Source organism: Notothenia rossii (genome assembly GCF_949606895.1).
Source record: "Notothenia rossii genome assembly, chromosome: 1".
Taxonomy (NCBI): domain Eukaryota; kingdom Metazoa; phylum Chordata; class Actinopteri; order Perciformes; family Nototheniidae; genus Notothenia; species Notothenia rossii.
In genome coordinates, this window is record NC_136912.1 from 92,754,156 (window position 1) to 92,825,893 (window position 71,738).

Consider the following 71,738-nt stretch of genomic DNA (forward strand, 5'->3'; position numbering starts at 1 on the left):
TTAGAGGAATTTGCTTTGCACATGAATATCAAAAACAACCATCCGTGATGCAAATTACAGCAATAGCTTAATATAACATAACAAATCAAAGACCATTCAAATATCAAGCTTAATTGCACATTCCCATTATTCCTGTCACCAAGTTTAACACCTCTGTCCAGTCTGTCCTTGATTTAGAAAGGCAATGAACCCCCCCAAATACACAATGTTAATATAATGTAAATTAAGGTTATATAAAAATAATATCAGCATAGTTCTGTCCACATTAAAGCGTCTAAGTTTCCTTAAAAAGTACAGATGTTGTGAGCTTTTGCAAACCTTAGCATTCATTGTCAATTTACTCTGAATAAAAGTGGCCAGTTTCTGTTATTAAGATACACAATAATGAAGATTGAGATGCTTGTGTCTCACCTCTGACGGAGAGCTCAGCGGTGGATTGGCTGTCTTTTGTCTTGCAGGTGTATTTCCCAGCATCGCCCTCCTCCACGTTGTTGATGATGAGTTTAGTGAAAGGTCCCTCCTGCTTCATCTCGTATTTGTCTCCAGGTTTGAGAGTAGTTCGGCCTTTCTTCCACTCCACAGGAGCTCCGGGTTTGGAGATCTCGCAGCAGAAGACCCCTCCGTCCCCCTCCTTCACCTCCAGGAGCACGAGCTCTCGCTTGAACGTCACCGCAAGAGCTGTTGTTTAGGAAAGAACGTTATTGTCCGTATATGTACTAAAGATTCAATAAAACATCATATGAGACGGAATAAACTTGGCTTGTATCGACACATTTGTATCCGTGGTGTACAGCCTATGAGTGTCAGTGATGAAGGAGGGTTGGCTTTTACATTACATTTCATTTAGCTGACACTTTTATCCAAATCAAATTACAATAAGTCCATCAACCATGAAGATAGAAACTCAAATCAGCAAGAATCCTGCAAGAACATTAGCTTACAATAAACCATTTTAATGTTGGTATAAAATCTGACTGTGTATTTTGATTATTCCTCGTGTTCCTCATACCATCCTAGTTTGTATCACCTTCCTTCTCCCCATTGTTACTTGGTTGCCAGTTGTTTTTTAAAAGCTGGTCTTTAATTTTATGACATATTATTCTCAAAATGTCCCATACAAATTGATGTACACCATAGTTAGTTTTCTTATTATTTTAAATATTGTTTGTCAAGTCTATTGACTGAATAACAAATGTTCCTTTCCTCTTCAAAACTATTCCATACATGGGGTGAAGCCTGCGAGCTAGTTCAGGCAGTCAACTCGAGCACCAATGATACATTAACACGTGACGCACCTCATCCCTCTTACAACCAACCAATCACATTCTCCTAAACATCCCGCTCTATTTAAGCTGCCAGGTCTTCCTGCCTCCGCCTTGCTATGCTGCTGCTGCTGTGTTCACTTGCTACTGCTGCGTTCATGTTTCCATCCCAGCTTCCACCCCAGTTTCCATCCCAGCATCCACCCCAGCTTCCACCCCAGCTTCCACCCCAGCTTCCACCCCAGCTTCCACCCCAGCTTCCACCCCAGCATACACCCCAGCTTCCACCCCAGCTTCCACCCCAGCATACACCCCAGCTTCCACCCCAGCTTCCACCCCAGCTTCCACCCCAGCATCCACCCCAGCTTCCACCCCATCATCCATCCCGGCTTCCACCCCAGCTTCCACCCCAGCTTCCACCCCAGCATCCATGCCAGCTTCCAACCCAGCTTCCACCCCATCATCCACCCCAGCTTCCACCCCAGCATCCACCCCAGCTTCCACCCCAGCTTCCACCCCAGCTTCCACCCCAGCTTCCACCCCAGCATACACCCCAGCTTCCACCCCAGCTTCCACCCCAGCTTCCACCCCAGCATCCACCCCAGCTTCCACCCCATCATCCATCCCGGCTTCCACCCCAGCTTCCACCCCATCATCCACCCCAGCTTCCACCCCAGCTTCCACCCCAGCTTCCACCCCAGCATCCATGCCAGCTTCCAACCCAGCTTCCACCCCATCATCCACCCCAGCTTCCACCCCAGCATCCACCCCAGCTTCCACCCCAGCTTCCACCCCATCATCCATCCCGGCTTCCACCCCAGCTTCCACCCCATCATCCACCCCGGCTTCCACCCCAGCTTCCGCCCCAGCTTCCACCCCAGCTTCCACCCCAGCTTCCACCCCATCATCCACCCCATCATCCACCCCAGCTTCCGCCCCATCATCCACCCCATCATCCACCCCAGCTTCCGCCCCAGCTTCCACCCCATCATCCACCCCAGCTTCCACCCCAGCTTCCACCCCATCATCCACCCCAGCTTCCACCCCAGCTTCCATCCCCAGCTCCACCCCAGCATCCACCCCATCATCCATCCCCAGCTTCCACCCCAGCTTCCACCCCATCATCCATCCCCAGCTTCCACCCCAGCTTCCACCCCATCATCCATCCCCAGCTTCCACCCCAGCTTCCACCCCAGCTTCCACCCCAGCTTCCACCTGTAGGCTCAGGGGGTAGTTATCTAATCATCACTCAATGTTCTTTGTAAATCTGTGGAGTGATGAGGCCCGAGCCTAGACGCCAAACTCAAACTATATGCTGCTGCTAATAAACATATTAAGAAACAGTTGTCTGACTGAAATGTCCCACTTTAACTGGAACCGTTTTTAAAAAGGTTAAGAGTTAAAAACACATAGTTTTAAAGCCAAGCTAATATGGTCCAGAGATATAAACGGAGTTATCCTCTTCAGTCTTCTTCTCTTCACACTCACGTTTGACTCTGAGCTCGGCGCAGGTCTTCTCCTCTCCTGTGGAGCAGCTGTACCTCCCTGCGTCCTCTGGCTGCACGTGGAGGACAGTCAGCTGAGCCACCTTCCCCTCATGGTTCATCTGAAACTTCCCTCGACCTGTGAGCTCTGACAGCAGCTCAGCGTCTCTCTGCCACTGCACCGGGGCGCCCTTCTTGGACAGCTCGCAGCGAAGAGTCACACTGCTGCCCTCCTCCGCCTCCACACCCTTCAGACTCACTCTGAATGTGGCGGGAACCGCTGAGGAACAAAACACAGAGTCCTGATTCAACATCAGAGCAAAAAGAAGATCTTTAAAGAGGCATTTTACAGCTGGTTCAATACACTTCTAACTCGACCGGTTGAATGCCTCTGTAAACCAATCAAGTTGAAGTGAATATCTTTTCAAAATGTCCTATCTTTGTTATTTTATCCTAGTAGAAATGTGTTATAACCCTGGGTGTGTTTTGTAAAGTCACAAGAGACTTTTGATCTCTGGCCTCCAAACTCTATTTATTTCATCTCTGGTTTAAAAATAAATTCTTCTTGTTCTATATAAAACTAACTTCAATATTTTTTTTTATATGACAAAGACTAAATACAACACTGTGTAAACTGTAGTGTTATATATATGTAATCAACATGTTCTCATTCTATAGAATATATAAATCACTGTATAATACCAATGTGGCTGCCTGTGACCTTTGACCTCCAAATGAGACTTGAAAATGCTGTGAAAAACATTTGATTTGGGAAATAAATATTGATATTAAAAACTCATATAATGTAATTTCTTCTGTATTCACTTTACTCCAACAATTGTGTCTATGAGGAATAACAGGTTTCAGCCACACCCTCAAAAGTACTTTATAAATGGAGCCTACTTAATGGGGTGTGTGTGAGAACTAAATGAATACAAAAATAAACCAAGCAGAATGTGTGTGCCAAATTTGAAGCAACTCCCTCCAGGCGTTCCTGAGTCATCACGATAATGGCAAACCTGTTGCCAAACTAATATAAAGATAGCAGGTTTCTTCAACACACAAAATTAATTTATATTTACTCAATGGGATTTGTTTGTTTTTGTGTTCTTCCCTGAGTCCAAGAGGATATATGTGCCAAATTTGAAGCAACTCCCTCCAGGCGTTCCTGAGTCATCACGATAATGGCAAACCTGTTGCCAAACTGAAAAACGAAGAAACTAGAGAGTGGGTTTTCCTGCACTGATTTGATTTAAACTCACCGATGACCTTGACGGTGGCCTTGGTCTTCTGCTCTCTGCACACGCAGCTGTAGACGCCGCTGTCCTCGGGCTCGGCCTCTCTGATGGTCAGCTCCACGCAGGCCTCGCGCTGCTTCATCTGGAACTTCTCCCCGCTCTGCAGCAGATCTCCAGCCAGCCTCCACTGCACCGAGACCCCCGCCTTAGAGAGCTCACAGCTCAGAGACACGCTCTGACCCTCCTCCACCTGCACGTTCCCCAGCTTCTGCCTGAAGGTCACGGGGAGAACTGAGAGGCAGAGAGAAAGGCAGGTCAAGAGAAGGAAGTGATATCAAGAGTTTAATGAACAGCAATGTTAAATAAATAAAAAAGATTAAGACCAAGTATTGTCCATCTCATGGATACATAAAAACATGGAGACCAATTATGGAAAACAAATCTACTTATTGGCTGATTTTCCATTTTGTCTACATACAAAATTAGTCTTTGAAGGCGGGGTAGGTAATTTTGGAGAAACCAGCTCGAGCGCGCTAGAATTTGAAAATACGCAGCCGGAAAAAATCTGCCTCTTCCTTCAGACTTCCTCACGGAGCCCCTCCCCCAACACACACGGACGCACACATGACCAATGAGGGCACGAGATAACTTTGTGCACAGATGGAAGGCTGACAGGCAGGTAGGCCATCCAGTTATTTTAGCCGGGCCAGCTCAGATGATTGGTCGTGCTTTTTACAGCGCCACGGCTTCCACAGATGACATTTTTTTATGGATTTTTTGTCAAAGCACTTCAGATATTCATTGCTATCGGGATGTTAAGAGCATTCCATGGAATATAGCAACAAGTGTATCTCGAGCCGGTTTCTCAAACGTACCTACAGTACCCCACCTTTAAGTGCTTTAATGTAAAAAATCAAACATGAATGTGTCGTATTCAAACTTTGCAGTCATCTATTGCAGCATAACTTTTCAAAAATGTATGATTACATGTGATCATTCATGTCCATTTTTATATCCTTATTTGAAAACTATATTTCGTTTTTAGCCAATAATGGGTTTCTACCACACCTAGTACATTGATTAAATGTGCAGATAATTTGTGTTACTTTAATGACCACTTGAGGCCTATTTGTGGTCTATTTCTGGAGTTGGCAAATAAAATGTGTTTTGTAGTAAATGTAGTATATATTTTGTTTTATAAGTCTTAGCTAAGGTAAGGTATTTGGGAATTTAACATTAAGTATAAAACTAATTACATAAGAAAGAGGTTTGTGGCTTAAAATGATTGTATTCATCAATCAAAATACTCATATTCATATGAGTTAACTACCAATATTCCACTCATTGACCCCGGAGACATTTGGTTGATTAAAAACCCAACGTTGTCTCAGTTTGGACTCCCTGCCCCTTACTGTTGACGGTGAGCGTGGCGGTGGTCTCGATGTCTCCACAGATGCAGGTGTAGATGTCGCTGTCCTCCGGCGTCACGTCAAAGATCCTGAGCTCCATCAGGACGTCTCTCTGCCTCAGGTGGTACTTCTCTCCGTGGGTCAGCACCTCGCTGCCTCGTCTCCTCCACTCCACAAAGGGAACGGGTTTGGACAGTTCGCAGCGCAGAGCCGCCGTTCCTCCCTCCTCCACCGCCAGGCTCCTCAGCTTCTGCTTAAAGGTGACCGGCAGAGCTGAGGGGATACGGGGGGACAAGGGTCCGGATTAAACACTATGGAGGGAGAATACATACGCTTCTACTAGGCCTTGTAATTAAATGTTATTAGATGTGTTTGCTTAATCAAGAGCCTTAGCACGAGAGTGGGAAAGATACAAAATGTTATTTCTCATACTGTTGGTCTTGTTCCCACACAAACAGTACATTTTTATTTACAGATAAAGATTAGTCTAATCCAGGGGTGGCAAACTCAATTTCTTCGTGTGCCACATCAGCATTACGGTTGCACTCAGAGGGCCGGTTGTAACTTTAAGACTATATAAAAATACATATATAAATATTTAATATATATAAAATAATGTATTATATGACATTATTGCCTCTGCATTGGATTATTATCGGATAGGGTAATAACTTCATAATTAACTACGTCTGAAAGCAGAAGTCTAGGGCAAATCATTGCAAGTCTCTTCACTGAGAATGTTACAAAAGGATTTAAAAAAAATAATAATTCTGAGAAAAAGGCAAATTCTAAGAAAAAATGAATATTTTGAAGAAAATAAGTCAAATTCTGAGAAAAAAAACTTGTTCTAAGAAAAAAAGTCAAATTCTGAGAAAAAAGTCAAATTTGAGATGCATTGTGGGATATGTAGTTTATGGGCAACGTGCTTCTGTAAATCGGCATGTAACCGTATAATAAACATATTATATTCTTTGCAAGCTCTTGAGGGGCCGCATTAAATGAAGTCGCGGGCCGGATTTGTCCCCCGGGCCTTCAGTTTGACACCCCTGGTCTAATCTAATAATTTTTGATATAATACTACTTGTAGAATTAGATTCCATGTTAACAAAAACTGACAAGTTATATTCATTTACCGGAGTGCATTTAACTTGATTAATCCAATTAATAACTTTATGCATGAGGATTATTTTAAGGTAAATTTAAGCTTTGAATGTCTGTCACCATAAAATATGACGTAACATATTTTTTGCTTAATGAATGCAACATTTCAATTGCAGCTACAATTGTTGATCAAATGACATTCAGTACAGCCCTAATTATGCTATTTGTAGACTAAACTCACTTTCCCATTTGTGTCTTTTGTGTCCTTCCTACCGTTGATTTTGACGGTGGCGGACGTCCTCTGGTCGGCACACACGCAGCTGTAGAGCCCGCTGTCCTCAGGAACAGGTTTCCATATGAGCAGCTCCAGCATGGTGTCCCTCCTCTTCATCTGGTGTTTCACTCCGTTCTTCAGCAGCTCGTGTCCTTTGTTCCACTCCACAGGAACTCCAGGTTTAGACAGCTCACAGCGCAGCAGCACGTTGTTCCCCTCCTCCGCCTGCATGCTCTTCAGCTGCTGGACGAATGTGATGGGGATGGCTGTAAAACCAGAGGAGATATTTTTAATAAAGTTTAACTTTAAGTTCAACTTTATTGTCAATCTTTTCAGTTATATACAAATATATATATTTTAAAAAAGGTATATACCTATATATATATATACACACAATCAACAGACACATTTATACATATGGACACATTAAGACCTAAAGAACTAAGAGAAAGAAGAAAAAAGGCTCAGTGTTGGAGAAAAGTTTGACGCATTTGGATGCATTACATACATATTGTGCCAGCTAGTCAGAAAAAACGTTTTAAACCACGACATGTGGAACTATATAACATTTTAACTCTCAAGGACGTGCACAATACCCGGCTAGGTAGCCCTTAGGAAGGCTAAGGGCCTAGCGCAGCCTATTTGTCCCCTTAAAGGTGGGGTATGTAATTTTGGAGAATCCAGCTCGAGTGCGCTAGAATTTGAAAATACACAGCCGGAAAAAATCTGCCTCTTCCTTCAGACTTCCTTACAGAGCCCCTCGTCCAACACACACGAACGCACACATGACCAATGAGCGCACGAGATAAGTTTGTGCACAGATGGAAGGCTGAGAGGCAGGTAGGCCATCCAGTTATTTTTTGCCGGGCCGGCTCAGATGATTGGTCGTGCTTTTTACAGCGCCACGGCTTCCACAGATGAAATTTTTTTATGGATTTATTGTCAAAGCACTTCAGATATTCATTGCTATCGGGATGTTAAGAGCATTCCATGGAATATAACAACAAGTGTTTCTGAAGTGAATTACCTATACCCTACCTTAAAGTAAAACATATTTGACTGTTTTGGATGCATAAATACAAGTAGCCCATTAATGCCAAACTTAAACTAAATTAAATCAACATATTGTACGAACTCCATTCCTTTCTATATTGTTTACCCAGCATCTATTTGCCCCCAGGGAATGAACATTATACAGAGCGAAAAAAAGATACATGAATTTAACCTGGTTTACTTTGAATATACTGTATTTGAAACACCATTAAGGTAAATAAAGAATGCTAACCCTGTTTACACTTTGAGATATTTAACAATACAAATAGTTATATTGATAAAGACAAATCTAAGAAACACTTTCAGAACTATTGTGACATTTTGGGTTTAGTTCTGTAACGTAAAAACCTTTTTCATGGGTGACTTTAGTTCAAATGTTGTTCGAGTTGCTGCACTCCAACACAAAAGCTTGAGTTAATGTGCGCTCATCAATACTACTGCAGAGCACAACAGCAAACATGTGAAAATCAGACAGAAATGGCTGAATTTACTTTGAAACACACTCCTGTGAAAGACTGTTTTGATGAAACTGTGAATGTTTTAGTTGACATTATGTAAAGTGCAAAGTGAACAACAGACCCTGGACTTTGAGGCTGGCCGTGGTGCGGTGGTCTCTGCACTGACAGGTGTATTCTCCTGAGTCTGCAGGCCTCAGGGCTTTGATGGTGAGGGTGATGAGGGTCTTCTTCTGTTTCATCAGGACCCGGTCTGAAGGCCTGAGGCTCTCTAAGCCTCTCTTCCAGTGGAACGGGGCCCCAGGCAGCGAGTACTCACAGCTCAGGGTCACCGTCTCCCCCTCTCTGGCCTCCACAGGCTCCAGACCCTGGGTGAACTCTGCTGGGATGGCTAAAAGCAGAGGAAAAACAAAAGAAAAGTTCAAAAATAAGGAGAGAATTAAATGCTATTGAACATTTTACTTATAGCTTTTATATAATCAGTCACAGTTAACCCTTTCATATATATCGCTCCTACCAACAGACTTGTAGGAGCCAACATGCTCGTTCTGCCATTGTTATTATTTATATTATTATCTTCATTTCTTTTTTACGTTTGATTCTTATTGTTTATCACTTCCGGCAATTGTCACGTGGGTGTGGTTTATTGGTATTTGGTCATACCTACGTTACCATACGTATCTAGGGCCGTTTCTCAATCGTGAGGAAACTGGCTTCCAAGCCAATATTTCAAGGATGCTACGTCATCGAGTGCCGCCGAAGGACTGTTCCAATCTTCCAGCATACTTGGAATTCCACCGAGGCCACGTCCTTGGTTTGGGGGTAATTTCGAGGCTGCACATGGGTAGACTTCGCGTCCTTCAAATCCCCACAATGCTTTGCGCACGGACCAATTTCAAAAACCCTTGCGGAGAATGGCTGAACCGACGCAGCACACATTGAAATGTAAATATATGGTGTGGCGTAGAACATGTGTTGGTAAATATGTTACTTTGTTACATTTGTTTGTTATCATCCAAAATGTGTTCCGTGAAAGTAAAGCAAGTTCATAATTAGATAGACATCGTGAGGTATTTATTTTCGGTACAGTTTATGTTGAAACCGTTAGAGAGAGTGGCACACTTGTTAGCCTGTTCCATTCTTCTTCGTTTTCCGAAGCCGTGGCTTGGAAGCATACTTGCTTCGTTTCTGAAGGAAGTGACTTGGAAGTATGCGACTACCAAGCCAGTATCCTCGCGATTGAGAAACGGCCTAGGTCACCTGTTGGATGCCGGTATTGGATATGACGTAGAGGAGAGGGTGAATTGCTCGGATACTCTCTGTTGACCGTGTGGTCTGGAGTTGTATATTTTTTGTTTTTCGTCTTTATTAAACACCACGTACTACAAATGACTACGGACTCTGTATGGAACGCGTCACAGCGAAGAGCAAGTTTTAGCCTCTCAGCGGCATTACTCATAGTTACTCATTTTGCCGCTACAAGATTTATTAATAAAAAACTTTTCTAGGATGTTTAGATCTATGTCATCTGTCATCTGACTCCACCCGAATGCTCACATTTATTTCATTGGATGTTTATGAGCCAATCACAGTGCTCCACATCATCTTAAACTGCCACACCCTTTTATTCAGGACCATGAGGTGAGGCACATTTTAATCATATTGTAAAAGTGACTAGTTTCTGTTTACACTGTTAGTCTGTCTAAGGAGGATCCATGGGATATTGAGAAATACAGTTTTTGATTTATTCTGAGTGTTTTGTTTTTATTTTTGGATTTAATAGGCATCCTATTAATTGTTTACACATAATACACAACTTAGTAGGACATACTGTTTTCTGGAAGTTTAGAAATCTTACATTATTAGACTTAAAATGGTTGTAAAATCATACAAAATATATTCGCAAAAAGTTAAATATTCATGAAAAATTTATTAATTAGTGTTTATCTTCAGGCAATAAATATTTGATTGCTAATTATATATGATTGAATTTGGAGTCGAAATTGACCATTCAAATATTGTTTTTATAATATTGACAGGTTGATGATAGGCAAAAGTAAGCAATCCCATTCCTTTAATAGAATACTCCTCGTACCTCTGACCGTGACGACAGCCCTGGTGGTGACCGATCCAGCGCTGCACTCATAGACCCCGGCATCGCTGTTGCAGACCTCCCGAATCGTCAGTCGTGCTTCGCAGCCTGAACGACTGGCGGCGTATCTCGAGGAGTTCCACATCAGGCAGCCATCTTTGTACCACAGGATGTGACACGGCTTGGAGGCCACACAAGATAAAACCAACCCCCCTCCTTCAATTGCCTCGCAGTCTTCCAGGGCCTTAATAAGGGTTGGACGCCTCTCTAAACATGTGGGGAAATAAATGCAAATCAGGAAATGTGACATGTGACACACACGCTAAAAACTGTCGGTCAGATAGATATGGTAAAAGTACACACATCCTTTACTCAAGTAGAAGTACACATACTCGTGTTTAAAAATACTCTGGTAAAAATAGAAGTACTGACTAAACTTCTTTACTCAAGTCAAAGTAAAGAGGCTTTGAAATGTACTTCAGTAAAAAGTACCCATAACTAGCAGCTGTTTTAAAGAGTACCTGACCTCCCTTTATATTAATAGAACAATAATGTCATTGTTAGCTAATGAATGTTTCCATGGTGACCAACGGCAACATGACAACGTTTCCATTGGTCCCTCTTCTTTAGAGAAGACCAGGAAATGATGGATACACGGATCGTGTTCAAATCAATAGGCACGCAATGACTCTAAATAATAATGATCACGCCACCAAACGCACATTCAGACTAAAGGAACCAGCCTGTTTGGAAAATGAGAGAAGTAGAAAGTACAGGTATTTGTGTTCAAAATGTAAGAAGTAGAAAGTACAGGTATTTGTGTTCAACATGTAAGAAGCAGAAAGTACAGGTATTTGTGTTCAACATGTAAGAAGTAGAAAGTACAGGTATTTGTGTTCAACATGTAAGAAGTAGAAAGTACAGGTATTTGTGTTCAACATGTAAGAAGTAGAAAGTACAGGTATTTGTGTTCAACATGTAAGAAGTAGAAAGTACAGGTATTTGTGTTCAACATGTAAGAAGTAGAAAGTACAGGTATTTGTGTTCAACATGTAAGAAGTAGAAAGTACAGGTATTTGAGTTCAACATGTAAGAAGTAGAAAGTACAGGTATTTGAGTTCAAAATGTAAGAAGTAGAAAGTACAGGTATTAGTGTTTAACATGTAAGAAGTAGAAAGTACAGGTATTTGTGTTCAAAACGTAAGAAGTCAAAGTAAAAAGTCGTCAGAAATATAAGAGTAAATTACTGATACCAGAAAAATGTACTTAAGTACAGTAACAAAGTATTTGTACTCCTTTACTTCCCACCTCTGGATTAAAGCCTTACCTCTAACCAACAGCGAGGCGTACGTTCTTTTGTCCCCCGCTGCAAACGAGATGGTGCCGGTGTCTTTGCGGGCGAGCTGTCTAAATGTGAGGGTGTGGTATCCTCCGGGCACCATCTGGATCTCGTTGAGGTCATTGGTGTACAGCAGAGTCTCGTCCAGATACCATTTGACCCCGATGTAGTCACTGGGACAAATTCGACACCTGAACGTGACCGTGTCGCTTTCCAGACACTCAACATCCTCCAATTCATCCAGGATCAACACCTTTTGACCTGAGTGGAACGTGGAAAAGATAGAAGAGTCAGATATCCCATAAACTTAATTTGCAGTAGCTGTATTCGGATAGAAGACCAAAAGAAGAAGAACGCATCGATTGTAGTTCACATTTTATCGAGAAAATATTATATTTTCTGAACAAATAATCAACGACGACTGTTCTCGCATCGCCAATTATTTGGTGCATTATAGTGACTCCTTCTGGTTACTACCCATACTGCAGAAAGCAGTTCTTTTTAGTTCCCATGTGACAGGAAGTTAGCTCAAGACATTTTAAAATGGCATGTGTGCTCCGGTGAAGATGATGTCAGTTTATCCGGTGCCATCCATGGTTCATAGCCTTTGAGAAGGCATTACCTGTACGTTTTTATGTTTCTACATTACATATCTTTGCTTTGAGTGCATTACTGTGATCATTTATCCAAGCTTACATTTTTGTAGTTGTTGTACTGTATCAAAATATAACCTAAACATTGCATCTATACTTTGGCATTGACCTCATTTCATGCTGTCTTGGGCCGTTTCTCAATCTCGAGGAAACTGGCTTCCAAGCCAATATTTCAAGGATGCTACGTCATCGAGTGCCGCAGAAGGACTGTTCCAATCTCCAGCATACTTGGAATTCCACCGAGGCCGCGTCCTTGGTTTGGGGGTAATTTCGAGGCTGCACATGGGTAGACTTCGCGTCCTTCAAATCCCCACAATGCTTTGCGCACGGACCAATTTCCCCAAATCTGTGGAGGAAAATGTAAGGCGGGGCCTCTCATATGACGCACACTTGCTCGCCTGTTCCACTCTTCCTTTTCCGAATGCCAGGAAGGATTCTTGCCTCGCTTCTGAAGCAAGTGACTCGGAAGACATGTGCTACCAAGCAAGCATCCTCGCGATTGAGAAACAGCCTTGGAGTATATCTATGTATGTTATTGTTATGTCATCCGTCTGCAGAGAGGTGAGGAGGCTCTCAAGTCAAATGCTTTTATTTTTGTCTTTCTTCTGCATAGTCTCAGGAAACTTCCCAGCTGTGGGGAAAGGATTTCTGATTCTGGTGTAGAGAGATTATTTATAAGAGCTGCTTTATTTTGTGGTGAAAGAAATGCTATGGCTTCTTTAGGCTTAAAGTAAGTAAGTAAAGTTTATTTATAAAGTGCTTTTCACTAGGGCTGTGCCATTATGGCAAAAATCATAATCACGATTATCTTTGGTCAATAATTGATATCACGATTAAAAACGATTATCCATTTACTTTGAAAACATCCATTTAGTGAACAGTATGTTTTTAACAGTTGATTACCCTGAACTTTAAGTATAACTGAAAAACCAATTAAAAAAATAATTTTAAAAATAAATAATTACATTTTTTTTTTTTTAGTTCACAAAAACTATATATAAATAACTAGTTGATATGTGCTGTCGTTTCTGTATTTTTTCAGTTTCACACTGCTTGCTTAGTAAAGCTATAAACATCACTTTGTGGTCCTGAGTTTTGCTGTGAGAGTCTTTATCTCGCTGGTTAACAGAGAAAGGGATTTCAGCGATGCCAATATAACATCAAATATCTTACAAATTGTAAAGATGCACAATCCTGATTAATACGGTGGATACATTGTATTATTTGTGCTTCTTCCACATTTCTTAACATAAAGATCTGTCCTGATGTGGCCTTAAGTACCTTTAGCCCAACTATGTATAATGTATCACCCCTGAACCGTAGAAGTGCAGTGCCATGTTCTCACCCTGCACAGTCAGCTGTGCTCGGCTCTGCATGGTACCGACGTCACACGTGTAAACATCCATATCTGACTTCTCCAGACAGGTGATGGTCAGAGACAGTAATACGCCTTTCTGCCTGATGACGTACTTCCTGCCGGACCTCAGCTCCACCATGCCCTTCAGCCAGGTCACCCGCTTGGCCGGCTGCCTGGTCTCACAGTCCAGAGTCACTTTGTCCTTTTCCTCGGCTCGTGTTTCCCTCAACTCCCTCGCAAATGTGTGCTGGAGTTCTGTAAGGGATAATGTTTAGCTTCACATTTATGCTGCAATCCAAAAACCATCAATTTAAAAAGGTAATCAGAAGTACATTTGCATTTATTTAAATAAATATAACATACTTAATTTACTGTTCTGCGTGTAAATTGATGTCAAAATGTGTTGACAATGTTATAGTGTAGCAGACTTTGGTAGACAATCTCTGTAAGCAAACTTCTCTGCACTTAAATAATTCAAATGTTTAAGATTGCTAAAAGAACATTTGGAGACTTCACTTGAGAGAACAGATTTGTGTACACAGGCCAAAGAAAGATATGTTTATCACAGACAGTCATAGGTTTTACTTATTTTTTCTTGACAATGTCCAACTTCAATTGATTAAGAACACTAAATAGTATTGTTAATCAAGCTCACCTCATATTTGTTTCGAAAGCCCACACCTACCTCTGATGTCCAGCTTGGCCCTTGTTGCGATGCCATCGGCCTCACAGCAGTACTCTCCAGAGTCGTTGATTGTGGTGTTCTTGATCACCAATCGTGCCAAGTTCTTCTCTACACTCATCTCATATCTGGGACTCGGTCGGATGAAATGGCCATTTTTCAGCCAACGGATGGTGGCTTCTGGTTTGGTGATCTCACAGCTCAGCTCTGCGTCCTCGCCCGGTACCGCTTTGACGTTCAACAGGTCCCTGAAGATGTGCACTGGCTTCTCTAAAGGAAGGAAATGCACATTTAATTTGTATACATTTACCAATGCATGTTCTATTTATTTGTGTGGTATGAAGCAGGATGTGTTTCAACTCAAACTTCTCAGAAAGCAAAGATGCATGTTGTGGTGTCCCACAGGGAACGTGCCTGGGCCCACTTCTATTTTCATTTATTTGGGAAAATGTTTGATAATTTGCAGTTACCAAAGGTCATTTGTTACTTCCTTATCCAAAACTCAGTCAGTAAAAGGGCATCAAGAACAGGGAACTCCTACAAACCTACACAAACTTAACACATTTGAAGTAAATATCTATTTAAAATAATCTAAAACTAATGTGACACAGGTATTTTACCTTTAACGAAGAGCATGGTCCTACAGCTTAGATCCTTAATTGTGAAGACCACGTCGCCAGCATCCGTTAGCATAGCATCTCTTATGGTCATCTTATAGTTACGACCATTGTTGATAACCTGGAGTCGGCTGTCGGTTACCACCACCTGGCCATTAATGGTCCAGAAAGGTTCTTCATCGACGTTATGAGAGAGGTTGCATTCAAAGGTGCAGATTTCGCCTTCCAGAACAGATGTTGTCTTCATGCGTTGAACAATACTGATGTGTAAGTCTGAAGAGAGATATAATAACAAAGAAGAGAGTAACAATACAGAACGGGGAAACATTTACTGTAACATAACTGTCAGTTCTAAACAACGTTTTTTTGAGGCTCAAAATTAAAACATTTCCCCCATTTCTTCTTTCATTTTATTAACCCTACCTATGAAAAGGACTACGCAATATTTTACATATAATTGTGAACCAGTAAGTATAGAAAACAACTTTATCCACAATGGGTGGAGATTGGTTTGAATGGTTGTTCCAAAAACACTCAACTTTTACACATGAGCGAACATGGAAGTCCATCTTGAGTTTCTTTCAGATTTACTTTTCTGATATTCAGATAATCTTTGCATGTGTTGACTGGAAATACGAGAACTTTTCGTAAGTTTTCCTACGAATAGTTGTTTGACAATAAATTGATTATTTGGCAGCTCGGTTGTCAACAGGTCTAATGTCTTCCTACTCACCATGCACAGTAACTTTGGCCTTGGTCTGGCTGGTTCCCAGATCACAGGTGTAATGTCCAGTGTCCTCCTTGCACAGGGAGTGGATGATCATTGCCATGGATTTCCCAAACTGAAGTAACTCGTGTTTATCATCAGCGGTCAGGACTGTACCATCTTTCCTCCACACAGGGGTCACCGTATCTTTGGAAATTTCGCACTGCAGACAGACCTCCCCTTGCTCTTCTCCTACTACATCCTCCAGAGACCTCAGGAACACGGCTGGGCGCTCTGCAGCCAAAGACACCGTTTAAAAGCGAATATGTTTCTCAGAAATTTGAGGTCCAGAAAAACGTTTATTTGCATGCTTTAGAAACTTCTAAGACAATTCTGGACATATGTCTTCCAATCGTCTGATATAAAGAATCATATCCCTATAGCAATATCAGTAAAAATTATTTGCAATTAAGTTTCTTTTCGCAATCATGCAGGCCTAGTTTTTGCCTTTTTTGCGGCACATTTGTTGTGTATGTTATTCTATGTATCGAGAAACAGGTGTTAGAAGAAATCACCCCCCCCCCAGCTATTGACCAAACTGACCTTTGACATTTAAGGTGGTAGTCTCTGAAAGGAGGCCTGTTTTGAAGGTGACCGTGCTCTCCTGTGGCCGCAGCTTCTTGAAAGTGAGGCTGTGCATGGTGCCCATGTGCTGGATCCTGTTGATGGCGTTGCAGTAGAGGCGGACGTTGTTGAGGAGCCACTCCACGTTAGCAACCACGTAGTTCAGCTCACAGGAGAACGTGGCGTTGCCCTCCTCCTCGATTTCCACCGGCTCGAGGTGTTTCACCAGCTTCAGCGTACGCACTGCAATTAAAATGTGGAGCAAATCAACAACTCGTGTACATAGGTAGTGTAATAAAAACACCGGAAAGTAATGACTATCCTAAACAGGAAATGTGGGTGTAATTTTTCAGTATCTTATTTGATTCAAAACTAATTAGATCCAGATGCTTATTTCAGGGTCTACTGCATTCTGATGTGTCTCTTGTAACATAAATATTGGAAGTCATGATTCAGAACAAAATACATCTTGAATATAACATGATTACTTTACCCACCCCTTACAGAAAGTTCACTACACCTTAACCCTATATGGTCAAACCTAAATAGTTGAACCATATTCAAACATTTTATTTCTTCAGTTCTTTTTTCCCCGTTTTTTTAAAAGGGATTATTTATTGCATTAATTAGAAATTACAATTGTTTTTTTCCCCCAGAGATGACAGTGTTATAGCAGAATGTTTAATACAGCTTATTTCTGATATTCATTAAAGATCACTTGGTATTCCATATGATGTGTGTTACTGAGTTGGGTCGCACACAGTTAGAGAGACAATGGTCGTTCTGAATTATCAATAGATGTATTCATTTTAAGTGAGCTGACACCGAGGTTAGAGGAAGTTCAGAGAAGGCCTCCGGTTATAAAAACAGTTAACCTTTGTTAGTTTACTAATCCTAAAGATGTCATGAGATGATGACGTTTAAACATATACAGCTTTCAGAGAGAAAAACATGTGACATTTGTGTGGTAGGCTGCATGATCAAATGTGTGTGCGTTAAACATGCTTAGGGAAAATGTGTGTGTGTTCATTGCAGTGGCTATATATGCTGATTGTTGCTACTGTTAAGGGGCATTTCCGCAATTGGCTGCTGTGGCAGCAGGTGATGTACTTCCCATTATTGTTTGTTTGTTGCAACAACTAAATAATAATTATTGATCAGCTATATCTGTGTTTGTGTTTTATTGATTCCTCTCTGTTTCATTCTTTCCTGTTGTGTTATGCTGGATCGGCACAACAACAGCATATATGATTATGTTTCATTTATCAAACATTGTTTTTTATCTTAAATAAATAATGTAATTTTCTCAAGAAAATGTGTTATCTTGAGAACGGAAAAAAATGATCTTGGGAACATCTGTTATTTCAAGAAACGGACATAAATACTTTGGGATGTAAAGCAAACTTGTTATCATGCTAACCAAATGTAATTAAATGATTCAACAATGGCCTTTGACGGCTTCTTTACACCTCACCTTCCACTTTAAGATGCGCTGTGCTCTGTGAGCCCCCGGCCATGCAGCGGTACTGTCCTGCATCTATCCCTGTTAAACCATGAATGGTCAGGTGCGCTCGTTTCCCTTCCCTCTTCATGCTGTACTTGTTGGAGGTCTTCAGAGCCGTGCGGCCTTTAAACCAGCGCACCACCCGGGGAGACGGAGCAAACGCACAGCTCAGAGTCACAGAGCTCTTCTCCTTCGCTTCCACATCCTCCAGGGGGTGGGCAACCTCAAGATGACGCTCTACAGGGGAACGATGAAATGCTGCTTAATAAGACATTCTTCAAAAATCCCAAGTTCATTGACAAAGATAAAGGAATGAAGCAGAAGAAACATTATAACACAAAATAGAGAAAAAGAAGGGCAAAAAAGACAACAATCTGACTATGAAACAGTATACAGAAAAACATTGAGGAGTAGAAAAGAAGAGAAAGCATGTTGGTAAGCAGACAAACAGAAAAGAATTCTCCGACATTATGAAAAATCGCGAGTTTAAAAAAAAAATTTTTTAAAGATATTTTAAGACAACTAAAATGTCAAAATTAACTTCCATGAAGCGAAAAACTGTGAAAAACGGACAACACTAAAAGTTTATTTTACTTGAAGTCGGACCAAAATGACCATCATGTTGTATTGAAGAAAACTTATTTTTAGTATTATTGTTTACTTAGGTAAAAGATCTATTGAGAAGTGGGTTCATTTTCTCATAGACTAGAATCTCACTTTAATTGGCAACCAGTGGAGTTGCCCCCTAACGGTTAGAGAAAATGCAGATATAAGGTACTTGAGTATGTGGTTTCCACTATTCCACTGAATATAGAAACCATTAACAATATCGTTTCTCTGTATACAATGATTTCATTTTTAATTAAGAAATTACAAATCGCTGTATCAACGGCCTCTCTTTGAACCACTCACCTTTGACTGTAAGCTGCGCTGTGGAGCGACTCTTTCCGGCCACAAAGAGCACGGGGCCCGACATGGAGCTCTGTGTGGAGGTGAGGCAGAGGCTGTGCACGGTGCCCTGCCTGTCGATGTTCACTGCTGAACATGCCTCCAGCACCTCTCCGTTCAGGGTCCATCGGGGGGGCCTCCCTGACTTCAGGCTGGTCTCCACCTGGAACAGCGCGGGCTCCGGTTCCATCACCTCCACGGAGCTCATCCCCCTCACTATGCTGATCGCCTGCTCTGCATGTACAGCCGTTATACACATGAACACTACTGACACTACTCCAGACTTACAACAAAAACACTCATGGTTTGGCAGTACTGTATATGTGTGGCACATGAATGAAAAACATACTACACTTAAAGGTCACCTATTTTGCAAAATCCAGTATAACAGGGGACCTTTAAGAGAGGATGTTTGAGAATCCAATATATTATGTTTTGCAAAGGTCCATACATTTTGCATGATCCGTATCTAAGAACTGTATCTAATAGATATCACAATACAAATTATGTATGCTAATCAATCATTTCTGAATGGCTGTTGACATCGGGCTCACCCTCCACCAGCAGCTGGCAGGAGGTGTTGTCGTCTCCTGCATCACAGGTGTAGGTGTCTTCGTCTGAAGAGCAGACGTTGTCGATGGTCAGCTGCCGGTAGACATCCTGGCTGATCAGTTGGTACTTCCTGCTGGGAACGAGCTCCTTCCTGTTCTTGTACCACCGGACCTGAGCATTGGGCCGGGACACCTGGCACTCCAGCAGACCCCGGTACCGATACATGGCTATCTTCACCCGCAGAGGACGCACTATCACGACTGGGAGCTCTGGAGAAGGAAGGAACAAGTTACAAACCCAAATATTTTACTACTTAAGTTTAATTGTGTCGGTTGGCTCACCTTTGACTTTGAGAGTCGCATAGGATGAGACTCGCTCTGCAGTGAATTTGATCTCTCCAGCATGCTCTGGTCGGACTGACTTGAAGAACAGGGTGTGAGTTTTACCTGCAATCAGATCAAAGAAAAATATTGTCTCACTTAGAAAAAAAAATTGGAATACGTTATTTTAGTGTCTTAAAAGTAGACTGAGGTATGAAGGGTTAACATTACATCTTAGGATAATTTTTAGTCATGTTCTGTATACATACTAACATATAAGGGTATACTTAGTGTGGTTACTCAATGTTTACTAGCTATAACATTAACGTTACATCACTCTTTTTCACTTCTTACTCAGTCAGCCAGAGTGCAGATATCACCATGAGATTCACAAACCTGAAACATCATCCATTTCTTCACTGCTGGTGATGACATTGTTGTCAGCTGCTGATACTGCTGCTTCTGCTGCTGCAGCTTGTGGCGCCTGCTTCAATGAAAATAACTTTCTAATATCCATAACTTTATAGGCTATTAGCTTAAAACTTGTCAGGCTCTAGGAAGGATCACTTCTTCTTCAGGGCAGGGAAGGCTACGCAGTACGCAGGCTAATGTCGCGCAGCGGCTGCCTCTCTGGTGGACTCCGGTACTGCACATTACTCCCGAGACATTTTCAAAAAAATATATATATATTTTTGTTTTTTGTTTTTTGTTTTTTTAAGTGAAACATCCGGGGCTTTTCAGAAAACATCCGGGGCTTGAGCCCTAGTAGCCACCCCCTAGCGCCGCCACTGAACACATCTTATTTGTAGCGTCTAACCCATGTTGTTACCACATAACGACTTAAAGCTCAAGAAAAAACCGAAGCCCGAAGAGCGACTTCCCAACTCTTGAAATGTGGCCATCCTAAGGGGAAATGATCGGCCGTGATCTGTACGTTTTATATTTCTATTTGTACTGTAACTAACAAAGTATTTATACTCTTTAGGCCTATATTTCAGCGGTTGGTGTCTCACCGTGGTGATTGGTCTTGACGTTGTCCCCAGGTCGGATTCGGCAGTCGTCTCTGTACCACCGACCATCCAAATCCTCCTGGTTGACCTCACACAGGAAGTTCACAGGTTGACGCTCCATCGTGTCAACATCCTCCAGCTCCTTCACTATGTGGATGTCCCTAGCTGGCAGGAGAAAAAACTAACTGTGACTGACATTAAAGTAACCAAACAGAACTTTTTCATCCTGTCAGACCTCTCTCAGTCATCACATTATGACTTTTTGAAAATACTTTGACCAGTGTTTGGAAGTTGTCCATGGTGATTAAAAGTAAAAAAGTGTAAAAAACAAAAGAAAATATCACATCGTTTTTGAGCGGATACCATATTTAGAGTTACAGCAGATTGAAGATTCTTAAACCAATGCTTTGGACCAATTGAAGCCCCATCATAAGAATGTTTAGGTCTTGTCAGGTACTGGCTGACTTGGACTTGATTCAGACATTTTCATTTTCCTTGTGATAAGACCAGATCAAAACAATGAAAGTAGCTCGGTCTATTGAACCTCCTCACCTGTGACACTGAGTCTGCCTGCAGTCTGAACGCCGTTGGCCTCAAAAGAGAAACAGCCTGCGTCTCCTAAAGCCACGCGGCTCAGCACCAGCGAGTGTTTCTTCCCATGTGTGCTGATGCGCCAGTTGGGTTTGGACTTTAGCTGCATGTCATCTCTGGACCACACGCCCTCGATGAAGGCCAGATTCAGGGTCACTTCGAAGGAGCAGCTCTCACACTCAGACACCTCCACATCCTCCAGGCCCTTCACCACCTGCAGACGGTTCTCTGGCACAAACACACACAGGGTTAAAGATCCAAAAGGTAATTCTCTACTGCACTGAAATGTACCACTTAGTGGGAGAAAACTTACTTGCAGCAGCTACTATTCCTCCAGGTATTGTATCTCCCATGTCTCCAGGCATTCTCTCAGTGTGGTTGGGAATCTTGTTTGCTTTCAACCAAAATTATTATAACTATAAAATGAAGAAAACATATCAATAAATAACACTGACCCAGAAGAAAACTAAGCAAGGTATCAATGAAAGGATCTTTGGTTGTGCCACACGGCCTATTTCAGGTTACTCTCTTGAAAATAGTTTTGCACATTATCCTTTGCAATGTTTTTTTAACATTTTACATGCCTAACAACTAGAATAGTGCTGGGATGAAGTATTTTTGTTAACATCTCCCTAAAAGCAAAAGCTAATGCTAGGCTAGTATAGAGGAACTACCTCACGGTCACTTGACTTCATGTCAGCGCCGGCAAGCTAAAGGCAGCTAGTGTTAGGCGTGATGACGTTTAGTATTTGCATTTAGCCATTTAGAAACAGTTGTTATGACACGACTGGACATAAACCAGTGGGGGGTTTACTGACTTATTCCATGTCATGGAACACAACATGAAAATCTCTTCAGCCTGTGTAACCACAGATCTTTTTTCAGGCATCTAACAAAAAAACATATTCAAAAATCTCATTGACTTTGAGACAGAGAGAACAGGAAGTGCTTAAATGTCGACTAATTTCCAAGTTTAAGAACTAATTCCTGCACCACAGTTTTCCTCCCAAGCTAAGGATGTTTTAGCTTTCCAAAATGGCAACACTGACTGATCAAAATGGAAAGACATGGCTTGACTGTGATGTGGTTGAACCCTGTGATGGCATGCCAGCGCTCCCCAGTATAACAGCAGAGTAATCTCTGTCACCTCACTCGGCTGAGCTCAGCACCACCGATATAGACTCAGCTGTGATGCCACCTCCATCAGGCTGCATGCACTGAACTGAGGAGAAGGGGACGCGTATAAAAACAAACGAGAACTTCCAATCACACAACTGATTAATATTATGTGAGATCATCACAAACTGGCTCCTCCCACTATCATTACGAGGTTTTCTCTAAGAGGTCATTCCTTTTCATCATAATAGCTAAAATTACATTTCATTATGCATCGCACAACGACACTTAATCTGCCAATCGTTATCTACGTTTTCTCTAGAGGCCAAATCAGTTGAGATCTTTTCCAAGCATGTCCTATGGAAAAATACCACGCTTAGGGTTAGGGTTACACTTTAACTTATTTTCCACTGGCATAACATGTGATGGAAACTATCTGACAAAGCATGGAAACAAAGACAGAAAAACTACATGAATATTCCAAGAATATGTCAGATCCTCTGCAGCGATACACCCACCTTCAACTTTGAGATTCTAGAAAGAATAAATCCTTGCATGTCCTCTTGTTGCACAAAAACAAAAGTCCCTCACCAGAAAAAGAGGATAAAAACATCCAACATGGCAACAAACGTGTCCGAGGCTCGTCTTGTGTCTCACAAAGCCTTTAAGATTAACAACAAACGTTTAGCCAGAGGAGAGCGTGCCCAGGTTGGAGAGTCCCAGAGGCAGACAGCATAAAGCGCTTTCTCTTTTTTCTTGTGGTGATGGAGCGAAGTGCTGAACAGCTGACATATCTCTCCCCACATGCTAACCTCCAAAATAGCCCTCCGTCAGTGTAAGGGCAAAGATAGCTCTGGGTATAATGGTGTGAGGCGACTCATGTCCAGCATCAATGGAACTATCGTTAAACAATCAAAATGTATACAATAGGCTTAGTGAGTGTTGGATGGTTTTCTACTCAGAATTGATGAGTGACAAACAAGTCAGTGGTTCCCAATCTATTTCATTAAGAGACCTTTTTCCTGCCATTAAGGGACATCTTTAGGGGGTATGTCATATTATTGTAGATGCATAACTAAAACATTGCAGAGCAACTTATTAAATGTACAGTAAACCCAATGCTATGCTACCAGGGGTACATTTTCAAGTTATTTAATACAATATTGTAGGCTCTGTGAATAAAGCCTTTTGGGTTAAGGTGTTCAATATGTTAAGGTGTTTTTAAAAATCTTGTGAATTTATATATATATATTTAATTTTTTTAAAGATAGCCAAACATTATTTTTAAGATTTCTTCACATTTACTTTTTATATGTTATTATTATTTATTACATTTATACACATTTGTTATTTTTATTAGTTTTTATATTATTTATTTTTAATCTTTTTCTTTAACCTCTAAAAATCAAAAAGTCCTTGGGAGCCAAATTTGGGAACTAGACCTAGATAATGTGTAAAGTGTTAGTGTGTGATTAGGGTCTCACATATCCTCTTTTAAATACACCAATTCCCTTGTGAGGTAATTTACTGGCCCAGCAGCCATGCAGATATTAATTAATCTAGCGCCTCAAACTTGAAAATATTTTAGGGTGACTGGGTTTTATTTAGCTTAAAATAAACAAGATTTAACATTGTTGGGTTTCCCCTCTCATCCAGACAGTGCACATCATTGTGTCCGCCTCAGTTTGACGGACAGTTCCATGTGCCTTCCTTAATCCAGTGAAACTCGACAGGATAATCCCTCGGGGCACAAAAAACAACTTGTCGTCACTGAGAGAGGACGAAGGCCTGAAGAATCAAAGCAGTCTCCTTTTACAATTCTCCAGCAGGACACTCGTTACCGAGCTTTTAACAAGCTTCTTGGAGCCATGGAAGGAAATATTAAAAGGCCTCTATTGGGGAGGCCTCACCTTTCTTATTAGCCTTGACCAAGACCTACGTTAGTCAGAACATGTTGGCCTTCAATCATTCAGACACCATCATAAAGGTGTTTTACTATTTCCTTTCTCCTTGACACATTAGTTGTAGAGCGGCTTCCTGTTCATCCTGTTTTTCCAAGAGCACCCAACAGGTCTTTCATCCAGGGTTGAGTTTACAGAGCAACAAATTATCTTTATTTGTGTTTTATTTGAAACGTATCTATAGTAAATGTAACTTAAACATTTGTGCATATGCATTATCAACAGAACATGCAATGCTTCAACCCTCCTGTTGTCTTCGGGTCAAATCTGACCGATTTACTACTTTCATCAATCATAACTTTTTTGTTTTACATTCGATTGCATTAAGGCTTTATGATATCCTTCACAGTAGACATTTGAACATATTAAATAGCTGATCACCGCTTTCATTGACTTTTGGAAGATTTAGTCAACTTTGTAACACCCATGGTGTTCCGGGTCAAACATGACCACCATAAAGAAAAGGAATTAGTAACCATCCGGATCAGATAAAACACACACACACACACACACACACACACACACACACACACACACACACACACACACACACACACACACACACACACACACACACACACACACACACACACACACACACACACACACACACACACACACACACACACACATCTATATTCCCACAGGCACACCACAGGGTTTTCACACGTACACTATGCACACAGCTAACATCTTGCAACCCTGTATCCTGGATTATTTAGGTGCTGATATCAAAAGTGACATTGTAAAAAGTTTTGGATGAACTGTGTGTGTGTTTGTGTGTGTGCCACACAAGTCCCCCAGTTGACCTGCTGGACAGGGTCAAAGGTGTTTTTTGTGTTAAGAACAATGAGAAAGCAACGTGAAGGTGAAAACCCGGAAGTGAAAATATGGGTTTTCCAGTGTAAAAGGAAGTAAAGAAGCATGGATCATCTGATATTATTTGAGTAAGGATTACTTTTATATGCCGGAAACAACCACGTCGCCCAGTCACACACTTCCTTTATTAACTTTTCATCATGGATGTTACCAGAAAAAAGGAAGAAGGACATCTGTGTTTGTTTTACTGCTTAATCGTGAGTAATGATTAATGACACACCTGCTCGACGTGTCTGAAAACTGACACCACTTGATGCAAAAACTCCTACAGATGTTGGATTAACAGAAAAGACTGCAAGAGCTGGACTTCAGACTAAAAACTGCAACATAATTTTTGTGTTAATGTAATAGCAGTTAAAACAGGACCGTTCAAATTTGACCGCGAACACCAAAGTAAGGGGGGAAAGAAGACAAGAGGAGGGTTAAAAAGCCTTTTTCTACATGTTTATTTTTTTGTGAGTGACACATGACAGTATAATAGGCTACATTGGGTGCTAGGATTATGGGAAGCAGTGCATATATCTTCTGGTTCAGCTTACAAAACATGTCATCCCCGAATGCACCACTCTATGTCTTTGGCATGAATTACTCAATTTGGACCAAAACGAACACTGCAACAGGTTATTCACAAAACCATATCTACACAGAGTACCTGATTGGGAGACAGAAGGATTAACATGACAGAAATAAACAAACAAACAAAATATCTTACAGTTTATTATTGAAGATGCAGGGCATTTATAACAGTATTTAAGAGTAACTATTAGTGTGGAGGAACCATAGGCAGTAGCATGTTTTAAGAGACAGAAGACAAAGAAATGAAACAGAAGAAGAAACAATTCAGTTGTCCTGGGTGGAGTGCCAGTATGTTTATTTGTATTCCCAAATGTTGCTTGATGTTGAGGCAACCCCTCTGTAATTGAACTCCAATCGCCTTTCATGCAAATCCAAGTGTTATGTTCAAAATAGTAAAATGTTCGAAGGCACTATAGTGAAAAAAAGTTTAATTAGATGGCTATTTCCAATAAAAAAGAGCTAACGACCGACACAAACTGTCTTCATCAGGGCTGTTTAAACATTTCTAAGAAGTTTAAATAAAGATTAAATACTTTTTAACTGTTTGCAAGAAGAGAGATATGGACCTTTTCTGTTCCTAACAATGTCTGAACTTCTGAGCACCTCAGACCTTTTTTCTTTTTGAGGACGTCATGTCTTTTGAACTCAAACAGATGTAAGAAAAGGCCTAAAATCATCTCCTTCCAAAAAGTGAAGACGTCCAACAGATCAACCTTATCTGGAGAACTGTGGGCCTCCTTGGGCGCAGCATCCTATTGATGGTGCCCACGGTCTAAAAATAGAGTAATGTTAAAGGAACCAAGGCAATGTGAGGATGTGTTGAGTGAATTTAGAAGTCGACAAAACAGCTGAACAGCCCACCTAAGCCTCTGGATCCCTGTTTGGAACGACCCCAACCTCCTCCTGTGTGTCACATTTCCTCCGGTCCAGACACCTGACATATAGAAGAATATGTATCTGTTAAACACATACTGTATATTTATTCATCTGAATATGAGCAGTCACACAGATGTTGTGTGCCATGCTGTTAGTTATGTGTTATTTCTGTATACATAAACATCAGAATAACATTACATGACCTTGAGTCAAGAAAATAAAGAGGTCTTGGTATGTCTAATTACAGCACGTCCTTGTGTTTAATATCCCATCCTTTCTAAACAAGTGGCCTCACAGCGTCATCTAGTGAGCCTCAGAGGTACTAACAAGTGGTTAAATAATTTAAAGGGGCCCTACTCTGCTCATTTTCAGGTTCATATCAGTATGTAGTGTCTCTACTGGGACATATCTCCATGCTTTAATGTTCAAAAAGCTCTGTATTGTTCTCATACTGCCTGTGCTGCAGCACCTCTTTTCACCCTCTGTCTGAAACCAGAGCCCAGTCTGCTCTGATTGGTTAGCTGGCCGGCTCTGTTGTGATTGGTCAACAGCTTAGAGATGTCCCGCACCTCAACACGTATAATATGTTGGAGCGTTAGCCAATAGAAGCATGAGTGTGACATAGTGATGTCACCGTGGAAGTAAACAAAGGAGTCCAATGGAGGTGTTTCAGACGGGTAGGGGACTGTGTCGGAGAGAAACTCTCTCCAAAGGGAACACAGGGATGTTAGCCTCTGTACTGTAAATGCACAAACACAGACTAAGGAAATGGAAAAGTGCTTGAAGCTTGAACATAGGTCGATATTTCCACATTATTAATGAGGTAAAAATGTTATCATTGACTAAACACATAATCAAATGTGGAAGAACAATTGCAAGGTTTTTACCATGGAACTATGGGAATGGAACATGATGCTGAGATTATGTTATCCATTCGAGCAGACTAAGGAAAACTCTTAGTAAGACGGTCACAAGACAGGAGTTAGCACCTGTTAATAATCAAGTGTGTCAGATATTTTAATAATACAAACCATTGTTCAAGGTTTTTGCCTCTTTTGTTCCATCTCAGTGGACGACAGGAAAGGAGGGACAATGGACACACTTTGAGGAATGGACTGTTAGATATTTGCGTGATATTGTCCTACTTTTCCTTCTTGAGTTATGGCAACGAAAAAAAAAGTTTTGTGAGGTCACACGTACCTTGACCTTTGCCAAACAAAATCTCCTTCTGTCCAAGACGATATTTGGCAAATTCGCTTTTCAAAAACATATCTTACTGAACAAAAGAGTTTAAAAAGGAACATCAATTGTTTGTCTCACATTAGGGATACTGAACTTCACGTACAAATATTTCAGCTTTTTCAGATTCAGCCCACCTTTGTGTTCAAAGGTGTGTGTGTGTGTGTGTGTGTGTGTGTGTGTGTGTGTGTGTGTGTGTGTGTGTGTGTGTGTGTGTGTGTGTGTGTGTGTGTGTGTGTTAAATTATTCACGTATAAGCAGCTGTCTCATCTTCCAACAAAAAGTAATCTCCTGAAAAGCAACAAGTGGAGGAATTATTTATGATCAAAGTGTTACTGACACTGAGCAGTCAGACAGAAACCTGCTGCTACTTTTAAACTGAACACACACACACACAAACTGTCCTGCCTCACCTGCTGCTTCAGTCTGGTCTCCCCAGAATTACATTAACACAAATAAACAGTGACATTTACTATTTAAAGGGCAACATAATTTCTCCCAGTTTATGTTTGTTTTGATGATGTTTCATGATACACTTCTAATCCGGTCCGCATAGGGAACGATGAAGTGGATGGATGGATAAAAAACGCAGGACTTTAACCCAGGACATTTTTCACATATTAATACATTTAATATCATATAATATAATGCTATTTTTCAACATCAATGTTTTTGCCAATTATTGACATATCAAACAAATGCAATGTGTCTTTTAGGACCAACAATAAATACATTTCCTGGGTAATAAAGTTCAGTTTTTTATAAACAGGTTTATTTAATTGGTTAAGATTGTGAAAATGAAAGAATATTTCGTAATTGTGTTCAGGACTGACTGGCGACAATAGTGAATTCAGTAAAGGTTGAAAATAATATCAATAGTGAATATTTTTGGTCAACTAAGGACATTTTATCAGCCTTTTTAGAATAAGATAAAGGGTTCAATTAAGTTTAATTTACAATTTACAGTGATGAAAAGAAGATTGACCTGCTATTTTCACATGGGACACCTTTGCAAACCCTTTATGTTTTCCTTGGGACAACGCCCACTTCGCCAGAATTAAAACCCTGTCCGTTTTTCCTCCACGGAGACGCACATTTTTCCTCATAGACAATCTGATCGCTGGAATCTGTCTTTGTTGCTGCTCTTGCTGTCCAACCAGCCAATCAGCGTTAGTATCCTGTTTGAAACGCCCACAAATATCGCTCACTGTCCAATCAGGGAGCTCCTTCACCCGAACGCCATTTTGTGGGTTTATAACAGCGATGGTCGGGTCTCCTGCTGGCGGCTGGTTGCTGGAACCTGTTGCTCCGCAGTTCCGTGTTGTGCAATGGACGGGTGAGTTCTCCAAGCGTCTTTACGTACACACTCAGATAAAATGTACTTTCTGCCTGTTTTATTCACACCTGAGAGCCATAAGAAAAACATGTCGTCCACTAACGGTTGTCCAGAGAGCCGTTGGTGTTGTTGTTGTTCGCTTAACTGTCGATAAAGTTGTGTTTAAAGTGGTAAATAAGCAGGAGTTAGCATTAGCGTTAGCATCGGGACGGCCCATTCTCAAAACCCTCAATTTCACAAAAAAAGGTGCTTTCGTTTACAAGCAAACACACATTTATTTAGCACATAGCGTTATTCTTAGGATCTGGTTTTGTTGAATAGGTTGTGGGAAGAATCACTAAGTTACAGTAACGTTACAGATTCACGATGTTCTCACGCCCACTGAGTGTTTTCACGATGCTACCTCACCTAGAAAAGTGTAGATTCAGTGAAAAATAATGTAATTTCATGTGTTAAAAGTGTGCCGAATTGAAGAGTACTCCCAGTTGATTCGTTTAAGGTGAACATATTATGTTTTTATAGGTTTGTTGTTGTGAGGATTAAGAATGCAAGTTAAAAATGACCATGTTTCAAATGGAGTTCAGTTGTATTTGCACTGTAACGAACGGAAGTAACTGGAACTCGGTGTAATTTAGACTGTAGGCCATTATAGCTTAACAGGGGTTTTGTTGCCAAGCAAATCCCTTTTTTTAATGAAGATTTTATTAAAAACTTCACATGTTGCATGTGTGTCGACTTGAATGTTTCCAGTCGATTCGTTTTAGAGGTTAAGAGTCATATCCTGGCAGGTTTGTGGATTTAATGTTTTGAAAGTTGGCTTTACAATGATAGCAATGTCATTCAGTTTTATTTGCTCAAAAGGGAAGGGGAGTATTATTATATATAGAGTCTATGGGTGTATCAACGGTGTGTTTTTAGGCCTCAATTGAAGATATTATTTGTGCTTTTTAAAGAAATAAAGTAGCTTCATTGGTTGCATGTTTGCCTCACTAGAAAGTCGTCTTAGTTTGACATGGACGAGTATTTTCTTTGTTGGTTTTAAGGATTAACAGGAGAACTTTAAATCAACAGTATTTCATAAGTAGTAACCGTTGCTAAGATGTTAAACGGTGCAATTATGATATAATGCCTTCTGTCAAGCTTCATACTGCTTACATGGAGTTGTAAATCTTATTTTAAATGGTTGTATTTCCACCTGGCGACACTGCAGGTCACCTAAGACAGAACGGGTCTCAACTCTATTGAGTTGTTGGCAAAGCGAGGAAACATGAGAACAATCCTGTTTGTCCTGCATGTGTTTGTTTTCCATTGACTACAATAGTATTGATCTATTTGTTATTGACCTGAAGGAGTCAGTTGGCCACACTGAAGACAATGGTGTGGTGTCAACTGTTCTTTTGAGCTGTTAAATATAATAACGGTCCTTTTTAGCTGCAGATTGTGAGATGTTTGAGTTCCTGTTGTGAATATGTGTGCCTGGTCAGGGCTCATTCATGCCCTGGGGGTCCTCTTCCAGCTGCTTTACAGTCTGTACAGTCAGCTAGCCCGACCAGCCGATTTTTCATTATCTAACCGTCGAAGACATTTGACCAACTCTGTGCTTCAAGTATTCATGTCACAATGGTTCATGTATATGTCATAAATATGTGTACTTCACCTGAGTACTTCTGTTATGTGAGAAAACGGTAGTGTATTTTTGTTCCTCTGATTGTAGTTCCTAACGTGTCCTTATTCCATTGATTCATATTTTAATTGTGAATTTTCTATTTTATTTACAATTGTTGGGCAGTACTTTAGACTTTCGTTTTTATCCCAGTTTTTCTGTAAAAAGGGACACCTCTAAATGTCTTATTTTTTCACTCAAAAACCTGAAGATATCCACCGTAATAAATTATACAACAGACAAGCGATTAATGAATTATCCAAAAAGTTGATTGACTTATTGATTAGACAATGGAGTGTAATTGTAAGTCTATTAAAAATGATTATTTTAGAAACTTTTTTTTATTTCATGTAAAACAGTTGGTTCACATTAAAAAATAATGAATGAACGGTGCTCATTTCAATCTGATATCTGTTGTTTGGGTCACATGACCTCCTCATAATGTGCTCCTGCAGACTCAGGCTCTTGATTTGTATATTTACTAAAGCAGCTACCTGAAGCTAGGAGACAAACCAGGAAATACAACAAATGAAAAATGGCCGAGAGAAAATCTCTCCAGAATGATCAGGACATTAAAGACTGGATCCTTATTTTTCTGCCTCTACATGAAACAAGTTATTGTACTCCTCCATATCTCTGGCTGCAGATCATTATTGTATCATATAAAAGTACACTTCAGTCATAGAAGTGTTTAAATCTTAGGACTTCGTCAGACTGAGTAGACCCTTTTGATACGATTTTTTTAAAGTCTTTTTAAATGTCGGAATATGTTTGTTATTTTGGTCATTTCATATATCGGTCTTTATTTTCATTTGAAGCTTTTATTGATGTTTTAAAGAAGCTTTGGATGTCATAACATTTCATATATAATGAAATGTTTACACCACATAAATTAGACTAGAAGCTAGAGGACCTTTCCTTACTAACACGTTGTCTACACTAGGTTGGTTTAAGGCACTGCATCTCCAAACTGCACAGTTCACGCCTTTTTAGCTTAATATTGTTAATACAGAGCAGTGAGTACATTGCGTTACTGCTCGACTCGTTCTTTTAGTTTTTTCATTAGGATTTTGTGTGGATAAGTACCTGGTACTAAATATTTTGTATATTTGTTTGTGCAGATTCTTAGAAGATGAGGACATAGCTTAATGTATTCATGCATCTGTATCTCTGACGCATCGTTTTAGTCTGATTTATTCATTCGCCTCACCTGTTTAATTTCCTGCTTTTCAGATTTACGACCTGTGAGTCATTTGTGTAACATATTGACAGATTGATCCCGCAGCATCCTGCCCTGCAGCTGAAACCCTCCGCATGCTGTGTTGATGTTAAACGCTTTAAACTGGTGTGCTCAGCCTCTCTGTGGAGCAGCCTGCTGGCTTTCTGAGGGTTTCATGTGAATGATATGATATTAACAGTTTTCTCACTTCTCATTCTGACCACTTACAGCTGCAGTGTGATGCAGCCGATCTGCACACGTTCTTTCAAATGCTTTCAATATCAACTGTTTGAAATGGATCAGAAAATCTCCTTAAATCAGAAGCATTTTCAGGAATTTCATTTAATCCCAACCGAAACACGTGAGCTTTTAAGACTCGTAGCGAATGTTATCCCCCTGCCGCTTAGCCCCCTCTTAGATTTGTTGAAATGACTGAGTTTGTAGGTTTGGAGAAACACATTTTAATATAGTGACATAAATCAATACACGCAGCTTCGTCCCTCGTAGAAAGAAAAGGATAAATAGTGGCTGGTGGAAAGGGAAATATTTGGAGAATAATAATTTATTAAAATAAATAAACTCTAATATTTATGGGAAAAACTTGAATATTCTTAGGGTTTAAATTGGGTTAAAAATGTAGTAGGAAAAAAAATGAAATTTCTTAGAAACTAAACCTGAATATCCTCTAATATTTTATAAAGAGACACGTTGACAAAAATACCCAAATAATAAAGTGGTAACATTTAAGAAAAAAATATATAATCTAAAATAACTTATGAAAAATAAAATGAAGTTGTAATGTTTTATTGTAAAGGAACCACCAGTAATTGGCTCCGTATTTGATTTGATTTCTTTACCTATACGCTCCTGATACTCCTTTGTACAGCTAAACAAATCTGCAGATTCATTGACATTACATTTGTTTGCAGTTTTGGCAGATGATAGAAAATGTGATCTCTTAAATCCCGAGTTCCTACTCCCTGTATGATAACCCCCTCTCTGTATTATTATCATTGTTTAATTGTGATTTGCAGATGTTTTGATCTGAAACAAAGTGCAGTCAGCTGGTGACCTGTCCTCTCTGCTGGGTCTCTCTCTCTCTCCTCAGGCTTTAACCTCATTTTAACTTTTTTTTTTTGGCTTGTTGTTTTGAGTTTCTCTCCCTGCTGCTTCTAACACGCTGTCTTCTCTTTACAGCAGTGTCCACCAAGATTTAACAGTTGGTACTAAGGTAGGCACCTCTGCTTCCTCTTCCTCCCCCTCTCTTCCTCCTCCTCTTCCTCTTTGTTGGTTTGTGTTCTGCTGTGAAATGCTTAAATTTGATTTGCAGAATTTAAGGTCACTAACAAAAATCTCCCTTTCAATTATGATAGGTCTTAGTTGCATGAAAAATGTCTCCCAACAGGAAACACTTATTCTAATATTGTTTATTCATCAATTAATAGTCTAGTTTTTGGAAGTATGAAATGTCAGGAAATTGAGAAAATAAATGTTTTACTACTTTATTTAGATTAGAACTTAATTTATAATACAGTTTCCTTAGTACTGCCACTAACATGTGTTTATGCACACTGTACAGGTTTTCCTTATTTCCTTTCACAATAAAAGCCCTAGACACATTTCTAAACATTAAAGAGGACTTAAAGTCACTAATGGCGCTTTTCCACTGCAGCACGGTTTAAGCGTGCCGTGCCAAACCAGGCCCGCTTTTTTTTTTGCTTTTCCACTAGGGGTAGTTCCGGCTCAGGCCTACTTGGTCACCTTTTTTCTGGCCCTCCAAAATCGAGGTTCTTACCAGGCCAACAACCGGGCTGAATATGCTAAACTAGTGACGTAAACACTCTCGACTGCTGATTGGTCAGAGAGAATCGCTGGCAAGGGGGCTACAACTACAACAACATGAACATATTTGACCGTGATTTAATTGTAATACACGTTTCAAAATGATGCCGAAATAACAACATACTGATACGGGTTAGTAAAAACCATGAATTAATGCTTTGACAAGACAGCAGGCGAAAAACCTTTTTTTAAATGCGTGTTTTCTGAATGGAGATCGGATCAATCAGGCTAAGCTAACGCAGTATATGCTCCGACCGTCCACACTCACAACAACGGCCTACAGACATAAATAAACCAGCGACTGTATTCTCCATGACTAGACAGTCTGTGGTTTTGAACTTTTGAGCTCTGAGGGCTAACTGCTAACAGCTAACGGCTGATGTTTTGTGGTTCGCATTGAAGATGACGTCACGGCAGTTTTACGCAGCGTCGCTCCGTCCGCCGAACAGCCGATCGCCCCGCCTTCTCAATGCGTTACTATAGTTACTGCCCTAGTTCCTAAACTGTAATGAAAACGCAGCATAAAGTGAGCCTGGCCTACCAAGGCCTAACCGTACCGTAATAAACCATGCGAGGCCCTGCAGTGGAAATAGACCATAAGATAATTTGGCTAAAAGGCAAAAGTAGTCCTCTAGAAATTCTTACTTTTTAAGAGAGGTGTTTATTTAAGAGTGTTTATTTGCGAGTGTTTGCACAAAGCACTCTGCTTCCCCTTGTCCTTCTCCTTTGTATGCAGGCTGTAAATACAGGTTTGTGTTATTACCTTTCACAACAAAAGCCTGTGACACTTACTCTGCATCAGTAAATATTAAAGGGAACTTATATTTAGCTGAAGTAGTAGTTCTTTTAAAAAACATCCCCTTTTTGTAAATAGTTTATTTTAGTTTGTAAATATCAATGAATGTACAATTGGTTTTATTTATAACCTAATTCTTTTTTATTCCATGATTTAATTCATAGCCACATTTATTCATTTAATTGACTTATTTCATTATGTAATATTATTAAATGAGATTTGTGAGCTCAGCCCTAACATGCATTTGTTTTGGCTTTGGGAAAGATTAGTTCATTGTCTCTGTATTGATCTTGAAAAACATTAAATATCAGGGTCTTAACAAGTATTAAAAGTTAATAAATCAATTTATCAAAAAAGTATTAAACGGCATTTTCCAAGGTATTACATTTTGTAGCTTGTTTTCAATAAGTATATGAATTGTCCAAAGAGGTTGTATTCTACAGTCCTGCCTGAATGTAATCATTGCGTAGGTGTGTAGTGTGATTCTGTGTCGTTTATTTATGGCATCCCGTTGGATTTGACGTCATCTGAACAGGACATCACACGCTCACTGCTTGATAGCGCGCGAAGGTCCGTTTACGCCGGTTGTTAAACATCGTTATGGGGAAATGCAAGTCTGCGTCCAAATGGTTGGAAGATAAGGAGGAAGGATAATCAATACTGTATATAGTCAATGTGAGGTAAAGTGTGTGTCGCCAAGGTAACCAGTTAGAACTCCAAGTGGAGATGAGGTCTTAAAATGTTTGGAAAGGGTCTTAGAAAAGGTCTTAAAAGGAATTACATCTGACTTCAGGATTCCTGCATATACCCTGAATATATATATATATATATATATATATATATATATATATATATATATATATATATATATATATATATATATATATATATATTTTTTTTTTAACTCTGCAGCGACCCCGTGAACACCATTAGAGTCCGGCGCTGCCACCTGGAAACACTCGGAGGTTTTCTCTGTAATTAGTGTTGCGTTCTCACCGTTTTATAAACGTATTATGAACTGCAGCAGTGATTTAGACACATTCCTCAACAGGTCTGACGATAATCAGATTATTCAACAATAATTTGACATTCTTAAAGGACCAGGCCGCTGACTTTGCACCCATTCAGTATAAATCCTGCTGACTGAATCATTGGTCAGGTTTTTACATATCATCATTTTCTTTGTGGCATGTTTCAGTTCTCTGTAAAAGGGTTGCTAAAGGTTAGCAAAAATCAGAACCACATATTTTTTTATCGAATACATTTTCTTTGAACAGTGGATTTCTTTGAACAAATTAAATAGAACTTAAAGAAAACCCAAACCAATAAATAAATAACAAGAGTCCGCTAGATTTACGCAATAACAACATCTCTGCAAAACTAAATGCGACAATAGTGAAATGAAAATAATATTAATACACCACATACATTTATACATCCATGTAAAAATATGAGTAATGTTTTTAAATAAAATACATTTTAAACAGAAAATAAAACCCTCTCTCTTTTCCTACGTACCCAAATCTTTTAAAAACGGGTGTACAACGAGCGGATACAGATTTGCTGCCGATATGACATCAAATTGGCAGTGGACCCACAGAGAGTTGCCATCAGAAACAATGCCTGAAGTGTTTTGGACGTAATCTGGTCTTTGTTTACATTAGCAAGCCTCGCTAACACTCAGAGCTAGCCTGTACTGGAGAGCACGTGTGTTTTTAAAAAGCAGGAAATGAAAAAAGAACTCGCCTTGTGATACACCTGCAAGAGAAAAAGCGTTTGAGCTCCATACTGTTTCAGAGATAATCCTTGATGTGGTTTAGAACAGGATGGCGTATTTATCACAGCAGAATTTAACTTTATCTCCGGTAGCATTCTGATCAGGCATTAGCTCCGCCTCCTTTTTTTGTTGTTCAAGCTAAGGACCCAAAATCCTCGTTTCTCTAACAGGGCTGCAAAAGAGGGGTATGAGCACTATGAGGCATGGCTACAATGGGGGAACTCTTTGGTATTTTAAGCAAAAAACTTCACAGACATGTTTTATATAGGTATGGCCCTACAATATATTTTTCCAATATAGCATGGCATTTTTGTTTCTGACAGACCAAACCAATAAATCACTTGATAAATGAAGAAAATGGTCTGCAGCTCTTATAAGCAGGCAACATCAAAACTGTCTGAAGTATCTGTCTAAGAGCAGAGTCTCCAATTTCACTGAAGCAGGAAGGAAATCATTTAATACCCAGTGTTTGTGAGTTAACAAGATAAAAATCCATCGGTGTGAAAGTCAGAGGAGGAAACAGGAAATGTCAGGTGTTTGTTTTATGTAACAGACTTCACATCTAAGCCGTGACGTGTCTTCAGTTCTGAACCAGTCTCCAGTGTTTCATTAGAGCCAATCAGCTGATCACTCTGATGTGGTGGGCGTGGCCTTTATGAACCTGAAGTACAGAAACACATTGTATTTAAAACAGTCTCACATTAGAGGTCTTTCTGTAGTCATGGGGACAGGATATCCTCCCCTTAAGAAGCATCTGCTTGAAGATGAATATCTGAGTGAAAGATTGCTTGTGTGACATGGGGAGAAAAAGCTTTATTACAATACAAAGCATAAATTATGAAATGCTTTTGCAGTTTTATAGCCTACTGTGACCGGATGCCTTCTGCAAAAGTGTTAAGAGTTCATGCAGCGTACTACAGAAGAGTTTGTAGTGATTTGTTTCCAGAAAGGAGTATTGTGTCTCTTTATTGGGTTTATTTACCAATTCTTTTTAAAATTTGTACACAATTTCAAAGCTTCATTGACGTCACATGCTCTCGGTCTGTCGTCACTTATTCCGGAATCCCGTTAGACTGAACTTTGTCACATTTTAGTTTCATTAATACATCGATTTTTTTTTTTTATAACCCCAACCACGAGGATACACTTTTTAGTGACATTTCTGGCATTTACATTTTCGTCGTTCTTTGTGCGGTTACCTGTAGTGATGTAAGGTGGAAACAAGAGCCACGTTTCTCTCTTTGTTAGGGGCTTTGTGTTAATCCAACATCGACCTATTTCAATGATTGTTGGATCCCTATGAGGGAGGTAGGAGAGAAGTAGTCTCACTGTTAGAAAAGTACTTGAGTGCTTGGAAGTGAAACTGCAGCATTTTTCACATTCCCACTGTGGTGGTCTGCGTCCGGCTTCATCGTGGTGACCGCCGCTGTTTTTTTTTTTTTAAAGTCTGGGCCAAAACCACATGAAGGTTGAGAGAAGCTGTGAAGAGGAGGAGGAGGAGGAGGAGGACGTACAGCTCTCCTGTTTCCTCTGGCCTCAAGCGAGTCATCTGAAACCATCCTGAACACGGATCCTTTTAAAGGGACAGATCAGAGTTTATACCACCTGTAGTTTAAGAAGTGTTGCTACCCTCGCCCATCCCACTAGAATCCATAGGCTGTTGGAATAATAATTAATGTCAAGTTATATTAATGTAATTTGCTTTGAAATCTCAAGTCTTCCTAATTAAATTAAACAAATGAGGAAATAACACGAGTAGCAAGAGGGGAAAGTGTGATTAACATCTTGTACACCTGTGTTTTGGCAGGACTTTATGTGCTTTTAAATCAAAATAAACGTAACTATACGCCGTGTCAGAATGACTCTACATTAACCGTGCGTGCGCAATAGTTATATTGAAGGACATGCGATGTCAAGAGAGCTCTGAACTGAAACCCATCATCATGCTACCAAGTTGTTGTCTTAATAGAAAATGTTGAATGAGTTTTCTGCTAGAAGTCTGTCGGATAGGATTTACTCGTAATAAAAGCTTCTTAGCAATCACTAGTTGTGACACGCAGACTCTGCATGCCAGCAAACCGAAACCATGTCTGATCAACTTATCAAACAACCAAAGAAACCAGAACTAATTATTAAACCAAAAAGGTCTTCAATGGATCTGGTTTTGGTACGTGTTCTTTTTTCTTTCTTCAAATTTAAGCAGAAGACGATAAGAGACAAACGTTATGTTGCATGATTGTCAGAATGTGCATGGGCCTATAGACATAATATTCAGTTTAATAAGTTTGAAGTCATAGAGGGTCACTGAAGGACTGCAGTAGACCAAACATGTAACTCCTCAAAGCCAAGAGGGGTCTCATATCAAATACTCAAGGTAGTCCTTTATCACCTTTTTATATAATCTCTCGGTTAAGAACATCAAATGTGTCCCAATAAAACAAAGTCAATTCTGCAAACTCATTAATTTGGTCAAATATAAACTCAAATGCAGTTTCACAAAGCTGCACTTAAAGGGGAGGGTAGGTAATTCACTTCAGAAACACTTGTTGTTATACTCCATGGAATGCTCTTAACATCCCGATATCAATGAATACATTAAAAGCTTTGACAAAAAATCCATAAAAAAATGTCATCTGTGGAAGCCGTGGCGCTGTAAAAAGCTCGACCAATCATCTGAGCCGGCCCGGCTAAAGTAACTGGATGGCCTACCTGCCTGTCAACCTTCCAACTGTGCACAAACTTATCTCGTGCTCTCATTGGTCATGTGTGTGTTGGAGGAGGGGCTCTGTGAGGAAGTCTGAAGGAAGGGACAGATTTTTTTCAGTTGTGTATTTTCAAATTCTATCGCACTCGAGCTGATTTCTCCATTCTTACCATACCTACCTTTTAACACTCTTGTAAAAACAAAGTGGCTGTCTTACTAAAAATAACTGAGATATTATTAGTGAAAAAGGAATTGATTATTTTACATTTGAATTAAAGCTCTTGTCTTTTATCAGTATTTGTGTGCAGTCATATCTGAACAACCAAATGCGTGCCGCTAGCCCGTAGTTGCAGAACCGTGAAGATGTTCAACCAAATAAGCCACGGCTGCACCGTTTTAAAAACAACTAATTGCATGTATTTTCACTGATATTGTAATTGCAGAATGCAGCAAATGATCCTTTTTGTAACCTTAGTCACATAAAAAAAAATATAAACATGATTTTGATTTTCATCTTTACCAAATATATCGCTTAATGCAATGTCAATGTTGTGATTTCAATGATTCAGTTTATAGTTTGGTCTGCAGGCAGAGAAGGAAAGAAGTGAGTTGAGGTTATGGATTTGCTGCAGCTTTGAGACAGAGCTCCTCGGTCATTATATCAACAGTCATCTTGTTGTGGTTCGCTGGTTGACAGACTGTTAGCTGTCTGTCTGTCTCGGTGTCTTTTGTCCTCCTTCAGCCTGAGGCAGCCGGTCAGTCAGTCAGCAGCTGTCCGACAGCAGATCCAGAGAGGGACAGCAGCACTCAGGTTTCTGCTCTATTATTCATGGCAGGCGCTGTAAGGAGATCTCAGCTGCTTTTGTTCCGATGGAAATGTGTGCTGCTCAGGTTCCTCTCAGAGAACCAGGCTGCTTCTGATCTAAAGAAACACAGAAATGCATCATGTCAAACTCTCCTGTGTGTTTTTGTATGGAAGTGACACACACACAGCAGGACGAAGTGTGCACCTCACTGCATTCATTTTGAGTCCAACGCCTTCCTGCAGAGTGTCTAGTGAATATCATTGCTGTGACACAAACAGAAAATATCATTTATTATTACCTCTGATTCTCTGCTTTCTTACTTTGCGTTTCATTAATCTGATGCAGAAGAGAGGCAAGAATCCTGCAGCTACATTAGCTAGAAGTGCTAGATCCAGAAATTGCACATTTTTTAAACTGTTTTATAGATTGTATTGACTGGTGCACGCTCACTCAGCAAATGATGCTAACTTTTTTTTTTTTGCTCACTTTTTGCACGGAGGAGAAAGGGCACACTTCAAATGCTGTGTGTTTACAGACGGCGAGACTTGCTGCATGCTAGGGCTGTCCCAATACCATTTTTCTACCATTTAGTTATTAACCCAATTTATGTTCTTTGAAATTCAAAAGGATATCTCATTGTGTTTGTTGCTTTCGTTGCAGTTGTATATGTCTTAAGTGTAATTTGGCTTGACTTCCTATTTTGTATGGACATGCTTTTATTTTGAAGGAGAGTTAGCGCAGTTGACAGGAAGTTGTTGTTGCTATGGAAACAGCATGACGGAGATTAACGGAGAAAAGTAATATCTACATATAAAGACGGAGAAAGTCAACGATAACGTTTATGGTGGAAGTGTTAGCACCCCCCGAACAAGCTCTTACATTGATATTGGAGATTTCAATAAATTCAATTTTTAAAAAAAAACGAATATCCGAATAACAAAATTGAAACCCGAATAGTACTCCATCGAACGAATATTTGAATATTCGGGTACAGTCCTACTGCATGCTGAACCTTTTCAGATAAACAAAAAGCCATCCTGAGTCGTGTCATTGAGACGTTGCTGTCGTTGCTAGGGCTGGATTGTATGGAGAAAATCCGATATTACATTTCTTATCACATACATTGATAAAGCGGCAATACTGTAAGTTTTTATTTTTGATGAATAGCCATTTGTTTCCTGGATGTTACATTACATGTCACTTGTTAGACACTTTTATCCAAAGCCACTAACATACTCAATACTGAGGGCAATCCCCACAGGAGCAATTTGGGGTGAAGTGTCTCAGGGACACAACGACATGCTGACTGCGGTGGGATATATTGAGTAGACAGGCAGAGCTTATAATACAACAGCTTGAACAGGTCAGAAAGTGACATGACTTGACTGTAATGCAACCTGTAAGAACACTATCAAAATAACACATAACTAAGGCCATATCTAGTCTCAAAGGAGAAGTGTAACCTCACTGTGACTCAAACTAGCTGTAGCATTACGTGGTATAGTTTCCCCTAGGTCTCCATAACATTTCAGGTACTCTTTAACCCAGATGACTCTCAGGTGACTTAGAAAGTGGTCGAAAACATTGATGTTGTAAAAAAAAAAATGGAATCGTGTCATTAAAAGGTTTCATGTTGATGCCATTCTAACTTTTCCTGTGTGTCCCTCTTCAGGCCTGGTCTCTCTCTCTCTAAATTAAGTTACTCTTCTTCCGAGATGCAATTTCAGGTACTTATATATTACATTGGGCAACAATTGTTTTAAAGTGAATCTGTATTCTGTAGTACTGACTGCATTTGGTCGAAATCCTTTTGTCCCCAAAACCGAGCATTGAGCAGAGCTTATCATTCTGAAGTGTTAAATGCATCAGTGACAAACAGTAGAAGAACTGCAGTGTGTTGAATGTGGCCCAGCCTGTTTGTCTACATCTGGTTTTCATTGAGCTCCACAACACAGGAATTCACCCCCCTTACACACACACACTCTCATACTCACACACTCACACACACACCCGACTGCTCTTTGTGGGTCTAAGAAGGGGGGATGACAGCGGATGTTTGACCCGTTTCATATTAACGGTTGAAATGACACAAAGGACAGTTTCACCTCAGTTGAGTTAAATATATGCAGTATGTGTTAGTGTGAGACGATGCTCTTTACTGACCTCTGGTGGCAGCAGCATGCTTGTGCCACTATTTCACTTTTAACTTCTAACTAAAAAGCAGAAAATCCTCCAAAAAACTTAAATAAAACCGACATTTTTTAAAGGCGAAATGGAATCGACACCTCCCTCTAAAATGTGGAGATGTCCTGCTTTTAGTTTTGTGTGATTATAAACCAAATATCCCATATAACAACATTTTTATATTTTCTGACATTTTACCGACCAAACATTTACTATTATTGTGTCCTGCATGCTTATTAGCATCCTTAGATTAAACTGAGGCTCTAGTTTATCAAAACTGCAGCTTTGTTCAAATGTAAAACAATTGTTTAAAAAAAAAAAAAGAACAGTTTTCCTGACGGCTAGTTCGCTAAAATGTCTTTTTATTATTAATGTTTATTTAGAATAATTGTAATTAAGGAAATGAACGGGTGTTTGTTTTTGATGTTTTTCAGAGAGGATCTGAAGAGCTTTTCCCCAGCGTCTCCAGCGCCCCGTATATCATGAGCACCACAGGTCAGATACATCACTTTGTATATATTTAATAACCAACACTTATTCTCGTTCATTTTCCTCAACACACATACATTGCAATTTCTTTCAAATGTGCTCAGTGATAAAAGGTATCGTGTTAAGAGTAGTAGAATAATCAGAATGGATATAACCCATCACTGCTGGTGTATCGTCTGTGTTTCTGTTATGAATTTGTCTTGACCTGTTGCTGTTGTTGTCTCCTGTCCTCTGTAGCCAATGGCAACGACAGTAAGAAGTTCAAAGGTGACATAAGAGGCCCCGGCGTGCCGTCCAGGGTCATCCACATCCGAAAGCTCCCGACTGACATCAGTGAGGCCGAGGTCATCAGCCTCGGTCTGCCCTTCGGCGACGTCACCAACCTGCTGATGCTCAAAGCCAAAAACCAGGTGACGCACGCTGACTGGGAACTACTGTCGTCAAACATATATTTAAAAAAGGATATTACATATTAGGGCTGCACGAATAATCACATTTGAAAGTTTGAAATATGTGATTAAGCGATTTGAAAACATGTTGCGGTGTCCTTTGAGCTGTATTATCAACCTATGTGAAGATGATCAAATCTTAATCTAGCTTCATTAAGTTGTCTTCAAAATGCATAACATGCTGAGTTTACACAATGTAGGGTGAATGTCCCATTAATATTGCAATAACTATCACAGAAAAATAAATATAGCAATGAAGGTTTTCCAATATTTGTAGCACAAAATGGAAGGAAAAATAAGTGCTTTGTTTATTTGGATAATTTGGTTTATGATGAATAACGGTGATCTCAATACTGATCAAAATAATTGTGGTTTTGGCTTTGATTGAGCAGCTCTATTAGATAGCATTACAATATGTCTGGTAGAGTGGGGTCCCTAATAGGGGTGCATACCGGTTCCCGGTATTACCGAAATACCGGTTACCGGCGGCTACGTTATACCGTACCGAAATCAGATCCGGTTTTCGACTTTTTCGATTAATTTTTTTATATATAAAGTTAGGCGTGATATCCTTAAACTCACGCCCAAACCACCAGCCAATCCCTTTGCGCGTCTTGCAACGGCTTCGGTGATTGGCTTGATTGCCTAGCAACGCCCTTCACCTTCGTCCCGAACGTCTGAGCCTTTCGGTTAGCTTTCGTTTTTTCATTAGCTCAATGTCGGCACGAAAATCTAAAGTGTGGCTGCATATGACTGCCAGTCTGAATGGTGGGGTCTGTAACCACTGCCAGTCTGAATGGTGGGGCCTGTAACCACTGCCAGTCTGAATGGTGGGGCCTGTAACCACTGCCAGTCTGAATGGTGGGGTCTGTAACCACTGCCAGTCTGAATGGTGGGGCCTGTAACCACTGCCAGTCTGAATGGTGGGGTCTGTAACCACTGCAAGAAGTTTATTTCTGGGAAAGGCGGGAACACATCCAAGCTCTCAAAACATGTGTTACCGTCACATAAAATCAGAGTACAGGAATTTGCAGTCTTCAAGCCTGTGTTGTCAAACGTGTTTTTCATTGTTTGTTCAGTACTAAAAGGTCAAAGTCCCACAATTGTTTGTAATATTCATTTGACATGTGAACTATATCATAAAGCGCTTCAATTTTCCCTTGTGCAACATGAAAGTATCACGATATGTATCGGTCGGGTATCGGTATCGTAAAAAAGTCAACGATATGCATCCCTAGTCCCTAAGCTCAGCAGTGTCCGCAGTAAAGCAGTATTATTATTTTACACTTCCGTTACCATACTCACCTCTCCTGCCCTCCCTCTTCAGGCCTTCTTAGAGATGAACTCGGAGGAAGCGGCTCAGAACATGGTGGGATATTACTCCACACTGGTGCCCATCATCAGGCACCACCCGGTCTACATCCAGTTCTCCAACCACAAGGAGCTGAAGACCGACAACTCCCCCAACCAGGAGGTAACCATCTCTCAGGGTTTAAGCACAAGAAACTCCACACAACTCAGGAAACATCTTCAAATGTTGACTTTGTTTTGATCGTTTCACAACAGAAAATAGTGTTTCATTCAGAGCTTAGTAAGTTATGATGATTTACAAAACCTGTGTTTGATGGTCGTGATAAGCAGCTGTTTTCATGAACGCCAAAATGTGAGTTTCTATCAAGCGAAGGATGGGACAGCCTCATCTATCCTTTTCGTAAAGGACGGTGTGTGTATCCTATGCTGAAGGAGATAACAAAGGAAGCATTCAAGCTCCTTTCCTTATCATCTAGATCAGCGGTTTTCAAAGTGTGATGCGCGCCTCCCCTGGGGGGCGCCAGAGAGCTTCAGGGGAGGCGCAGCGTGAGAAAAAAAAATACAGTGAGAGAGACGACAGCGTCTGGCAGAAAACGTCACTTGCACACTTTTGGTTGTCAGTGGAGACCGAGTTCCCCCACCTCGCCAAGAAGGCTGTAAAAGAGCTCATTCCCTTCCCCTCCACCGACCTGTGTGAGCGCGCGTTGTGTAAAACTTCACTGCCCAGCCCAAAAAAAGTAACCACTTTGATTTAACTAGAAATAGGTAAGGGCATTCCACTGGATAATAATACCCCTGCTTTATAGCAACAATAATAATAATAATAATAATCGGGAGGGGGTGCCCGGCTGTTCTTATGTTCTCTGAGGGGAGGCTCACCTTCCCACACTTTGAAAACCCCTGATCGAGATCATTTGAACTGCTCTCACCATGGCTGCCTCTAAAGTACGCCTGGGTCATTTCAATCAGTTAGGAACCTCCTTAAGCTAAAGAACAGCATGTAAATATCTCTCTCTTGCTCTCTCTCTCTCTCTCTTCTCCTCCCTCTCTCTTCTCCTCCCTCTCTCTCTCTCTCTCTCTCTCTCTCTCTTCTCCTCCCTCTCTCTTCTCCTCCCTCTCTCTCTCTCTCTCTCTCTCTCTCTCTTCTCCTCCCTCTCTCTCTCTCTCTCTCTTCTCCTCCCTCTCTCTCTTCTCCTCCCTCTCTCTTCTTCTCTCTCTCTCCCTCTCTCTCTCTCTCTCTTCTCCTCCCTCTCTCTCTCGCTCTCTCTTCTCCTCTCTCTCTCTCTCTCCCTCTCTCTCTCTCTTCTCCTCCCTCTCTCTCTCTCTCTCTCTCTTCTCCTCCCTCTCTCTCTCTTCTTCTCTCTCTCTCTTCTCCTCCCTCTCTCTCTCTCTTCTTCTCTCTCCCTCTCCCTCTCTCTCTCTCTTCTCCTCCCTCTCTCTCTCTCTCCTTCTCTCTCCCTCTCTCTCTCTCTCCTTCTCTCTCTCTCTTCTCCTCCCTCTCTCTTTCTCTTCTCCTCTCTCTCTCTCTCTCTCTCTCTCTCTCTTCTCCTCTCTCTCTCTCGCTCTCTCCCTCTCTCTTCTTCTCCCTCAGAGAGCCCAGGCAGCTCTTCGCGCCCTCACTTCCTCACATGTGGACGGGGTTGTGGTGGCTCCCAGCACCGTGCTGAGGGTGGTGGTGGAGAACCTGATCTACCCCGTCACACTGGACGCCCTCTGCCAGGTAAACACAACAACAACAACAACAACAACACAATCATTTATTTCTTGTTTGATAAATGTTGCATGCATACAAATGCTCAGGTCAGAAGAATTTCATTGCCATTTTTACACTGTAGCTTCGTGCATATGACAATAACACCTTTGAATCTTGAATGCTTTTTTCTTTACCATCATTGTTTAAAACTCTGTAATAAAAACAATCCCTGATTCCTCTCTGGCCCTCAGATCTTCTCAAAGTTCGGCACGGTGCTGAGGATCATCGTCTTCACGAAGAACAGTCAGTTTCAGGCTCTGCTGCAGTACGCTGAAGGAGCCTCCGCCCAGTCAGCCAAGCTGGTGAGCATCACACACACACACACACACACACACACACACACACACACACACACGCTATCACTATTTATTCACAATTCATTCCTTATTGTTATTTCATTGTATGTTTTAATAATGTATTTCTTTCCTACGCAGTCATACAATCAAACATATGTACCATATCAAGCACAATCCCCCTTTAACACTCGGTTAAAACACAAATGAAAGCTACGGGGGACTTGTTATGTTATATTTGCACTTAATGCATTAGAGAGTCCCAGTTAAATGAGAGAGGTGTTGAGCAGTTGTTCTCTGTGCGTTTCAGTCTCTGGACGGACAGAACATCTACAACGGCTGCTGCACTCTGAGGATCAGCTTCTCTAAACTCACCAGCCTCAACGTCAAGTACAACAACGAGAAGAGCCGCGACTTCACCAGACCAGACCTGCCCAGCGGGGACAGCCAGCCCACCATGGAGCACCCGGGCATGACCGCCTTCAGTAAGACACACACACACACACACACACACACACACACACACACACACACACTAGCTCATATAGTATGTGTGTGTATTAGAGTGTGTGTGTGTGTTTGGGGGTTTAAACACCACCCGCCCTGCGTCCCTGCTCTGTCCACAAACACACCTTTTGTTTTCAACGGTCGATAATTCGGATTAAAGCGTCGACAGTGAACTCAGGAGGAATCAGTAATCCTGTTAGAGACACCTGAGCTGTAATCCTGTTAACACACACACACACACACACACACACACACACACACACACACACACACACACACACACACACAGGTTTCATTGAGAGACTCTGTGCTCTGGTAAAAAGTCAGAATTTTGATTAAAAAAAGTCAGAATTGAGGAAAATTTCAGAATTTTGAGGATAATTTTGTTATTTTTCAGAAAAGTTGGAATTGTAATAAAAAAATCTTGAATTTGAGAGTCGGAAATTGGGGGGGAAAATCAGAATTTTGAGGAACTGATTTTCTGTAAAAAGGCATCATTTTACCCGATTTCCTACTGCTGAACCACGTGCAGCTTGCAGGATCAGGAAATGCAGTCCACATTCAGAGAGTCTTGCATGTATAGAGACTCATCACGGGGGGTTTTCTGACTGTGCTTTGTTCTCTGCAGCTCCAGGAATCATCTCAGCCGGCCCGTACGGAGGAGCGGCCCACGGCTTCCCCCCCGCCTTCACCCTGCAGCCCACAAGTCAGTCTCACCTGTCTTTTTTTTTTACTTTATTTTAAAAATGTTTGTCAATACATAAACAAAACACTACATTAAAAATACACACAACACATAATATACGAATACATACGTCATTTTCGGACTATAAGCCGCACTGGACTATAAGGCGCACCTGAATCTAAGCCGCAGCAGCTAAATTGAATGATGTGTACATATATAAGCCGCACTGGACTATAAGCCGCAGGTGTTTTAATGTTTCATTACCATATGTAAGGGTTCGTGCACAGAGGGGATTGTCGGGAAAGAGATGGCTGTTTGAGGAAGCTCCCATTTATTAACATTTCAACAAACAAGTTGCATATTTGCATAACGTATTCAAGTGTTAGCATTTAGTGCAATAGTAGCTACAGAACATGTGCTGTGTAAACTGTACTGTATCACATAGCGTTTCAGACACACAAACTTTTCAACTTTCAAACTTAAACGGTGCGCTCCCAGCGCACGTACCGGCAGTGATCTACAGCAGTGTTTTTCAACCAGTGGTACGGGGACAAACTGTCTCGCTCTCGTAATGTCTGTCTGTCTTGCTCTCGTTCTGTCTCTCGTACCACTCTCGGTTCCACTTTTACTTTTGCGCGCTACCTGTCTCACTCTTTTCCGGCCTCCAGCTTTTCCTGCTGGAGCCCGCCGCTTAAAGGTGGGGGGCGCGGACCGGCCATAGAGCCCATAGAGTTAAAGGTGGTGGACTGTAACCTGTAACATCCATAGATTTAGGAGGTCCCCTAGTGGCCGTTAACTGTAACAATCCATAGATTAGCCGCACCGTTATATAAGCCGCAGCGTCGAAAAATGGGGGGAAAGGCGCGGCTTATAGTCCGAAAATTACGGTACTTAAACACAAAATAACCGTATTTCAGAGGTGCAGAAAGTGCATTGTCCGATCGCCTTTGTTCAATCACGTTGACTCATTACGGTCCACGGTAAAGTCAAGGCTTTTTCTCCTCCTTCATTCGGTTAGGATATGTTTAATGACAGTGCCACTGTTAATTATTGTTTGGTTTAGCACCATGGTGCATCTGGTTTTCCATATCGGCATGCATGTGATGCAGATTACCAGCTGGAGAAGTTCTCTCTTTTTTTTTTAATCTTTTCTCTGAATATACAATAGTCTCGTCTGTCCTCTGTACCTCAGTAACTCAGTTGACTGCCAGACAATAAAGTACTGTAGATAAATAATGCACTGTTTTCACAATAACTTTTTACCGGCACACATACATGAAGTGTATATATGTCATGCGTGTTATGCATGCCCACAGCACCTCGCGGGAACGCACACAGCGTAAAGCAAATACTTTAGTTGATCTGTTCGGCAAAGCTAGGTTTGGAAACTATATCATTTCCTTTTGGGCGGGCATGCATAATACCGGAGCCCCGCTGCGGGAATACTTTGGCGCTGTTCTGAGTTTGTTCTAATCTGTCAAAAATGACGGACGGCTTTCAGATTTTTCCGTCATTGTTAAAAAAATGTCCGTCATAGGCGAAAAATATTTGGTTAACGCGACCTCTGATCTTATCTTATCGTAACAATTTAAGAAAAAGTTCAAACATTGTGCAGGAGAAGTTTGAATCCAAAAAGGGGCTTATTGATTCAGATTGATTCATATGATTATTTGTATCCATAGGAGGTATCTTATAATCTAACAAAATGTCTCCCTCTCCCCCTCCCCCAGTGTCCTCCCACTACCCAGGTCTGGTCCCCGGGATGCCAGGAGGCCTCGCTGCTCTCTCCCTCCCTGGAGCCTCCAGGCTGGGTTTCCCTCACATCTCTGCAGGAGTCTCTGTCCTGCTGGTCAGCAACCTGAACCCAGAGGTACTTTATAAGATGACTAAACTCCTATACGCTATCCACAATTTGTCTAAATGTAATGAAAGTAATAGCAGAAAGGACAGTTTCACAAAATCACAAGTATAAGGCCGTACTGTAAACGGCAGTGACAGACATTTCTACTGTATTCACAGAATAACAAGCATAGCTTTCCACCCTTTCAATGGGAAGCATTCCCCATAATGGTGCATCAAATATAACAAAGCAGAAGATTTGGCACACTTAAATCGGCACTGACAGTCAGTTTTTTATTTGACGAGAAAATTGGCTCTAAAAATTCAAAAAAACTTGAAAAAATTTGTAAAGAATATATAGAAATGCAAAATAATACTATTAAAATTATGCACTGCTATTATTCAGAGATAAATCAACATATATTTAATGTATTATTATGAAATTATTTATTTCCAATTAAAACACTGTTGTCCTATAGTGATATCAGAAAGCTATTTCTGTTCTGTCCTGTGATTGGCTGTTTGAGTCATGTGTTTTTATCCTTGTTTCTCACCTTATGACTCCCTGTAATGTTTTTAATGCGTTTACATGATCACACACACACCTGTCCACACACACACACACACACACACACACACACACACACACACACACACACACACACACACACACACACACACACACACACACACGTCCACACACACCTGTCCAATCACATTGATATCATTATCTGACCCCTCCTCTCCAGGTAATTAACCCTCTGATTGACCCCTCACCTGTCTTTTTGTTTTTTCTCCCCTTATTTTAATTTGTTGCCATGGAAACGCCTCGGACACCTCCACCTGTCCTGCCCTCCCACCTTTACCTGTCCTGTCCCTCCGCTGCCTTCTCTGCTGTCTTTAAAGAGAGTTACGCCCCACTGCCTCTTTATTCTCTTCGGTATGTTGTCACTAGCTTCTTATTTCGAAATAATTTTTGTTGAAGTTCACGATTTGGTTTTTTCTTCCTCTTTTTAATTTTGTTAATGAAAAGTGAAATTATTGTCTGCTGGTTTTGTCAGATTCTGCGTGATGATTTTGGTTTATTCACAATATTTGCAGCTTTTTATACATGTTTTTTTACAACGGCAATAAATATGGTGCCGGGAAGGGGGGATTTTTAAGTAGTTGCAATTTTGAGAGAAAGTCAAACTTTTTAGAAAAAAGTCCGAATTTGGGGATTCTCTGTATTTTTAAAGAGAATCCCCAGAACTGAGAAAAAAAGTTTTTAAAAATGAAATTCATCGAAAAAGGTCAGTTATTTTTGAGGGGAAAAATCAGAATTGTAAGATTTTCAGAAAAGTGGCAGAATTATGAAGCGGAACATTCAGAATTTAATTTTTTTTGTAGGAAATCAAAATTAATAGAAAATAGTTGACATTTTGAGATGTCAGAATTTTTTATTTTTTAAGAAATATTTCAGAATATTTTTAGTTTTTGGAAAAATTCAAGAAAAATTACAGATTTTAAGAATTTTTTTTTTTTTGTTGAAAAAGTCCAATTTTTTAGATTTTCTTTTTAGAAATGTTTTAATTTTCAGACAGCTTAAAGATTTTAAGAAAAATTTCAGAATTCTGAGATTTTCCGAAAAGTCAGAATTTGGATAAACTCAGAAAGTGATTATTTTTTTCTTTCAAGCTGCATTTATTGTGTTTTATCTTATCTAAGTATAGTCTACGTTTTTGAGTTTGCATGCCTGGTTTCTCTGTTTGCATGTCCTCAGTGCTGAATCAGCTGCTCGTCAACACTCCCATAATTCAGAGCTCCTACACGGTGTAATCTGCCATCTACCCTTACCCTTAATTTCCTCCCTGCATTTCCTGTGTTTCAACATCCAGAAAACCCCCTGCCTTCTAAATGTAATCCTCAAAGGCGTTCCCGCTCCAGGTTTTACATTGAGTTAATTTATCGATGTAATCTAAGGCTCAGTGGCTTGGCAGGCTTTCTGTAGGGTTTAACAAAGTCCAGATTATTATGTTTATCACTTCCTGTTCAACAACAGCTTAACCTTTGTCTTTGTTTCTGACTAGGTGTTTATGGCGACGTGATGAGAGTGAAGATCCTGTTCAACAAGAAGGAGAACGCTCTGGTTCAGATGTCTGACTGCACACAGGCTCAGCTAGGTAACAGCATCCACCGAGCACACTTCCTCTGGTGCTTACATTAAAGCAGCCGTCTCTTCTACATCAACATGTGTCCCCTCTTCTTCATGTCTCTTCTACATCAACATGTGTCCCCTCTTCTTCATGTCTCTTCTACATCAACATGTGTCCCCTCTTCTTCATGTCTCTTCTACATCAACATGTGTCCCCTCTTCCTCATGTCTCTTCGACATCAACATGTGTCCCCTCTCCTTCATGTCTCTTCTACATCAACATGTGTCCCCTCTTCATGTCTCTTCTACATCAACTTGTGTCCCCTCTTCTTCATGTCTCTTCTACATCAACATGTGTCCCCTCTTCCTCATGTCTCTTCGACATCAACATGTGTCCCCTCTTCTTCATGTCTCTTCTACATCAACATGTGTCCCCTCTTCTTCATGTCTCTTCTACATCAACATGTGTCCCCTCTTCCTCATGTCTCTTCGACATCAACATGTGTCCCCTCTCCTTCATGTCTCTTCTACATCAACATGTGTCCCCTCTTCATGTCTCTTCTACATCAACTTGTGTCCCCTCTTCTTCATGTCTCTTCTACATCAACATGTGTCCCCTCTTCATGTCTCTTCTACATCAACTTGTGTCCCCTCTTCTTCATGTCTCTTCTACATCAACATTTGTCCCCTCTTCTTCATGTCTCTTCTACATCACCATGTGTCCCCTCTTCTTCATGTCTCTTCTACATCAACATGTGTCCCCTCTTCCTCATGTCTCTTCTACATCAACATGTGTCCCCTCTCCTTCATGTCTCTTCTACATCAACATGTGTCCCCTCTTCTTCATGTCTCTTCTACATCAACATGTGTCCCCTCTTCTTCATGTCTCTTCTACATCAACATGTGTCCCCTCTTCTTCATGTCTCTTCTACATCAACATGTGTCCCCTCTTCTTCATGTCTCTTCTACATCAACATGTGTCCCCTCTTCTTCATGTCTCTTCTACATCAACATGTGTCCCCTCTTCTTCATGTCTCTTCTACATCAACATGTGTCCCCTCTTCTTCATGTCTCTTCTACATCAACATGTGTCCCCTCTTCTTCATGTCTCTTCTACATCAACATGTGTCCCCTCTTCTTCATGTCTCTTCTACATCAACATGTGTCCCCTCTTCTTCATGTCTCTTCTACATCAACATGTGTCCCCTCTTCCTCATGTCTCTTCTACATCAACATGTGTCCCCTCTTCTTCATGTCTCTTCTACATCAACATGTGTCCCCTCTTCTTCATGTCTCTTCTACATCAACATGTGTCCCCTCTGTGGAAAGAGACTCTGAAAGTTTCAGGAACAAAGATTCTCTCTCTTTTTGATCCATTTCTATAAAAACCCGTCTGAAAATGAGCTGATCAGATTTTGGTCACTTTATGATGTCATAACGATGTTTTGTCTTGTGTAACCATTAGCCAATCACCAACCAAGGTAACCCCCCCCCCCCCCCCCCCCCCCCCCCCCATCACCTGAATCTCCTCCTAGAGCTCCATTGAGTTCTTTGTAACCAAATCTCTCTCAGAGGGGCGTGGGGAGGGGCTCCTTATTTTCATCTAAAGTAACAGAGAATCAGCACTTTGGAAACAGGGCTGAAACAGAGGGGATTATGGGTAATGCTGCAATGATCTGTTCGGTGTTTCAGCCAATCAGAGACAGGTTCTGTATATATCTGAGACCTGTGATATATTGATGGTAAACAGTGTGATACATTTCTGAATGGATCACCCTTCCCCTTTGCAGCCATGAGCCACCTGAGCGGGCAGCAGCTTCACGGGAAGCCTCTCCGCATCACGCCGTCCAAACACACGAGCGTTCAGCTTCCCCGTGAAGGCCACGAGGATCAAGGCCTGACCAAAGACTACAGCAACTCTCCTCTGCACCGCTTCAAGAAGCCCGGATCCAAAAACTACTCCAACATCTTCCCGCCTTCTGCCACCCTTCATCTCTCCAACATCCCGTAAGTCCTCCCACTGCAGGAGCCGGAGCAGCCTGTAGACCAAACTCAGGGAGCGCTTTACACACCTGACGGAAACCCCCAAATGCTAATTAGTGTGCTTATGTCACTGTTGTGTTCGCAGGCCGTCTGTGGTGGAGGACGACCTCAAGATGCTGTTTTCCACATCAGGAGCCATGGTCAAGGCCTTCAAGTTCTTCCAGTGAGTCCTGTGTTTGCTGTCCCTGCTTTCTATTGGTGTACATAATGCTGCGTTTTCTCACATTGAAATCTTTGGTTGTAAATGTAGAAGCACAGAAACGCGAGAGCAGCTTGCAACTATTCCCAAGCACCTATTTTTAAAGACTGCGTATAAAATAAAATAGCTAGTTTGATCATTTCAATTCAGGGCTAATGTTCCTCTGAGCTTTCCACTCTATATATTTTATGAGCACTGTGGCTAAAATGATCATTAATACCTACCACACACACACACACACGTACTCACACACGTACTCACACCAACAACAACAGAAACGAGACCCATTGGTGTCCCATGCTCAATCTTTTAGTAGACGCCACTTTCATGAATCAGATTCCCTTTATTCTTCCCAAAGATGTACATTGTTACAGCACAGGGACCATACAGCTAAAGACCAAACAAAGTGGAACTTATAGAAAGTAATGGAGTAGCTTTCAGGTAAAGGTAGTAATTGTTAAAGTATATATCGCATCGTGTTATTTTACAACACTGGAACTCTAGAACCGCTGTCCTTTATCTTAAAGTCAAACGTCCTTTCCCGAAACCAATATACACGTCTGGATTTCTCGTTTTTTGACGTGTCTTTTCTCGTTCCTATATTCCTGCGGTTGTCAAATTTGTAAGAAAAATGTCAGAATTTGGAGCAAAGTCAGAATTTTGAGATTTTGACAAAATATCTGAATTTTCCGATAGACTTTTTTTTTTATTCTTAAATTGTCATGCTTTTTTGTTTTCAAGTGTCTTTTCTTGTTCCTATATTGCTACGGTTGTAAAAATTTTAAGAAAAATGTCAGAACTTTGAGAGAAAAATCCTATTTGACAAAAAGTCAGAATTTTGAGATTTTATGAAAAAAGTCAGAATTTTTAGATTTTATGAAAAAAGTCAGAATTTTAAGATTTTCCGAAAAATGCTTATTTTTTAAATTCTCATCCTGTTTGTTTTTCAAGTGTCTTTTCTCGTTCCTATATTCCTTTCGGTTGTCAAAATTGTAAGAACAATTTCAGAATTTGGAGAAAAGTCAGAATTTGGAGATTTTCGGAAAAAAGTCAGAAAATATATATTTTTTTATTCTTATATTCTCATCCTTTTTGTTTTCACCTTTCTTTTCTCGTTCCTATTTTCCTGCGTTTGTCCCACCCTATAAAAACCTTGACTTATCGTCCTCGTCTGTTGTGTTTCTCCTTCAGGAAGGACCACAAGATGGCTCTGATCCAGATGGGCTCGGTGGAGGAAGCCATCGAGTCCCTGATCGAGTTCCACAACCACGACCTGGGAGAAAACCACCACCTCCGAGTCTCCTTCTCCAAATCCTCCATCTGAGCCTCCGAGCGTCTGAACCGTGTCCACTACACTCCCATCATTCCTACGCACGTCTGCAAGAAACCACCGTGAAGTCTGGTGTGATGTTAAATTATTTTTTTAAAACTCATTTTTAGGTTCTTTGCCTTCAAAGAGGATTAGGGGGCAATTTAAGAAGAAAAAATTGGGTTTGGGAGGAAGTCAGAATTCTGGATTTTGATCTCGGACGTCGGGGAATGAAGTCAGAATTCTGAGTTTGTCAGAAATAAACAGAGATGTTCCGATTATAGTCAGGATTTTGATTATAATGAAGTTATTAGTGCCCTTGTTGGGAAGTTTTTAACCATTAGCCACTCTTGCCTTTTAGACTTTAATCCTGCAATTAAGGTATTAAAGTTTTTTCTCCTCAACGCTGACTTCCCGACTTAAAAAACTCAGAATTCTCCCTTAAATCTCAGATCTCAAGTTGTCCTTAGATGTTCCTAATCCTCTTCTCTAAAGTTTCCCCCTTCTAAAGTAACGCTTCTATCTTTTAAATTATCTGCTCTGACAACGTTTGGGAAGTCAAGAATTTACCCACAAGCCGTCAGAATCTAGTCCGGCCGCGTTTAGGAAGGCCTCGTTAAGGAAGGCCTCGTTAAGGAAGGCCTCGTTAAGAAAGGCCTCGTTAAGGAAGGCCTCGTTTAGGAAGGCCTCGTTAAGGAAGGCCTCGTTAAGGAAGGCCTCGTTAGGAAGGCTTAGTTTGACCTTAATATGATCCCTGTGCCTTATCCCTGGAGTCAGAATCGACTTTGACATGTTAAAAAAAAAATCTCCCATCATGCCTCTGTAAATTGGCAAAGTGCAGGTTTACAGTTGATAAAGGTTTACTGTTAATGTATTACAGATATATCCTTATTTTATGTGTATTTTATTGGTGTTTTTCTTTATGTTAGTGTTTTGTACTGCTGGTTACTGTAGCGTCGAACATGTGAACGGATTCTGTTGTAGCGGGTTTTTTTTAGATACTCTTTTTTTTCCTCTATTCCTTTTTGATTTCTTTATTTCCATGTATGCAATCACGTTTTATTCAAATCAAATATTGTAGCAATATTTTAATCATTCCTGAACTTTTACTTGTTGGTTTTTCTTTTTGTTGCTGGCTCGGCGGTTCTTCTCCTGCTGCCTTTTTACAATCTGACGAATGTCGCTTTGTTTCTGTCGGGTTTGTGAGTCGCGACGTGTTCGCTTGTCTCGTCTTCTCGCTTCGCCTCTGAACGGTTTTATTTATACGTTTGTGATCCACTACAGCTGAAACCAAAAACGGCCTTTTTTAGATGCAACAAATCCGCCTGCCTCAGGTTTCTGGTTTTAAGGACTTAAGAAAAATAACACACAAAGATGGAAGATTGTGAACTGGTTTGGGCTTTGGTGGTGTTTTCCTGTGGGAGGTTTTTATTCATTTCTCGACCGCTTCACTGGATCTCTATTGCAAACCCAGATGTAACGTGTGAGTGCCTTCAAACGCAGCGCCGAGTCGGACATCAGGTATTAATTCCTCTTTTACTCCGAGATGAAAGTTTGACGGAGAAGAAAACCCCACGGCCGTCACAAATGTGCTGAAACTAGAAGGTGCTGGTTTGGTTTATCTGTGTGTCTTAATATTATTACGTCGACATTCCAGCTGCTCGTGACGAAGATTCCCCGTTTCCCCCTGAAGGTTTCCCCCTGAGGCGTGATGCATTCAAGGCCCCTGGGAGGTTTCAGTAGCTGAGCTTTTAAACAGTTGCTGAACAGAAGTCCGGACTCATTCCAGAGGTTCAGAGAAGGTTCTCATACAAGAGTTAAACTGACTACGTTTATACGCACAAAATAATATAATTTAAGCCCTTTTTCTGGATGAAAGACCCTTCCCTAGTAGACCGTTAGCATGAATATTGTATATAAATGTTTAACTTTTTCCAGTTAGCATGCAGCTGTGCATTTTCCTAATAACTCAAATGTTTTTTCCAACTTTTCCCACCTTAAAATGTGTTGATATACAATTCTTTAATACTTTGAAAACGTACACATACACCAATTGCATGAAAAAATGAAATGATAGAAAATAACTAACTTTGTTTCAATCGTTCAACTTTGAATGAGCCAAATTTTAAATCAAACCAATTTATGAAACTCATATTTTTGGCTAAGTCACGGCAGCAAAACGGTGACCATTGAACCGGCAACTCTTCAGTTCCCAGGTCTCGAGGCTGAGCCAATTAAGGCTCCAAATATCAAAACATAATATCAAATGTAAATGGCATGTTTTCAAACTGCGTGTAAGTGTGCATGTTAACGTAGCATTTAGTATTTTTCTTGAATATTACCCCATTCTGGTTTCCATAATGGATTTTTTTCTTTCCGTCAATGGCCTTAATGCATGTCACAAATACTATGTTTCAGAAAACCACAGAAAAGATCTGCCTGTTACATTCCCAGTGAGTGTGTAAGATCATTTTCACACAGTGTGGAGGAGCTTAAACATTCACACACACACCATCACATCAAAACTAATGATGTGAGCAGCTGTTTCCTCCCAGTGGACCAATGAAAACCTGCTGGATGTAAATAATAGTTTTGTTAATTCTTTCAGAAATTCCTTTTAGTGTGTCTGCCAGAAAAACGAAACACACGATGGCATTAAGTCCTGTATTTAATGACGGATACACACCACATTCACAGTTATTTCCCAGGGGCCTTGAATGCATCACGGCCTCAGTGTGGGGTGAGGCGGGTGAGAGGAGGAGGAGGAGGAGGAGGAGGAGGGCGGGGTGTTGAGCTGTACATACGTGTTTTATACCACAGTGACGTGTCAGAGCTGATGGTGGTTTTATATCTGATGTATATTTTGATTCAAAGTGAGCGCCCGGTTCTGAGCCTTTCACTGTTTGTGTCACAAAACAAAACGAGAAGCAGATTAAAATCACTTTTTATCAGAAAACTCTGAAGGCACGAGTCGTCTGTTTATATCGAACACTGTCGATGTTTGTATGATGTTGTGATGAAAATAAAAAGACAAGAGACGAGAAGCAGAAACAGTCTGATGTTTTTGGAAACATTTTTACTTTATTTTTTTCATACTTTATTGCAGTTTTTAATATAATGTGTTAATGCTTCATTCCTACAAGGGTTAAGTAGTTTAGTGTATATTCCAGGGTTCTTACGGTCATTTAAAAAACCTGGATAAGTCATGGAAATTCAAAATGCTAATTCCAGGCCCTGGAAAAGTTATGGAAAACAATATTTTTCCCAAAGTTTTGGAGAAGTCATGGAAATGTAATGAAAGTTGCATCAAATATAATTTATATTTTAGCTAATCGCCGAAATAGTAACACTATAATGATGATGAATACTGTATGGATTAATGAAACGTGAAATGGCATTTAACTGACGAGGCGTTTTGCTGGTGAGAGATTTGAGTTGCGTTAGCCTGTAGAAGCTAGTAAGCCTATTGGATTTCTTTTAGATAGACACAACATGTTTCAGATCTTATTTTCCTGTTCCATGTTCAAATAAACCATTTTCAGTGGTACCGCTGAGAGACTAAATGAGGTAAAGGTCATGGAGAATCATTTGTGGAAAAAGTGTTTGAACCCTGTATTTAAGAATAATAAATCAGAGAGACTCTTATGTCACAGAACAATAAATACCAAACTTTAGGAATTTCAACAAGTTAATTCATAGAAAATACATTTTTTGTTTATGTAAAAACATTTCACGTTTCCAGATTTGCTGCTTTTACTTTACATATAAAAATGTATTGGTTATATCTTCTTTGGGCTAAACAAAATGAATGGTATGAAAAAGAAAACTGTTAATGGTTGATAATGCATGAGAAACAATATTTAACTTAAATACTTACATTAATCTACATACTGATACTTATGTTTGCAGAATGTACATTTCCAATGCTCGAGTAAGAGTATTTTGACGGTGTAATATCAGTAATATTCACCAGTCTTTTCAAACTCAATTCGGTCATTATCTTCCCTGTTATGACAGTCTGTTCCCAAGATGTTCAATGAGGAGGCGTTTTATTTGAAATGATCAGGAGTTCTCTTCAGTTTCTGTACAGTCCTTAAAGAGCAGATACTCAAACATCCCCCTCCTCTAAAGTCGGTCACACAGAAGCTGCTTCAAGTCTGACAGATTCAATCTAACACACACCTTTAACATCAAACTCACATGTATGATGCAGTTTAAATGGGAGAGGAACAACACACATGAACAGAAAGAATACACATCTGAAATGTGGTGATGATCCAAACCAGCAGGTGGCAGCAAACACTGAACAAGACGACAGAAGAACGCCTTCTTATAAACACAACAGACTGTATATGGTTGGTCACTGGTGAGTTAACGAAAACGTACTCAGGTCAGATGATCATGACTTTATAACTGCATTGATATAGGATTAAAAGTACTTAAAAAAAAACTACTTTAATCTCTTAAAAAAACAAAAAAACTACTAAATCAGGGGGGTCAAACTCAAATACACAGTGGGCCTAAATAAAAAGATGGGTACTAGTCGAGGGCCGGACTGGTTCAATGTTTATTGCAGAATTAATTGAAATGAACTTATTGCACAAACCTGGAACTAACAAAGCTTGAATGATTGCCTATAAAAACAACATTAAACATTAAATAATCAGTTCATTCATTTCTTATGGCTCTATCTGCAGCTTCTCCAGAGTCATTTCTTATGAGTACATTTTCCCACAGACCAACAACAGCTTCAACAAAACTATTTCCCTCAAAGAGAAACCAAACATGCCCTGTTGTCGTGAGAGAGAAAGTGCAGAAGGAAACATCCATTAAACTCAGTGTGCTGCTCTGTGATGCTAGTTCAGATACTTGGCATCTCATCTTGGGTGCAAGGTCATCAATGTTTGGGCTCAGGCTCTGAGCTGAGGAGACCCTCAGGATGGAGGGAAGGTGTGCGTGCAATATACCGGAGGGCCAGATCTAATAGGAATTAGAAATTATCCTGAGGGCCGAAATTAAATCCACCAAGGGCCTGATTTGGCCCCCGGGCCTTGAGTTTGACACGTGTAGAGAGAATAAAACAACAATATAAAAGATTGCTATAAGTCATGGTAGTTAATTAACGAGTATACCAAGACAATCTATAGGAAACAGGATGCAGTAAAAAAGATATAGACTTCTTAACATTAAATCCCTTAACTCTCATTTTAAGGCCTTAACTCTTTTGTGAGATTTGAAAACCAGTTTTGCACCTGTTTTGTTTATTCCCAGAAATACAAAGAACACAACACTTCACACCGTTACTTCCTCATCAATCATCCTCTAAATTCCCGAAACACAGAACAAATCCGACTCTATCAAATGTTTAGCAGCACGGTATTAAAACGCAAGGAGTATTCAAACATCAGAGAGGAGGGCATTTTAAAAAGCCCAAGGAAAGACTTTTGAATGAATGTCTTAAGTCTTAAATGTAGCTATTAAAGTTTTGTTCGATCAGACCCCGAATGCTTTACATTTCTAAGGGAGTCCCGCCAACAAAAACTCGTTGTGACCTTGGACTCCAAAGATGCACATCGGGGCGTTCGGTTGAAGAAATATATTGAGGGCTTCTGATAAAACGTTGAATATTATATCCTAGTGAGTTGTCTTCAAAGCCAAAACATGTGTGGAAGATAAATTGAAGCTTGACACTACGTTTAAGTGCGTTTATTTAAAGTTTAGACGTAGAATAAAGCCAGCAATTCATTACCTTTAGTTGTTATATATGTTACTTTTAATGTATTTTCATTTTTTGTCCAGCCGTTGCATGCTTTGATTCCAAGCCAAGACCGTGAAACAGAAGAAGACGACAGGGGGAGGGAGTGTTGGGAGATAATAAAAAACAGAAGAAGTGAAGCGTGGGGTTTCACATTCAGGAGATCTGAGGCTTTACAGACTGCAGGAAGTTCATATCCGTGTCTTCTTACCCCCCCTATCCCCAAAACGTCCTCCTCCTCTTCCATGCCGGACCGGGGACACGCTGCCGAACAAAGAGGGATTGTGGGTAGAAGAAAAAAAAAAGATGCCGGCACGCCAGCTTGGTCAGCTCTCACACGGCTGTCAAACAGGAACGTCCCAGTGAGCACAATGTTTTACATAATCCCGCAACACACACACACACACACACACACACACACACACACACACACACACACACACACACACACACACACACACACACACACACACACACACACACACACACACACGTTAAAGTACGATTGTTAGCATTGAAGTATACTCAAAAAGTAAAAGTACAGAACAAATATTTAGTATAATATTGGATTAAGTTGTATTAAAGTTGCATGGAAGTTATAGTTAGTTATTTATTTGTTTAGTATATTTTGTATTAATAATTGGAAACAAAGTTAAAGGGGCCCTATCATACCTCTGTTGTGATTGGTCTACAGCTTAGAGATGTCCCACCCCTTAGCCTATCACGTACAATGTGTTGGAGTCCTATAGAAGCGCGAGTGTAATTTACGGCGCATTTCCACTACAGGGCCTCGCTCGGTATGGCTAGGCCTCGTTAGGCCTTGTTAGGACTGGCTCACGTTATGCTGCGTTTCCATTACAGTTTAGTAGCTGGGGCAGTAACTATAGTAACACAGTATAGGCGGAGCCGTGACGTCATCTTCAATGAGAACAACAGAAAAACAACATCAGCCGTTAGCTGTTAGCCCTCAAGCTCACAGCTCCTCATATCTGTTCAGAAACGAGACAAAAGTTAAACAAGTACAAACCACAGACTGTCTGTGTCATGGAGAATACAGTCGCTGGTTTATTTATGTCTGTAGGCCGTTGTTGTGAGTGTGGACGGTCGGAGCATATACAACATTACATTACATTACATTGCATTTAGCTGACGCTTTTATCCAAAGCGACTTACAATAAGTGCATTCGACCAGGAAGATACAACCTTTAAGAAAACAGAATCATATAAGTACATCAGGTTTCATAGAGCCAAACATTTCAAGTGCTACTCAACTGGCATTTAGAAAGCCAGCCCTTTATTAGTATATAAGTGCTTTGTTAGTAATTTTATCGCTCGAAGTGGAGTCTAAAGAGATGAGTTTTCAGTTTGCGTCGGAAGATGTGTAAGCTATCTGCTGTCCTGATTTCAATGGGGAGCTCATTCCACCATTTTGGAGCCAGGATAGCAAACCCACGTGTTTTTGCTGACGGGAACTTGGGTCCCCCTCGCAGTGCGGGTGCAGCGAGCTGTTTGGCTGATGCAGAGCGGAGTGCACGTGCTGGGGTGTACGGTTTAACCATGTCCTGGATGTAGGAAGGGCCAGATCCATTCGCAGCATGGTACGCAAGTACCAGTGTCTTGAAGTGGATTCTAGCAGTTACTGGAAGCCAGTGAAGGGAGCGGAGGAGCGGTGTGGTGTGGGAGAATTTGGGAAGGTTGAAGACCAGACGAGCCGCTGCATTCTGGATGAGCTGCAGAGGTCGGATGGCACATGCAGGTAGACCAGCCAGGAGGGAGTTGCAGTAGTCTAGGCGTGAGATGACGAGAGCCTGGACCAGAATCTGCGCTGATGTCTGGGTCAGCTGGGGACGTATCCTCCTGATGTTGTAAAGCGTGTATCTGCAGCAGCGGGTTGTAGCAGCGATGTTTGCAGTGAAGGACAGTTTGTTATCTAGGACCACACCCAGATTCCTTGCAGTCTGAGTCGGGGAAACAACAGAGGTGCCGATGTTGATTGTTAGGTCAAGAGTGGGACAATCTTTTCCCGGAAGGAAGAGCAGTTCAGTCTTGTCAAGGTTGAGCTTGAGGTGATGAGCAGACATCCACCGAGAGATGTCTGCTAGGCAAGCAGAGATGCGTGCGACTACCTGGGTCTCTGAGCGGGGAAAGGACAGAATTAGTTGGGTGTCGTCAGCGTAGCAGTGGTATGAAAAACCATGCGGGCTAATGACAGACCCGAGCGAGTTTGTGTACAGGGAGAAGAGGAGGGGACCAAGAACCGAGCCCTGAGGGACCCCTGTAGTTAATTGACAAGGGTCGGACTCGGACCCTCTCCAAGTAACCCTGTAGGTGCGGTCGTTGAGGTATGAGGTGAGGAGGGAAAGTGCAGTGCCTGAAACTCCAAGTTCTTGGACAGTGCGAAGGAGGATCCGATGGTTCACCGTGTCGAATGCAGCAGACAGGTCCAGAAGGATGATGACAGAGGAGAGGGAGGCTGCTTTAGCAGTGTGCAGTTTGTCAGAGACAGCAAGGAGAGCAGTTTCTGTTGAGTGACCTGCCTTGAAACCAGACTGGTGCGGATCCAGAAGGTTGTTCTGATGGAGATAAGAGGAGAGTTGTTTAAGGACAGCGCGTTCAAGTGTTTTAGACAGGAACGGGAGGAGAGAGACGGGTCTGTAGTTAATAACATCAGACGGGTTGAGAGTGGGTTTCTTTAGGAGAGGGTTTACTCTTGCCTCCTTGAGACTGTTTGGAAAGTGACCAGAAGTTAACAACGTTAGCTTAACCGATCTCCATTCAGAAAACACGCATTTGAAAAGGTGTTTCGCCTGCCGTCTGTCTGCAGACTTGTCAAAGCATTAATTCATGGTTTTTACTATCCGGTATCAGTATGTTGTTACTTCGGCATCATTTTGAAACGTGTATTACAATTAGATCACGGTCAAATATGTTCATCTTGTTGTAGTTGTAGCCCCCTTGCCAGCGATTCTCTCTCTAGTTTAGCATATTCAGCCCGACTCAGCCCGGTTGTTGGCCAGGAAAGAACCTCGATTTGATGGGGCCAGAAAACTGTGAAATAGTACCCGCTAGCCAGAACTACGCTAAGTGGAAACGCGACCAAAAACGGCTTAAAGCAAGCTCCGCGCCGTAGTGGAAATGCGCCATTAGTGATGTCACTATGTTCAGAAGTAAACAAAGGAGTCAAATGGAGGCGTTTCTATAAACTTATAAAACACACTACACGAGAGAGAAACCAAAAAAAGCAGAATAGGGCCTAAAAAAAAAAGCCTGATGTCTAAAAACGGTATAAAATGAGTCCACTACATCTCCCAAGATGCATTTCACCAACCAACAAAAATGCGCTTCACTTTCTGCTGTTGAAGTAAAGATGAAAATGTGTTCAAATAAATCAATTTAAATCGTCTCAATGTTAGATTTTGGATCAGTTATAAATTCATGACCAGCAGCTAATGCTCATGGGTAATGTCGTTTTTATAAATAATTTAAACAGGTGAGGACATTCTCCTCAAGACAGCTTTTTTTGACAATCAGTCCCTTCAAAATAAAAGTCTCTGCTTCATGTTTCTCGGCCCTACCTCCTCCTCACTCCCTTTCCTCCCTCCTCCTTCTCCCTCCCTTTCTTACTCCCCTCCTCCTCCTCCCCTCCTCCTCCTCCCCTAAGGATGATTGACAGTTCACAGGAGACACTGATTAAAGATCTTCAGTTGATCTTTGATACTTTTTTTAATCTCCCTCTTCCTTGAAGATTATTTATTTTCTTCCTTTCTTCTTTTCTTTTGTGTTTTCTCTCCCTCACCTCGACTGACATTTCCTCTCCTTTCTTTTTTCCGCTCATCCTGACCCTAAACCCTTTTATCCATCTTTTTTTATTAAATTATTCCCCACTCCTGGTTTTAAACTGAACCAACTCTTTGTGTCTCAGAAACCGGCTGCTTTATATCTCAGAATAAGAATTTAAGAATTTAATCATTTAATTAGGCACCAAATTAATTAAATAGAATTCAACAGTGAACAAAGATGTGAAATACAAGATGTGTTAAGTTCTAGATTCAGACCTGAAATGATTAAATCAATTGTGTTTTATAGGTTGTAGTGCATGTCTCTCCCACACACTCCCCCACTGCCTAAAACACATAGTGACATCACAACGTAACTCTTGCACTCCTATTGGCTAGGGCTCAGAGACATTGTTCGTGATAGGCCAAGGGGCGGGACATCTCTAAGCAGTCAACCAATCACAACAGAGCCTGTCAGCTAACCAATCAGAGCAGACTGGGCTCTGGTTTCAGACAGACGGTGAAAAGAGGTGCTGCAGCACAGACAGTATGAGAAACATAAAGAGCTTTCTGAACATTAAAGCATGGAGACATGTAGAGACACTACATACTGATATACACCTGAACATCAGCAGGAGAGGACTCTTTAAAGTAGAGACACTACATACTGATATACACCTGAACATCAGCAGGAGAGGACTCTTTAAAGTAGAGACACTACATACTGATATACACCTGAACATCAGCAGGAGAGGACTCTTTAAAGTAGAGACAGTACATACTGATATACACCTGAACATCAGCAGGAGAGGACTCTTTAAAGTAGAGACACTACATACTGATATACACCTGAACATCAGCAGGAGAGGACTCTTTAAAGTAGAGACACTACATACTGATATACACCTGAACATCAGCAGGAGAGGACTCTTTAAAGTAGAGACACTACATACTGATATACACCTGAACATCAGCAGGAGAGGACTCTTTAAAGTAGAGACACTACATACTGATATACACCTGAACATCAGCAGGAGAGGACTCTTTAAAGTAGAGACACTACATACTGATATACACCTGAACATCAGCGGGAGAGGACTCTTTAAAGTAGAGACACTACATACTGATATACACCTGAACATCAGCAGGAGAGGACTCTTTAAAGTAGAGACACTACATACTGATATACACCTGAACATCAGCAGGAGAGGACTCTTTAAAGTAGAGACACTATACTGATATGAACCTGATAATGAGCATTAAAGGGCCCCTTTAAACCAAAAATAAGACCATAGAATACTTGAATGACCTCAACAGTAGACAACAAAATAATTAAATGATGTTTAAAGACATTCCCCTGCTGCTTCCTGTTTCCTTGAATCCTCTTCCTCTCCAGAGTCCCCTCAGTTATGACTTTCCTCGCCTTCTCTGAGCTGAAGTGATGTTTTCTATATTTTTTTGGGACTTTTTGGAGGCCAGCAGGGAACATATTGGCTGGGCTCACCAAGGTGTGCTAATGCCCGGCGGTGGGCGACTATACTTTAAATGCTAATTCTTCCTCCGCCTCTTCCATCCTGCACCCAACAACACGGGCTAACTACCTCGGAGCCAATCTGCACCTCCGCTCTGCTGCTAAGAAAACACAACATGTCCGTCAGCTAATCTGAGGACGCTGTGTTTGTGCCGCGTCAAGCAGTCACGCGTGTTTGACATGTTAGAGGGGGAGGAAGAGGAGGAAGAAGAAGGAGGAGGAAGAGTCTCAGCGTGCGGCTAATGGCCGTCCGGCTGACAGGTGCATCATGGGTTTAACCGGCCGGCTTGCATACGGCTGACAGCTCCGCTTCTGCCTAAAAGGCGGATTATGCAAACTTTCGGTTCACTGGCCCCCATCACCAACACTGGCTCCATCAGGGACCCCCACCACACACACACACACACACACACACACACACACACACACACACACACACACACACACACACACACACACACACACACACACACACACACACACACACACACACACACACACACACACACACACACACACACACACACACACCGGCCCCTCCGTCCTGCAGAGCGCCGCCAGGTAATTTCGTCCACGTGTGATGAGTCGTGAATAATCGGCCATTTTCAGCCCGCGGCTCACAGGTAGCCCTTTAATCTACTCTGAAACGACGATAATTGGGCACGTGTGGATTTGTTGGAAACATCTTTAAACACCCACACACACACTTGATGCATATTACACTCCACAAGTAGTGTAGACTGTGTAAATCCTGCAGCTCCGACACTATAAATTCTAAAAGTTTAACATCTTACTCATGAGAAACTAGCAGAATGTAAAAGAAAAATATACACACATTAAACAAAATACAACATTTCCCTAAATTATGAATTTTTTCTGCAACACAAACACATACAGGTGAGACGGTGGATTTACTTTGTTAAGTATTGACAGTATTTTCCGCATATGATGTATGTTGATGTGCCTTTTTGTCTCCCAGACTCAAACTGGGTTTTCTGTCATTTTTCCATTTTAGTTTGAGAGTTGCAGATGTTTCTGATCTCCGGCTGTGACCACATGTGCGCTGATAACTCACAGTGAGGGCCTCCATATTTCAGATATGCTAAAGCTTTCCGTTGTATCAAATCATCGTCCTCTGCACTTTATATACTTCATAAATCTAACATTTCACTGCATATGAAAACGCACATTGGATAGGAACTGGACTTTAACTGTAGTCACAAAGACCTGGAATATGACTCTCAATGCCACATAGAATACTGCAGAGAAAACGCAGGAAACACAACCCTGTACTTGTATTCATGTTAGGACACTCATTAACATAATGCATTCCAGTCCCTTTTAGAACCCCCCCAACACACACACACACACACACACACACACACACACACACACACACACACACACACACACACACACACACACACACACACACACACACACACACACACACACACACACACAGACACAGACACAGACACAGACACAGACTCAGACACACACACACACACACACATACCATGTATACATCACTTCAGGGGACATTACGTTGACTTACATGCATTTCCTTGAGACTTATCCTAACCTTAACCATAACCAACACATGCCTAACCCTAACCAAGTCTTCACCCTAAAATTAATGATGCCCCTTATGGGGACCATCATTTTGTCCCCATAAGGGAAGCCAGTTCCCACACGTGACTGTGTAAACAGATGTAAGTCCCCACAAGGGTAGTAATGCTAGGCTACACACACACACACACACACACACGCACACACACACGCACACACACGCACGCACACGCACGCACACACACACACACACACACACACACACACACACACACACACACACACAGACACAGACACAGACACAGACTCAGACACACACACACATACCATGTATACATCACTTCAGGGGACATTACATTGACTTACATGCATTTCCTTGAGACTTATCCTAACCTTAACCATAACCAACACATGCCTAACACTAACCCTTACCCTAACCCTAACCAAGTCTTCACCCTAAAATTAATTATGCCCCTTATGGGGACCATCATTTTGTCCCCATAAGGGAAGCCAGTCCCCACACGTGACTGTGTAAACAAATGTAAGTCCCCACAAGGGTAGTAATGCTAGGCTACACACACACACACACACACACACACACACACACACACACACACACACACACACACACACACACACACACACACACACACACACACACACACACACACACACACACTACAGCTAAAATCTTGTGCATTAAACCTGCAATGTGCAATACTCACTCTTAAGTGCAATACGTGCATTTTTACACATTTTAAGACTTGTGTGTTTGAAGTGCATCAAATAATATTTTCTGTTACAATCCATATGTTTAGTAGTGAGCATACAACCATATAACAATTGTTAATTGCAACCCATTTACTTCACTTCATTAAGACTTTTCCCCTATTGTGGAGTCTTTCTTCACGGTGGAGGCGATAAACACGTTTTCTTCAGGAGTTCAAGGTTACACATGGGAGTAATCGTCATGGAAATGTTTATTTTGGATATGATGTCTTACTTTAACGTTGCTTTAAATGTATAGCTGTATATTTGTGTGCCCTTGTCCGCCACAAGATTATTCAAGTAAAGTAAAATGCCTCTTTTTTTAAATGTTAACTTGTTTTGCCGAACCTTAATCCAAGTGTGAACTCAAGGTGAAGACCGTACAAAAACGTCCTCACTCTCAAGGTCTAAAACCCAAATTGGTTTTCACAAAAAATTACATACCACACACACACACACACACGCACACACACACACACACACACACACACACACACACACACACACACACACACACACACACACACACACACACACACACACACACACACACAGAGCGAGCGGGTCAATTAAAGGCTGATGGACGAATCAGCAGACAGTCCATTAAATCGTGCGTCCGTCTGTCGGACTCCTGCAGAGACTCGCTCTCCTTCAGAAGGACGAACAGAACGTCTCGACTCAGCGGGGTTCCTCTGAGAGACGAGGGTTCTGCGAGGAACCAGAGGCACCTCGGGATTAGTTCAAATGAAAACTGGTGAACACGTAAAGCGCTCTGAGAGTGATAATGAAACAGTAAAGAGTCAACGTAAAGACACTCACATTGACCTCTGACCTCTGAGAGTGGATCCACGGATTCTGATGGTTTTTAGTGTGAAGATTATTTTAAAGACTTGTATGGTTGGAAAGTCCTTTTTAAAACTTGTGTTTGTTCAAAACCTCATATGTTCTGGTTTTGTTTCCCTCTGTGGTAGTTTAGCATCTCTTTTGTCTCTCTTTGCTTGTCTATTGTCTTTATAAAAAAAATGTCCGTCTCTTTTTAATTGTTTTGCTTTTAGTTTAGTTTCAATCTGTCTTTGATTTGTCTTGCATTTTTTTTTGGTCAATTTGCGGAATTTCTTTGATAGTTTTGCGTCTGATTCAATCGTTTGACGTCTGGTTTAGATTTGATTGTGTCTTAATTTGATTTATTTTTGGTTGTTTGTGTCTCATTCAGTTTTTTGGCATCGATTTGTGAAAAAAAAAAATTTCGACTGAGTATGGTACTGAGGTGGGCCGGCCGTACCGAAGTGGGCCGGTCGAGAGTCCCGGGCTGATTCTTTGTCCCAGTCCGCCCCTGCTTTGCGTCCCCCTTTGGTTGTTTTTATAATCTGTCTCTGGTTTGTCTTGCCTCCCCCTTTGGTCATTTTTGATTATTTTAGGTCTGTTTTCTGTTGCGTCTCGTCAAATGTGTTAAGTTATGTTTATGTATTTTGTCTGTCATTTCCTGTTTTATTTTGTACTTACCTCTTGTCTTTCATTTCAGGCCCTGTGTCTCCCTCCCCTTGTGTGTTTTTCCCGCCATCATCAGTGTCTGCCCCGCCCCTGATTGTTTCCACCTGTCCCCCACTCACCTCATGTTTAAATAGTCCTGTCTCTCCCCTGTCCTGTGTCAGTTCGTCTGGTTTGTTTCTCCGAATGGTCTCAGCTCAGAAAGGATCGCTTTCACTCATGTCAGGTTTTTATTTTTGTTGGCTTAAAGTTTTTATTAAGTTCTCTTTTTGCTACACTAGTTTTTTCCTCCTTGTGAGCGCCTTTTGTTATTTCCACAACCTATACTCTGTTAAGAGGGATTACCTGAACTGTGAAAAGAAATACTTTTTTTTATTACATTCAAGACTTTGTCTCTGGGTCGTTGCATTTGGGTCCATCAGTTTGTGTCGAGGTCCTGGCATCTTGCATCCCCTTTGGTCCTTTTTGATAATTTTACGTCTGTTTTTAGTCGTTATATGTTTGGTTTTGATCACTTTGCATCTCTTTTTGGTCATTTTTTTGCATGGCGGCAGCATCGTGGGTCTTTGTGACTTCCTAAAAATACATTTTAGTAATAATTTCAAACAGAGGCTCTAATCAGTTTAGCCCATTTCACCAATTAACATGAGAATATTTCACATTCTGTATCCGAAACAGACATACTGTACTAAATGCCTCATTAAGGCTGCCAATAATAGCTTTCTATTTCTATCACAAAGATCTCACACACACACACACACACACACACACACACACACGACACACACACACACACACACACACACACACACACACACACACACACACACACACACACACACACCTGTTATCCAGCTGACTCATTATGACTTCCTGTATGTAATTTTCTTAATTAACTCAAGAACCAATTAAGTGAGACGGAGCTTTCTGTTGGAAACTAATTCAGATTAATTTCCTCCTGTGGAGTCGAACTCTGTGTGATGAGGCGTGAGGAGAAACAGAAACAGTACTGGGCGTTAGTCAGAAGTGGGAAGTAACTAAGTACATTTACCCAAATACTGTACTTAAGTACTATTGTGAGGTACTTGCACTAAACTTGAGTATTTCGATGTAATATCATGTATTTTTACTCCACTACATCTATTTTATAGCTTTCATTCATTTTCAGATTAGGATTTCACATTAAAAAACATGATCTTTTGTAATGCATCTCTAAAGATCAAACCAGTGAAGTAACTGAGGTACAAAAAGTACATTATCATCCAACATATTACATATTATTACATATATATTAAAAAAGGTGGAGAAAGAAAGTCGTAAACATGAATTATTTGTATCAGGACTTTGTTTGTCTGTAAAACGCTACTTGATGCAACAATATTAACAATCTGATAATGTGATATATGTAGTAATAATAATATATATCTGCACAATTAATACTTTAACTTTAAATGTCTATAGGTTTTAGTGCATGTCAATGGTCTGCAAGACTAAAATCCCAAAGTTCCCTTTAACCCTTATGTTGTGTTCGAGTCTCCCGTCATTTGTATCGGAACAAGGCTTCATGATATCCTCCACAACAGATGTATAAA

The 71,738-nt window shown here is 40.9% G+C and overlaps 3 protein-coding genes across 6 annotated transcripts in view; 1 reads left to right on the top strand and 2 right to left on the bottom strand.

The window, feature by feature from the left end:
- obscna (obscurin, cytoskeletal calmodulin and titin-interacting RhoGEF a) overlaps window positions 1-23,024 on the bottom strand; it is an 89,257-nt gene extending 66,233 nt beyond the window's left edge. The window contains exons 1-21 of the mRNA XM_079650988.1: window positions 22,906-23,024; window positions 21,585-21,687; window positions 21,233-21,499; window positions 20,684-20,845; window positions 19,692-19,796; window positions 19,353-19,619; window positions 18,763-19,032; window positions 17,821-18,087; window positions 16,326-16,589; window positions 15,750-16,016; window positions 15,020-15,289; window positions 14,403-14,669; window positions 13,706-13,972; window positions 11,696-11,968; window positions 10,372-10,635; window positions 8,401-8,667; window positions 6,768-7,034; window positions 5,397-5,666; window positions 4,009-4,275; window positions 2,751-3,026; window positions 419-678 (exon numbers count right to left, since the gene is read on the bottom strand). Coding sequence (XP_079507114.1) covers window positions 419-678; window positions 2,751-3,026; window positions 4,009-4,275; window positions 5,397-5,666; window positions 6,768-7,034; window positions 8,401-8,667; window positions 10,372-10,635; window positions 11,696-11,968; window positions 13,706-13,972; window positions 14,403-14,669; window positions 15,020-15,289; window positions 15,750-16,016; window positions 16,326-16,589; window positions 17,821-18,087; window positions 18,763-19,032; window positions 19,353-19,619; window positions 19,692-19,796; window positions 20,684-20,845; window positions 21,233-21,499; window positions 21,585-21,636 — 4,869 coding nt within the window. The 5' untranslated portion in view covers window positions 21,637-21,687; window positions 22,906-23,024. The remainder of the gene's footprint in view (window positions 1-418; window positions 679-2,750; window positions 3,027-4,008; window positions 4,276-5,396; window positions 5,667-6,767; window positions 7,035-8,400; window positions 8,668-10,371; window positions 10,636-11,695; window positions 11,969-13,705; window positions 13,973-14,402; window positions 14,670-15,019; window positions 15,290-15,749; window positions 16,017-16,325; window positions 16,590-17,820; window positions 18,088-18,762; window positions 19,033-19,352; window positions 19,620-19,691; window positions 19,797-20,683; window positions 20,846-21,232; window positions 21,500-21,584; window positions 21,688-22,905) is intronic.
- Window positions 23,025-29,175: 6,151 nt separating this feature from the next.
- On the top strand, window positions 29,176-58,307 carry LOC307037783 (polypyrimidine tract-binding protein 1-like). Of its 4 annotated transcripts, XM_079678886.1 has the most exons (16): window positions 29,199-29,254; window positions 33,334-33,367; window positions 41,734-41,788; window positions 42,680-42,740; window positions 42,972-43,144; window positions 44,511-44,657; window positions 46,086-46,214; window positions 46,439-46,549; window positions 46,851-47,025; window positions 47,676-47,753; window positions 49,463-49,602; window positions 50,478-50,511; window positions 51,641-51,733; window positions 53,496-53,712; window positions 53,834-53,911; window positions 55,139-58,307. In XM_079678886.1, the coding sequence occupies exons 3-16, from the start codon at window positions 41,777-41,779 to the stop codon at window positions 55,269-55,271; spliced, it is 1,581 nt and encodes a 526-aa protein (XP_079535012.1). In that variant the 5' UTR covers window positions 29,199-29,254; window positions 33,334-33,367; window positions 41,734-41,776; the 3' UTR covers window positions 55,272-58,307. The 4 variants fall into 4 exon arrangements, with proteins under 4 accessions (XP_079535010.1, XP_079535013.1, XP_079535011.1 ...); XM_079678884.1 differs by lacking the exon at window positions 33,334-33,367 and having other exon boundaries at window positions 29,176-29,254; XM_079678885.1 differs by lacking the exon at window positions 41,734-41,788 and having other exon boundaries at window positions 29,196-29,254.
- A 10,916-nt stretch (window positions 58,308-69,223) lies between these two features.
- The window catches only part of LOC307019896 (uncharacterized protein), a gene marked incomplete at its 3' end in the record, with an annotated part of 11,566 nt that continues 9,051 nt past the window's right edge, over window positions 69,224-71,738 (bottom strand). Inside the window, exon 3 of the mRNA XM_079650997.1 lies at window positions 69,224-69,430. Coding sequence (XP_079507123.1) covers window positions 69,224-69,430 — 207 coding nt within the window. The remainder of the gene's footprint in view (window positions 69,431-71,738) is intronic.

Bases quoted from the DNA above. Each gene is read 5' to 3' on its own strand.
- LOC307037783 (XM_079678884.1), top strand. The intron at 41,789-42,679 runs GTACTTATATAT...GATGTTTTTCAG, and splicing joins CTTCCGAGATGCAATTTCAG to AGAGGATCTGAAGAGCTTTT. The intron at 53,713-53,833 runs GTAAGTCCTCCC...TTGTGTTCGCAG, and splicing joins CTTCATCTCTCCAACATCCC to GCCGTCTGTGGTGGAGGACG.